This window comes from Amaranthus tricolor, chromosome 8 (assembly GCF_026212465.1).
Source record: "Amaranthus tricolor cultivar Red isolate AtriRed21 chromosome 8, ASM2621246v1, whole genome shotgun sequence".
NCBI classification, from domain to species: Eukaryota; Viridiplantae; Streptophyta; class Magnoliopsida; order Caryophyllales; family Amaranthaceae; genus Amaranthus; species Amaranthus tricolor.
Genome location: NC_080054.1, coordinates 17,893,757 through 17,965,845, shown reverse-complemented (window position 1 = coordinate 17,965,845; position 72,089 = coordinate 17,893,757). Strand labels below are relative to the sequence as shown.

At 31.6% G+C, this 72,089-nt stretch overlaps 3 protein-coding genes across 6 annotated transcripts; all 3 read right to left on the bottom strand.

Moving 5' to 3' along the window:
* Positions 1-5,739: 5,739 nt before the first annotated feature.
* On the bottom strand, positions 5,740-7,611 carry LOC130820343 (uncharacterized). Of its 2 annotated transcripts, none has more exons than XR_009045161.1 (2): positions 7,479-7,611; positions 5,740-6,282 (listed from the first exon to the last, which is right to left on the bottom strand). XR_009045161.1 is itself a non-coding variant. In XM_057685680.1 (2 exons), exons 1-2 carry the CDS (start codon positions 7,095-7,097, stop codon positions 6,155-6,157), a joined length of 378 nt encoding a protein of 125 aa, XP_057541663.1. In that variant the 5' UTR covers positions 7,098-7,471; the 3' UTR covers positions 5,740-6,154. The 2 variants fall into 2 exon arrangements, 1 of the variants encoding a protein (XP_057541663.1); XM_057685680.1 differs by lacking the exon at positions 7,479-7,611 and adding an exon at positions 6,848-7,471.
* Positions 7,612-25,341: 17,730 nt separating this feature from the next.
* Positions 25,342-29,541, bottom strand: LOC130820341 (uncharacterized). 2 transcript variants are annotated; one of them, XM_057685678.1, is made up of 5 exons: positions 29,178-29,541; positions 28,712-28,762; positions 27,307-27,440; positions 25,898-25,989; positions 25,342-25,799 (listed from the first exon to the last, which is right to left on the bottom strand). In XM_057685678.1, the coding sequence occupies exons 1-5, from the start codon at positions 29,451-29,453 to the stop codon at positions 25,603-25,605; spliced, it is 750 nt and encodes a 249-aa protein (XP_057541661.1). In that variant the 5' UTR covers positions 29,454-29,541; the 3' UTR covers positions 25,342-25,602. The 2 variants fall into 2 exon arrangements, with proteins under 2 accessions (XP_057541661.1, XP_057541662.1); XM_057685679.1 differs by having other exon boundaries at positions 25,342-25,788.
* Positions 29,542-30,856: 1,315 nt separating this feature from the next.
* LOC130820340 (E3 ubiquitin-protein ligase RKP) lies at positions 30,857-56,357 on the bottom strand. 2 transcript variants are annotated; one of them, XM_057685676.1, is made up of 11 exons: positions 56,111-56,357; positions 54,217-55,892; positions 51,728-52,555; positions 50,217-50,377; positions 42,735-42,873; positions 40,459-40,542; positions 36,902-37,183; positions 36,656-36,787; positions 36,220-36,419; positions 32,300-32,504; positions 30,857-31,522 (listed from the first exon to the last, which is right to left on the bottom strand). In XM_057685676.1, exons 2-11 carry the CDS (start codon positions 55,711-55,713, stop codon positions 31,205-31,207), a joined length of 3,846 nt encoding a protein of 1,281 aa, XP_057541659.1. In that variant the 5' UTR covers positions 55,714-55,892; positions 56,111-56,357; the 3' UTR covers positions 30,857-31,204. The 2 variants fall into 2 exon arrangements, with proteins under 2 accessions (XP_057541659.1, XP_057541660.1); XM_057685677.1 differs by having other exon boundaries at positions 54,217-55,835.
* Positions 56,358-72,089: the final 15,732 nt, after the last annotated feature.

Here is a 72,089-nt window from a genome sequence, read left to right as displayed (position 1 = left end):
TGTTGAAGAGGCCCTCGCTTCTTATGTTTGTCAATGGCTTTTTTCTCCACGAGCTTTTATGTCGTCGACTTCATAAGATATCCCTTTAATCTTTTCGGAATAAAAATAACCAATTTTCAAAAATAATTATCATCAATAGTTCTCATCAACCATCAAATTACTAGTAATGAAAATTCATATAATGTAGAAAACTTAGAAAACAAGTTCGAAGTCTACTTGGCTTAAAAGAAACACTATCAAACACACCCCGATTATTATGATCTACATTTTAATCTTTGAAATTCTTAAATTCAAAAACTAATTTTTTATTAATCAATATAAGAAAGTAGACTCCCAATTAGGAGGACGTAACACCAATTGGGTAAATTCAATAAAAGCGCTCTACACGGATATAATAAAACAAGGTCTCTAAATTTGCTACCGTAAATAAGATCTCAGTCAAGTATACTTCGAGGGAAAGCTAGATTCTAACGGGGTTTGTACAATAAATATTCGGCAAGTCTTACTGACTACCACTTATTTCACAATCTAAGCACCCCACATGGACTAAAACGGAACTAAAACGAAAGGTTGATTGGAGTTCCGTCTAATAGAAGCATTTGTTCGTCTATCATAGTATCTTAGTCGACCAAATGATTTCGCTAATTGATATACTCTAGACTTCCCCGGGAAAGCAATATAATTATATTTAGAATAGGACACTGACTTGTCTAAGCCGAGTTCACCCCGTTGAACATTATGTGTAACAGACACAGTGGTTCCAGTATATAACTCACACTAATAATTATGTTTACAATAAATAATGCGAAAGTCTTAAATTTGAAATTGTTGAAATCCATTGAAATTTAAAATCGTTTAAAAATATAAGTTTAGAATATTACAATCAAGAGAATAACACATATTATTTTCTCAAAACCATAATAAAAGCATAAATACACCATGGTCATCAAAGTTTCCAATATGTAAAATAAAACGCGACTAAATCCTTGATAAAGAAAATAAATGTTGCGTCTTGGATTGAAACTTGAAGTTAACCCTTTCTGCAAAATACAGTCATCCATGATACGGATGACATCCGTTTGAATCGGAATCAACGCCTAACGCGAGTACAAACTCCTCAACAATGTAATATTATGACAATTATAATATATTCACAAGATATGCAAAGTACATTTCAAAACTTGATTTAAAGTTCCTGGTTCTCGTTTCTCATTTTTAGTTATGGAATACTTTTAACAATTTTTCACAATCATTACATGAATGTAAATAAATATCTTTGCTACAGTCACCTACACTTGGTAACTATAAGGTTCATCCAATGGAATGGACATACTTAGATTCGAAATTACATTTACACAATATACATAATAATGACTTTCTGATATATGTAAGGTTCTGGTCAGAGGAGGAACATATTCCAAACTCTAATTGTGATGGGAGCCGTCGCTCCACCAATTTTTATGCTCAAGCTTCTACAGGATAGGACTCTCTCTGTCCCCCTGTCTAACCCCGCATTTCTACTTGCCAGGAAACACGGGCGTCGGATTACACGTCGGCCTGTGGTTCGACATTTCCTTACTATTAGAGTCATTCATCCAAGTACACATAAATTCAAAAAAAAAATTCCATGTTATCCACTTCAAATTGCTATAAGTCGACCCTAGTCTAGTCAAACTCCAAGTCAACATCCTCTTAGGGAAAAGTCAACATATTTGTTAATTTAATAATTAGAAAATTATCAATAAATAAAATTTCACAAATTATAACAAGGCTCTAGAGACTATATAAGTTCTCTACAAGAGAAACTATATAAGTTCTCTACAAGACTATACAAACTTGTAAAACTAAAGGAAGATATTTCATAATATTTATTAAGGAATTTCCACTGATTAAACATGTAAATTAATTAAAAATTCATAATAACCAATAAAAATATTCTAAAAATATATTAGAGGTCCAAAAGCTACATGAAGTTAATTTTAGATCATAAAGTTAAAGAAAAACAAGCCTATGAATTCTAACTAAATTGTTTGGCCAATCACTAGTGGAAAAAATCTCATTTGCTGCTTCTCATTTGCTGCGGTTTTTGTTTATTCGCAGCAATAAATCGGAAAAAGGAATTATAAAAAAAAAGAACACTTAATTGCTGCGGTTTTTGATTGTGACCGCAGCAAATAATCATTAAAAATGCTTAATTGCTGCGGTTATGTATAGTGCCCGCAGCAAATAACTTTACAGCAAATAACTACAGCTAAATAACAAATGGAAAGCATCTATTGCTGCGGTTTTCTTCCTTGACCGCAGCAAATATCCCTTGTTTATTTAATTTTTTTTTTTAAAACCCGCCTTTTTATTATAACGTTTCATTCTCTTGTCTTATCTTCATCGAAAACTGCATACACACTGTACCATTGTCTTCTTCAACTTCTTCTTCTTCAAGTTCCATTCCTCTTCAATTTCGCATACACGAAAAACCCACACGGTTCTTCAAGTTCGTAAATTACATTCTTCTTCAACTTCCTTCTTCTTGTTCAAGTAAGTTCTTTAAACCTATTTCAATATAAAAGAATTAGAAAAAAAATAGAAAACATTAATTGCTGCGGTTTTGTGTTTGACTGCAGAAAAAACCCGCATTTAATTGGTCTCCACGTGTCGTGCAAGGTGGTCTGGTCACTAGTTTGATGCTGTCAATTTCGCGTTTTTATTTGTCAATTTCGCGCGTAAAGTAAATCAAACATGGTTTGTTATGCACGAAACTTGGCACACAACACTATTTGGCATATATTATTGTGTTGAAATGGTTAGACTTGATAATAATAGTCATATGCTAGAAATTAGAAGTTAAGTTGCGATTTTATCCGTTTTTAAGCGTTTTTGTCAATTCCGCGCGTAAAGTAGCTCAAACATGGTTTGTTATGCACGAAGCTTGGCACACAACACTATTTGGCATATATTATTGTGTTGAAATGGTTATACTTGATAATAATAGTCATATGCTAGAAATTAGAAGTTAAGTTGCGATTTTATCCGTTTTTAAGCGTTTTTGTCAATTCCGCGCGTAAAGTAGCTCAAACTTTGTTTGTTTTGCACGAAACTTGGCACACAACACTATTTGGTATATATTATTGTGTAGAAGTTGTTAGAATTGAAAATCATAGTCATATTCTAGAATTTATGTGTTAAGTTGCGATTTTATGCGTTTTTAACCGTTTTTGACACTAACTTCTATTTTCTCTTAGTGCTTTCAACAACCTCCTTCTTCCGTTGACTGCGGCTACTACGCGCTGAAGTTTATGGACGATATTATAAATTCCGTGAAGGAATTTGGAGTCGAAAATATAGATGCCGTAAGTATTTGTTACGTTCTTAATTAAATATATTATTGGTAAAATCTAAATGCATGTTTCTATATTAATAGCTTTTATTTTAATATTATAATATAGGTTTTAAACGACATTCCGAGGGAAACACGTGCTTTGAGAAGTGAAGAGATGAATTAAAAGACAAGATTGCCGTGTATCTTGCTAATATTTGTCCTTGATTAATTGTAATTAGTATATATATTGATTATTTTTTATAGTTTATTAATGTATATATATATATATATATATATATATATATATATATATATATATATATATATATATATATATATATATATATATATATATATATATGTACGTACATATTATATTATATATATATACGAGCGAGAGTTTATTATTACAAAGAGATTAATGTTGATTATCTGTGATTATCATTGGATTAATCACTGTTATTACATTGTAATATTATTGCATTATTATAAGGATTAAACGGAAAAAGAAAAAAAAAAAAAAAAAGAGACTTATTGCTGCGGTTCGAGACCTGACCGCAGCAAATAAACCTTCACTTATTGCTGCGGTTTTGCCCCCTGCCCGCAGCAAATAATGCTTCACTTTTTGCTGCGGTTTTTGCCCATAACCGCAGCAAATAACACCACTTATTGTTGCGGTTTTTAACCGCAGCATTTAAATTAGGACATTTGCTGCTATCACTATTGCTGGGGGCCAAAACCGCAGCAAATAATGGCAAAAAAACCGCAGCAAACAAGGTTTTTTCCACTAGTGAATTTACCGATAAACCGACATAAAGTTACTAATGTCCTCAAATGTCCACGAAAAAGTTATCCAAGGGTTCGCATATGATCCTACTGTATATGGGAGTGTCTCATAAAAATTTCAAGTCCAAAATAGTCCATTTAGTATTTATTTCATATTTGATCAATTTTGAATTTACCGTTTTTATTTAAAATGCACAAGGGTCCGTAGATGGTCATATAAAATTATCTAATAATCAAATTTCAAACCTACTTCCCATACAAGAGTCTCATAAAAATTATAGCTTGAAATAACTTCAATTAGTAATTATTTCATATTTTAGCATTCTACGTTTTATCGGTAAGTAGTAAAACACTTAGTAAACATTAATAGAAAAATAACAAAAGTTTATATTATGGTTCAAACTCGTAGGAAACATAATAAGATGATTTTATAAATTGTTTTATCCATTAAGATTATATTTAACCCCCTATTATATATTATAACATATTTTATTACTTAAAACTCCATAAATAACCATTTTAATGAAATAACTTTAAGCAAATGAACCTAAATGATTTTTAAACTTTTATCTACTGTGAAGTTCATATAAAATATATTCCTAAAGTTACTAAGCTCACACAAAACTTATTCACAACAAGAACTTCACAAAAATATCATAAAACACCGTTTTTACGCATTTTTACATAATAGAAATTCATAAAATTTACATGCATGAATATTAAAGTGAAATACACATAATCAAACATATATCTCTCAATAATATCATATAAATGAAAATTTTTCAAATTTATATATTTTTCTTTTGTGACTTTAACTTAATACCGATTTTCAGATAATAATCACAATACTTGAAAATTTATAACATAAACATATAAATAACATTTCTAACATTAATATATATAAAAATATCATAAGTTTTCAATTTAAAACATGCATATACTTAAATCTTATGAGAAACACTTTATTTTTACTTTTAACACAAAAAATATGTTATTCTTACTTTAAGTGAACATGCATATATCATTTCTGGAGGAATATAAGGTCGTGTAAGGTACCTATAGAAAGCTTAGAATGTTAGGAAAAGTTTTCAAGTGGTAGCACTCAATTATATGGGGTATAGCTTAGATAAATTTGGGTATCTTTCAGACCCTGCAAAACTGTCACTGAACCTGACCTTTATACAAATCTACACTCTTGTCTTTAGTTATACCACAAATTACCTCAATCTAATGGTTTGGTATCTTCAATAACATGCATGTGGATGATATGGTAAAGATGACGTCAAAATATACTCATTTATGATTTTAAAATGATTTTAGAAGTCACTTAATAGTTTCAAGCAAAATTCTGAAATCCTTGTTTTTAGGAAATGATATATTTTCTTTAAAACTAATATAAAACCATAACTAAAACTTATTTTTAAATACCAAAAAGACTAAAATATCATTATAAAATTTTTTTTTTAATTATTTCTATTTAGATAAAAAAAATATTTTTTTTAGATTCAAATATAAGTACTTTTATTAAAGAACTTAAAAAAAGCTTTTGTCAATACAGTTTGTGAAGCCATTTGCTAATAATAAACCAAATTAATATATTTATCAAATAAACCAAGTTTAGAAGGAAATTTATGTTATTATAGTAAATCAAATTAACTTTTTTAAAATTAAGTACATTGAAATCTTTATTTTTAATATAATAATAACATTTAACCAAACAAGACTTAGTTTATTCAAACTTAAAAGTTTTATAAATTAAACTGTCATTATGTTTGGCACTTAAGGATAAATAACTAGATAAGTTACTAGCACTAATCCATACTCAAGACTATTTAAGCTAAGATTAAAAGAGGTTTAAAAATAGGACTATTACATATGGCAGCAAAATAGTGTCCTCCAAGGACAAATCAGAATCTCCCATTTTTCATGTTGATTTGGTGTTGCTATTTGTTAAGGCATCCTGCATCCATAAGAGTCTCCATTTTTCTTGTTCTTTGGCTTGTCCAGGCATAGATTATTCCAACTTCAATTCTTCAAAAGCTTATACACGTGTCAAAATAAGGCTACCATGGAGAGAAGTAGAAAGATCGAACGGAAAGAGATGACATTAGTATAGAAGAGAGGATGAGGGTGTGTCTTCATTGTTGTACAGCTTTCTGTTTCAAACCCCAAAACCAAAACTACAAAAAGAACCAAATCCACAAACTCCACACTTAAAAACAGCCCAAAAAACTCCATTAACAAACTCCAACAATCAAAACGAATAACCAAAAAAACATCAACAATCAATTCTCCAAATTCGAGCACCGACAACAAAAAATTGCAAAACGCAATCAAGATTCATGAAAAACAAGGTAGTGCAATGACTACACTTCAACAAAGAGAAATCACTTTAATTTCTCAATCAAATGAGTTATACCCTCAAAACTTGAAAAAAAAAAAAAATCAATCAATAGCAACTATAATTGCTTCTTCAAAAATGTCTGAATCTGTAGCCACACAAATATCAACAAAGTGTGAATTTATAGTCACACAAACATCAACATAGAGTGAATCTGTAGTCACACAAACAATTCATCAAGCATCTTATGTGCATGAATGAAAAATGGATAAAAATCCTAAAAATCAAAATAATTCAATTTGAATTGAAAATTACGGCAATTAGTAGGGAAAACATTCTACGTAATTGCAATAACAAAGAACTAAAAAAGATTCAATCAAACTCATAAGAAATTGAGGTAAAACCTCCAATTCTTGTGAAAAAACTGTGATACCCCAGATTAAGCTTAAAAAAGATTGATAGACTGCACATATCAACAAGGTGCATCTTCTTTTCATGGATCCCATTTGCTAAGAACTTTACAGTTAAGCGTGTTTGGTGGGGAGTAATCTTAGAATGGGTAACCTCCTGAGAAGTTTTTCCGCGCGCACGAGTGAGGTCAAAGCACGCTGAAAAGACTTGTGTTGGTTTATAAGGCCAGTCTACAGTCTCCATGAGTAGTCACCAGTCGTCCGTTGGGCCTAGGTGTTACAGAAACCCTCAAAACAAAAATCATCAATTCACCCTCAAACTACATCAATCAACCACAAAAAAATATTCTACTTTCAAATTGTAAATAAGAGCAAAAACAATCTTGAATGATACCAAAGAATTGAGATGAAAAAATTGAAAAATCTCGTAAAAAATCTCAAATGAAATTCAACAATTTGAGTTGAAATCTATATCAATGAATAGGAAAGATGAAGATTAATGTGTGTTAAAAATATAATCAGATTTGTGAAACAAAAAACAACAAATCAATTTTTTTGTGAAATATGAACAGAGAAAAATAAAATTAAAAATAATTGAGCAGCGTTTAATTGAGAGAATCTCAACCTCACTCTGATACCATGTTAAATTTGGTGTAGAGTATTTGCATGTTCAGCCATGGAAGATGGCTTAAGTAAGAAATTTGATATTGAGCAAGAAGAAGGAAGTAATCTTTATTATCTTATGAAAGTCAAATGAATAGTACTCCCTCCGAACCAATTTAGATATTCCATTTGTTTGGGTACGGTTATTAAAGATGGTGTGAGGTCCATTAAAAAGGGTAAGTAGTAAAGGGTAAGTAGTAAAGGGTAAATAGTAAAGGGTAGTTGGGTAAGTAAGGTATATAAGGGTATATTCGTAATTACTTGTGTGAACTAAGAATATTTAGGTAAAAAAAGATTGACAAAAATAAAAACGGGACAACTAAAAAGACTTTGCCAAATAAGAAAATGGGACAACTAAATTGGTTCGGAGTATAATAGAGTTTTGTTTATATTGAAAAGGACAAGAAAGTAAAAAGAGAAAGAAGAGAATAACAAACACCTATGACGTGTACAATTTATCTAACAAACTTTATTACTAATGAGCAATTTGTTATTATTGCTTAACAACAAGAATTCATCATTACAAATCAAGATTTAAACTGATCTCATTGATTATATTGACAATTTAAAACATTCGTGGTAGCCAACACAATCAGCTGTACCCAATATAAAATAACATTTCCAAATAAGTATTAATTGCACAATATTACTTGGTTGAAAATAACCGAAATTTTTAAAGAGCTCCATTTTCTTTTTTTAAAAGGGAAGACTGTGAAACAATATTTTGTATATCTATTACAAATAAATAATACTTTATCTGGTTATTAAATAGTTGCTACATTTTTATTTTTCACGTTATTCAATGCACAATATTAATCTTTAACATTTTTAATTTCATATAATACAAAATTCTAAAAAGTTAATATTATGAAAATATGCATTAAGATGAATCAAACAAAATTCCATTTGACTATGTTTTATATTGTTCATGGAGAAATATATACCAAATAAGATCAGTTGATAAACAGTAGTTGCTACAATCCAGAGGAAGTAACGACGAAGAGTGGCCTACTTAAAAATAATAAACAAAATTTATTGTTATCATGGTTATCAGAACCTCGATCCTGATATATGATTTTATGTTCCTACAATTCAAAAATAAGCGACCGATCTAGAACCTGGATAAGATCTTAATGTTAGTTCAATCGTGCAATCCCAAAATTTAGGTGGCGGATCATAACACAATTTTACATTTTTACGATCTAACAATATCCGATTCTACAACGGGTGTTTCAATCATAAAATATTTTCATATAATCCAAAATTTTCACTTATGTATAAATATATCATCATCATCATACCCAATATCCCGCTCAAAGGCAAAGTCTAAGTGAGAGAAGGTGACAAACAATCCATACATGTACTCCCTTTAAGAGAGGACTAGAGGAAAGTGGTCTATTTTACCTCCAAAAAATAATATGAAATACCACTATAAAATTCAAGTTTTTCTTGATTAATAGTTTAAAAATAATTATTAAAAGTATTCTTTTTCAAAACGTAATAGATGAAATCAAATATGTTTTGACTTATACTTTAAAACTTAAAAAAGAGCAATTATAATTGCTAATCAGTAATCCGAAGCAAGTTAATGCATATATGTTGGATAACACAATCTTAAGATCCGATTCTACCGATTTCGATCCTACCCCTTTAACGATCATATGTAGAATCCCGATTCTAATTACCTTGATTGTTATAAAATGAATCAATGAGACGTTTGCTTATTGGTATTAAATTGTGGTCATAGAATTAAATAAAATTTTCATTTTCATAAAATTAATCATGTCATTTTCATGATAATTAATGGATCATAGAGACTAGAGCTCTCACCCTCAAAACATGTGTTACTCATCATATATTTCATTGTCATATTTCAATGAAAATAGATTTTGTGATGGGAAAATAATGATTAATAGGAAAATCATAATCACAAACCTTGTTAAGCAATTTTTCTAGTTAAATTAAATCAACATTTTTGTTCCTATTTCCATTTAGGAATACCAATTATCAACTACTAAATGAGCTTTTTTATTCCATTGCACATTTGCATTAATAAGTTAGAAAAACTATTGAGAAAATAAGTATTTAATCCCATTCTTAATAATTAATCAACGTTGATTCCTCTACGTTAAATGAACATCTAAATGTTGAAGTTATTAAATTAAAATTACTATGAAATTGCAATAAAACTACAAGAGAACACAAGTTTCTAAAACGTAGCCATTCATTGTGAAAATTGAAACTGTTACATTTAATAATCAAAGTAATGAAATCTTCATAGGGACATTAAATTTTAGAAAATATTACTAATAATTTAGTTATATTTTAATTTTAAAAAACATAAATTATAAATAATTTTAAAAAATATAATATGCATAATGCACATGGGCGTATCTAGACCCGGGCTAGCATGGGCCATGACTAGGGTCATGAAAAATAAAGTAGTATGTTAAACTAATTTTCAGTGTTCGAACCCAGGCCACGACCTTCTATGACAAAGGCGTCTCCAGCTAATTTTACGCCATGCCAAATCATTTTCTTTGATACTTATTACATTATTTAGTACTTTGCTTAGTTACATGATGATTGATGGGTCATATAATATTAGCTCATATAATAAATTTTTTCTAAATTTACACATGTGTAAATATATATATATATATATATATATATATATATATATATATATATATATATATATATATATATATATATATATATATATATATATATATGACACTTCAAAATAATTTTATAAAATTCTCTTATTATTGTTCCAACAAACAAATATCATATGGCATTCTTATATATGAGGACATAGGAGTATTATTTTCTAGTCTAATGATATATAATGATATGATGTAACTTAAGTTGACATTAGAGGATATATCACGATTTGACAAATGACAATAAATAATTTAACAAGTTTGAAATTGCTTTTATAGTGAAATATTATAATCAGAGCCGAATCTAAAACAAAATCAAATAATGTCAATAATATTTTAAAAATAAGCTTAATAATATACATATACATATACATATACATATATATATATATATATATATATATATATATATATATATATATATATATATATATATATATATAAAAGAAAAAATATCATTATTAATAACAACTACTCACCAACCAAAACGTATTATATTATTGAAATAAAAGTCATAACGTATTATTATTGAAATAAAGTCATACACTGATACAGCATGCATAACAGACAAGTAATTAAAAAATGAACTTGAGAAACGCAAGTAATTAATTAATAAACTAATTATTTGCTTTATTTTCAATAATACTTTGTTGAGATAGCCTGGACTGAATTGGCTTTAGAATAACTTCTATATATAATCAGAGCCTATCGCTAATTTTGTTAAGGGGTACGTAAATAATAATAATAACCCTTAAATTGTAAGACTTAATTACAATTAGTGGAAGAAAGAAAATGAATAATCAAGTTCAAACAAAGAAACTTGACGCCTCTAAAACTTCTAATATCAAGGCTCCCATGCCGATTAGGGCCACAAAGCAGGAACTATTAATTACTACTACTGTAAGTACTTTTTTATATATAATTTATATTTATAAATAAATCTGCAGGTGTTTAATTGATTGATTTTTGTCTTTAATTTGTGGGTTGGTCAAATTTCAAAAAATTTATTTGAAAAATCACTTTTAAACTGTAAGCTAAAGATAGGCTATATTATGGACAATTTTCTGCATTAGCTTTTGGTTTTTTTTTTATCCATTTTTGATTTAGAAACGGCTAATAATCAATAATTAATTTATCGTCGAATACCATCTTGAGGAAGTACTCCAATCCTCTTAGTTTAGCTGAAGAATTATATAAGGGAGATAGAATATATAATTGATTAGGATTAAAGCAATATATAATATTCCTTCCGAACGAATTTAGTTGTCCCATTTCTTTATTTGGCAAAGTCTTTTTAGTTGTCCTATTTCTATTTTTGTCAATCTTTTTTTACCTAAATATTCTTAGTTCACACAAGTAATTACGAATTAAGAATATACCCTTATATACCTTACTTACCCAACTATCCTTTACTACTTACCCTTTACTACTTACCCTTTTTAATGGACACCACACCATCCTTAATAACTATGCCCAAGCAAATGGGACATCTAAATTGATTCGGAGGGAGTAATATATATGATGACATAAAGAAAATGAATGAGTTTTTGGATTGGATAATGAGACAAGAATGAGTTTCTATGTTGCAAAATAAAAAATAAAAAAAAAACCCAAAATGACAAGTGTTTGTGTTTCATAATAAAAGAATAGGGAGGTGTAGTACACTTAGCATAAATGAACATACCATGAGACATAGGGTTTGCGACTCCACCATTATTCTAAAAAAATACTCTAATATTTCTAAACTTTAAAATATCGGAGTTGATTAAATACTAAACTCTTAATTAATTTATTTTATCGTTGCAGGTTGAAGTGTACAGTGAAAGTGCATCAAGGGAATTGAAAGTAACGAAACCAACTAAATCAACCATCAAATCAGGGAGGGCTGGCCAAGTTCACAGCTCCCAAACTTAAAAGTTGATGAACATTAACTTCATGTTCATGTTCGTTGGATTTTGCTTCATTGGTTTTCTATTTTTTAAAATAAAATATATTATATATTACTCTTTTGTCTTAATAAGATTACTATACTACGTATATTAATGTAAGAGCTTTTGAGATCGATCATATAATAATCTCGATAGAACAGAGTAATATATACTTTGTTTTCCTTTTGTAATAAACTAATTATGTATTATAAAACGTGTTCGTATATATGTATATATTCTATGATTTTAAAAAAATTACATTATTCAATGTGATGCTACGTGATGTGCACTAGAAGAAACGTGACCATATGACACATGACAAAAGAAACAATAATAAAACAGTAATCAATAATAAGGTGAGAAAAACATGATGAATCGTCACTATAAAATGTATATCACAAGCTCTGAATGAAAAAATTTCTCATAATGATCAACTTTAAAGACGTGCCCATAGTGTGCCTCTACCTAGAGAACAACACTCCTCTTGCAGCTCATCCAAGGCGCCCAAAGGGAATATACTTTTTCAGCTCCGTTTTTTAATGAAGTTTTTATAAGAATATTTGTGGAAATTAAAAAAAATAGAATCTTATAAAAAGTGAATAAACTATTATTTTATTGAATATATAATAAATTTAATGGTGGAAAAGGGAAGATTATAAATAATATAAAAATATTAAAAAAATATTAGTGGAAAAAAATATAAAGACCACAACTAGTAAAAGAATATTTTTATAATATTAGAGGAAAATATATAGGATCAAAATATTATTAAAATATTAAATGAAAATGAAAAGTATTATTATAGTCTAAAATTTAGGATATAAATAAAAAAATTTGTCGTAGGAAGAACAAATATAACCCCAAAAATAACAAATTGGAAGAAATATTTCATAAGAATCAGTATTCAACAAGTCCAACCAACGTTTGTATTTGTTAGATAGAATTAACTTGGTAAAGAAATCAAAACGATTGTCAGTAATCCCTGTAGTTGGACCTCTCTTAAACAAAAGAAAAGACTAAGATGAGCACAATGCAGGTGCTACATATGTTTGTTAGAAATGCTCAAATCGTTTAATGTAACTAAGTAACTATATAACGAGATGTTAATTTAGTTTACATTGAACAACGTTTATGTTTTATTAGAGACCAATAAATGTCATTGGACTGTTATTTGATAATTGTCCAAGCTTAATGTCACTATCCCTATTGGGTCATGCTGTATAAATGTGTGAGATCATTTTGTTGGTGGACTATACTAGAGGAACTTCATTTGCGGTTCTTGTCTCGTGGTATTTTGCTAGTACATTCACGCTACGAAGGTATAAATTTTTCATCCCAATATTTACTTGTTTCATTTCATATCAATAATCAGATCTTGAAGAGATTTTAATTTCCTATATGTTAAAAGTTAACAGTATTAAAATCCTACTGACAATCTTATGTTTCACTCTCGCATAAAGCATGGTCTCAGAAAATGAATTTATTTTATGATAATCTGTTATATTACCAAAACGAAATTAAGTGATTGACCATTACATATTCTTTCGGTCTTTTAAGAGCTAATGTACATGCATGCTTTATAGAATAAAATTTTTTTATAGCACTTAGGGCCATTGAAAATGTAAATATCAAACATTAATTACATTAACTAATGCATAAATATTTAATATTTTACTTTATTATTATTTTAAATCATATATTAATGCATAAACATTAATTACACCATAAAAAAATGAGTACACACTTTCGGTCTCATCAACTTCAATAATTCAATAATAAACTTTTTGTAGTGTTTAGTAGAGAATTGGAGTAATTGGAGTAAGTATTAATTTTGCCAAATTAAATCATAAATTCAATTCTCACTACCATTCTCTTTTTTTAATCAGTTTTAAATAGAAAAATAAAATTTAAATAAAAACTGAAAAAACTTATATCCTCCGTATTTTTTCTTCTCGTTTACTTTTTGCATAATTTTCAAAGTAAATTTTGAGTCACAATATCGCTTAATACGTATAACAAAAAAAATATAAAAACAACATAATAAAAAAGTATACATCAAAACGAATCTAACGAGATTTTACATGAATATATTTTATCTTCTAAATATATCTCAAGATTATTAATTAAATTTCTCTCTTTTTAAGATTTAATATTTTAAACGGAAAGAATATTAAAAATAGAGGGAGTAATTATGTTGACACTAACCAGGTTGGATGGACATAAAATATTAGATAAATTAGTGGGATTAGATCAAAACAAATCTTTTGTCAAAGATAAGTTGAATGCATATCCAACGACTGAAATCAGGACACCACATTTTCATTAGTGTTGTTAACATCAAAATTTAACTTTAAACGTACATGGCTGCATTGATAAATCCAAAAAAAATAATATAAAATCACAAATCATTGAATGAACAAGGATTTTATTCCCTTGTTACTTTCCAAAAATTTTAAATGATTGACCATAAAAATTTTAAATTAATACAAGAATTTGTAATCACCATAAAACCTTCATTTAGTAATTATAAATTCTTGTGTTAACTAAAATTCATATGGTCAACCAACAATATTGATTAATTTCTAAGACATCATTAAACTCTTGTGCATCATAAATATAGCTATTTATGAAAAAAAAAATATTGTAATTGGGAATAAATTTTATAACTTTCATTATGTACAATACTTACTATTATATCTTTTTGGAAACAAATATAGCTATGAAGCGAGAGATGGAGTTTGAAATTAGGTTTTGGTCTATTGTGATGGAACCTAAAAAATAATTACGAGGTGCAAATGGTTCTTTGAGAAGTACAAACCATCAAAGGAAGGTGGTCTTATCAACAAAGTAAGAACCTTTTATGAGGTTTTCTTTCTAGTGGTGAACTAATTTTCAACTAAAGCCTATTAGCTTTAGCAGCGAAGGACTTGGAATAGCACCAATTGGGAATGCAAATAATTTTTATCCATTAGGAATTGGTGTAAGAAATCTATAGAAAGCAATCAGATGGTTTTGAGATTGTGGGTAAAGAAGATCTTGGAAAAGTATCTTTATGGCTTGAAGCAATCTCTATGACATTGGTATCAAGGTTTGAATCCTTTAGGTGTCATATGATTTGCAGGAAGTTCTTATGGTAGTTATGTCTACATGAAGAGTAATTGTTCTTGATTTATCTCATGTCATATGTGGAGGTAAGGATGGTCACGGGTCCAGGACCCTGCTGGATCCGCCCATTTTTTAAGGGTTTGAGTCTTATTTTTTTATACCCATCGAATCCGGGTTGGATTTGGATCAAGAAAATATTTGACAGGTCGAGGTCCGGGTCTCAAGGTGCAGACTCAAACCTGAACCCAGACCCAACCTCGAGACCCAGATCCTAGACCCGCCCCTCAGATCCGGACTCGGACCTTATACAATTAAATATTTGTTTACTTCTTAGTAATTATTTTGTATTTGAATTTCATGGACTCGAAGAAGTATTTGTAATACGATAATAAGTTGCTTACAAAAATACAAAAAGACTCACAAAAGGTTCAATTTTGACAATCAAAGAGACTTTGTTTAAGACCCAATAAAGACCCATCAAGGACCTAGACCCGTCAGATCCTGAGGGTCTGGGTCTGAAAAATTTTGAACCCTTAAGGTCCGAATCCGAATCTGGATCTATAGAAAATAAAATTAATCCCTCCCTCTCCCAATCCAACACTAGTAAAGTAGTCTAGCATATACTTGGAGTTGTCTAAGGTACAATTTTTTTTAATACGAAAATTAGGGGGTTTTTTTGGGTAATCTTCATTATTTGTTTTAAATGCAGCGCATTACTTGTGGAATCACTACTTATTTAGTTCAATTTAAGCTGATTAAGGTACTGTATTAATTACTTTTTACTTATTTATTCATTTTTTAAATTATGGTTCATTAACTTTAGTTTGTTGTTGTGGATAATATATTGAATTTAATTGGTGATTTTTTTACTTAGTTATTTCATCACAACTTATTTGAATTGATAATAACGTACTTAGTTACTTGTTGATTATATTGATTTAGTTTATGTAAATGTAGGGAGTTAATTATGTATGTTGATTTTGTTTTGTAAATTGATTATATGTAATTAATTGATTTAGTTTAAATAGCTATATAAATGTAGTTAATTAATTATGTATATTCGTGAACGTACTCGGTGATGAAGTTGATTTTGTATGTATTCATGTAGAAATGGCATCATTTCGTGTGACTATTGCATGTTTTTGGAATGGTTCCATTCGTACAAGTGGTAACAAGGTTACGTATGTTGGGGGTAAACGTAAATTGTTTGCATGCAATTCGATCATGGATTTGAATGAGTTTAAGCTTCTTGTACGTTCTAAGATTGGAATTGACACCACACGAAGTACAGTTAATTTAAGTTTTAAATACGACATGAGTGGTCAATTGTTAGCTTTTCCTATTGAGCATGATGATTCTATAGATGTTATCTGGGAGCATTCAAAGGCTACATCTATTCCCTCTTTGGAGTTATACGTAGAAGTGGTACCCCTAGGCAATCAAGTAGTGAATGTTACTTCTAATCCTTCTCCTACGCCTATGCCTATTTTAACTCAAGAAACTCAAAAAATCCCTTTGTTTCGTCCCTATCTTCTACTTCTTCCGAACCCCCTCAAACTCAAGTCCCAAATGATGAGACTGTTAATTTAGGAGAAAGTACTGAGTTGGTACCTTAGGATGATGATAATGAGAGTAATGAGCTTGTTGATGATCCTTTTGAGGATAATGTGGATGTGAATGTGGATGTGGATGAGGATGAGGATGCCCTAGCTAATGACATGACCCTAGGCAACATTCCTACAATCGTTGCTCCTACACCTAGGGATGCAAACGGGGCGGGGCGGGGCGGGTATTGGAATTACCATCCCCATCCCCATCCCCATCCCCATCTGTTAATGCAATCCCCATCCCCATCCCCATCCCCGCGGCGGGTATAATTTTTTTCCCCGTCCCCGCCCCGATGGGTTTGTATCTAAAACCATCCCCGCCCCACTACCCATCTGGGTATTCATCCCCGTGTAATACCCATTTTTCCCGCCCCACCACCTGTTAAATCCCCGCTTAATACCCATCTGTGCCACATATTTATATTCAATCATTTTATAAAACTAATAACATTATTACATAAATATCAATAACTAGTTAAAGTACCAATCGACTCATCATTAACAACTTTGAACTCTTTTAACCATTTTTATGAAGACAAATGCGAGTCCGGACGAATAAGATATTGCATTTACAGAACAGGAAAGAAAACAGAAACTAGCAAAAGACTTAAAAATATTTTGAGGCGGGTAACACCTAAAACCCATCCCCACCCCCATCCCCGCGGTGGGCATGAATTTTATACCCGTACCCGCCCCATGACCCATCAAACCGGGACCCATCCCCTCTCCGATGGGGCGGGTCTCCTATTAGACCGCCCCGCCTGCATCCCTACCTACACCTTATGCCCTATGTCCACCTCTGGATGAATATGTAGAGGACAACTGTTGGAGGACTTGGGTTTGTGATACCACCTACACCGAAGATGGGGAGTTTGAAAAGGGTATGATATTTGATAGTAAGGAAGCTTTGTTGGAAGCTTTGTTGGAAGCTGTTAGAGTCTATCATATTCGTAGGAATGTAGAGTATAGAATAAAGATTTTCAACCAAACTTCTTTATCATGGAAGTGTAAGAGGGAATGTTCTTGAAAACTAAGGGATAGGCTAAATCCTTATTCAACCTCATGGTTAATTTCAAAGTACAATGGATCACATGAGAATTGTGTGTTGGGTAGTGACACTGTGTCAATTAGACATATTCACTTGACATCCTCTGTGATTAACAATGTGAGAATTGTGTTTCCAAAGTCCCTTTGATATTATAGTCCTTACTTTTTTATATTATGTTTTCTTCACGATTAAAGATTTGTTTGTACATAAACAATGAGCTTATATTTTAGGGCTAAATACACCCAAAAAAGGCCCATTAGACTAAACCTAAAGCATTATAAAAATACACCCTCTTGGGGTAAGTAAAAGGATCTCTTTTAATTTGATTTTTGTCTTTCTAGGACAAGTTAGACTCTCTCTCTAAAATACTACTACATCATATAATATTTGGGATATTAACTTAGGCGTTTTAGAGGCACCGCCCCCAAATGCCACTCACAGTGTTTTTGGTGTTATTTTATAGGATTTCCATAATTTTTCGACTAACCATCATTTAACCACCTAAAAATACCATTTTCTTTTAATTGTTTCCTATTAGAACACCATTGATTGCCAACAATTCAAGATTAATTGTTTAGCCTTATATATTCTCTTCAAAGCATACTACTATGCTAATGTAACCACTATAAATCAATCTCTTCCTTTCACTTTCACTTTCCCATTTCCCTTTCATAAAAAATAATGGAAGTTACTAAATGTCACCGCCCTTTTCATTTTATCGCCACCCCCTTTCAAATGAAATTACGAATTTGCCCCTGATTTTTAAAAAATTATAATTTTGCCACTCTCTACATATTTCTTATTTATAATATTAATAATAATAATAATAATATCAATAACAACAATAATAATAATAATTAACTTTTTATATTCTTCAAAAAGAATGTAAATAAAATTAATAATAATAACAGTAATAATAATAATAATAATGATAACAACAATAATAAAATTAAAAATAGTTATTATTATTCAAAAACAAAAAAAAAAACTGAATCGCCCAGAACCGGGCGATTGGACCCCGGTTCAATCGCCAAAAAAGTGGAGATTGAACCGGGGTCCAATCGCCCGGTTCTGGGCAATTCTTTTTTTTTTTTTTGGAAAATTTATATCAATAATAATAATAATAATAATAATAATAATAATAATAATAACAACAACAACAATAATAATATAATAATAATATTAATAAACAACAATAATAATTCATTTATTATTATTATTATTATTATTATTATAAATAAGAAATTTGTAGGGAGTGACAAAATTGTAATTTTTTAAAAATTAGGAGCAAATTCATAATTTTATTTGGTAAAGGATGACGATAAAATGAAAAGAGTGGCGAAATTTAAGGATTGAGAAAATAATTTGGTCATAGATCAAACTTTTTTCTAGTCATACACCCTTACTATAAAAAAAAGAAATTGGTAAAATTTTCGATAGATGATGACTTTTTAGACATTAAAAAATTAGTCACACACTCTCATAATGATTTATATATTGAACAAGGCAGAAAAGTGGGGGCAGCTCCAGCAAACTTGCACACCATAAATAAAGACATGCAAACCCAGCAACAAAGTTCAAATAAATACCACCCATTTATTTTAGAAAATGAAGTTGTACAACTTTCTTCCTCAAACCATGAAACCATTAAAGAAGTTTCTTGACTTTGGTTGTTTTTCATCACCAAATACCATTAATGAATCTGCTCAACCTGACACACATATCAACATCACTGTTAGTATTCCTCTTCTTATTTCTTTACCTTTTTGTATGCATTTTTATTATAAGCAGATCGGTATTACATTATCCGCTGATGTCAACTATTTTAAAATGTTGGATGTTTTGTTTGCTTTTAAGCAAGTTAAAAAAACTAGTTGTTTGTGGAAATATTTGATAAATTTAAATATTAATTGTTATTTGTTTATCAGAGAAGATGTGAGCTAACAAGTCAAAAATCAACCCAAAAAACTAATTGGAGCAATTTTTATTTTGGTTTAAAAGACAGCTTTTCAACTGATTTAAAAGCCATTATATATTTTTTTGACTGTTTGACAAATTAATAAGCCAAAAACCAACCAAAAAGCTATGAATCAAACACTTTTTTGTATTATTAATATGGTTTAATTGATTCAATTGCTTTTTCTCCTACAAATTTAAATATATTAAATATTTATTTGTTTATTTTATGGGTTGATGTTTTACAGAAGAAGGTTCAAGTGAAGGGTAGAGGGGTGACAAAGCCAAAAAAGCCACCAATTAAGACTGGAAGAGATGGGCAAACGCACTAGGGACCTGTTCTATTCGTCTGATCTGATTGGATCTGATCTGAATTTACTAACGTCTGATCCGATCCGATCTGATCTGATCTGATCTGAATCTTTCTGATCTGATTTGATCTGATCTGATTTGGTGTGGTTTCATTGAGTTTGTTATTAATAATAGTAGTTAAGGTATTATTATTATTTTTTTTTTTTTTTTTTATTATTATAATAATAATAATAATAATAATAATAATATAATAATAATAATAATAATAATATAATAATGGTATGATTTGATCTGATCTGGTCTGATCTGAATAGTTCTGGTCTGGTCTGATCTGATCTGATTCCAATAAAAATAAGTAATAAGTCAAAAAATTAAGTTGAAGAGAACACCTTTAGTTAATTGGGTCGGGTTCGGGTTCGGGTCATATATAAACAGGTTAGAAAAATCCCAACTCATTTAGTTAATTGGGTCGAAAATCACAACCTTGACCTGACCTACAACAGATTAGACTAATCTGATTTCGACCCACTTCACCCGTTTATAATTTTTCTTTTTCGTTTTAAGGTTTTTAACATTGCTTAAATCTTATTTTTTAGGCTTTATTTTTAACTTTATGTTTTTTTTTATTTTGTATTTACTATGAAAAATAAGAAAATATTAAAAGAACTAAGTTTAATATTAACACATATAATAAAATGGATTATATAGGTTTTTTTCAGGTTTAAAATTTTGACTTGAACCTAACCCATTTAATAAATAAATCATGTCGGGTCTTAATTGGGTCAAAAGTTTCAACCCAAATCCACTTATTTCGAGTTAGTTTCAGATCGAGTTAGCAGGTCGGGTCAACTTTTGCTATCACTAAAATCCACTCATCACTTCAGTTTATTTCGTTTGATTAGCTTATACTACTATGTTACTATGAATTTGCCTTTTTAATAATTTATTTTTTTATAGAAATTTATTTTGATTAAATAGAGCAAATTCTAATGAACAGGAAAAACGTTGTAATATTGGATTTGTGTTGTTTGCAGTGTAATAGGTAGTTTATAGCATTACTGTACATTTGGTTTATTTTATTTGTGTAAAGTGTGTTAATTATGCAAGTAATAAATGTAATCTCTTGTTAAATAATGGAATTATACATATAGTTTTCAATAAATAAATAAAATAAAAAAAAAAAAAAAAAACCACTCAGAATTTTGTTTGTGAAAATGTCATCTAGTTTCTATTTTCTTATTACTACTAATATTCTTAAACTTATTAGAGCGTTAATTTAACAAATTCGTATTTCATCTAATCATAATTCATATAATAAAAAAGTCGTAAGAAAAATAATTAAAAGGCATAGATTTGTCATATTCTACCAGTATAAATATTATATCCTACAATATACAAAGAGTTGAAATGGGTGTTATTAAATTTCGTCACCCCTTTTCATTTTATTGTCACCCCAAATTAATAATAATAATAATAATAATAATAATATTTTAAAAAATACATTAAATATAATAATTTAACAAAAATAATATAAATGAAATTAATAATAATTTTTTAAAAAACGAAAAAAAATTACCCAATTGCAGGAAAATCGCGGCTGGATCGCGGTTCAGTCGCACGTTTTGTGCGACTGAATCGCGGACCAGCCGCGATTTTCCTGCGATTGGATATTTTTTTTTGCTTTTTAAAAATTATTATTAATTTCATTTATATTATTATTGTTATTATTATTATTATTATTGTTATTGTTATTGTTGTTATTGTTGTTGTTGCTGCTGTTGTTGTTGTTGTTGTTATTATTATTATTATTATTATTATTATTATTATTATTATTATTATGTTATTATAATAATTAGTTTTGAATTTAAATAATTTATTTAAATGTTTAATTATTTTTTAATATAATAGTAATATATTAATTTAAATTTAGTTGTTAATTAATTTTTAATTTTTTATTAATAATTTAAACAAAAAAAATAATAATAACAATCACAATAAAAAATAAACCCAGTCGCAGGAAAAACTGCGAGCCAACCGCAATTCAGTCGCAGAAAAAACCGAGGTTGGACTGCGGTTCAGTCTTGTGCGACTGAACCGCGGTCTAGCCGTGATTTTTTCTGCGACTGAACCGCGGTTGGCTTACGGTTTTTCCTGCGACTGGGTTTTTTTTTTTTTTTTTTTAATTATTATTAATTTTATTTATATTATTATTGTTATTATTATTATTATTATTGTTGTTGTTGTTATTATTGTTGTTGTTGTTGTTGTTGTTGTTGTTATTATTATTATTATTATTATTATTATTATTATTAAATTTTTAATTTTTTTAATTATTATATTTAATTTATTTTTTTAAATATTATTATTATTATTATTATTATTATTATTATTATTATTATTATAAATAAGATATTTTAAGGGGGTTAGCAGAGTTGTAATTTTTTAAAGTTCAGGGACAAATTTTTAATTTCATTTGGAAGGGGGGTGGCGATAAAATAAAAAGGGTGGCAATGTTTAAGGATTAGGAGTTGAAACTGTTAAATGTCAATCTCTGATGTTTACAAATGAACAAAAATTCATTGGACAAAAAAATGATTACATGGCACAGGATCATGCACACCTGTCATATTCTGCCTATATTAAAAAAAATATATTAATTAATTTTTAATTATTAGTAATCATGCTTAAAATGATAAATGAATAAATTGAAATATTTAGCAACAATAATTAAAGAAATTAACATATTGGATTTTTTGACTTAATCATTTCGATTAAGATTGGAAAATTAGATTCAAAGATTATGTATGCAATCAATCTAATATAGAAATGGAGATTACTAGCATTAATAATTTGATACAGGCGTGTTTGGTAGATGGCTTTTGTCTTAGCTTTTTAGTTAGCTTTTAGCTTTTGGCGTGTTAGTTGTTCAAACAGTTAAAAAAAAAGTGTTAGGTAAATGGCTTTTAAAACAGCTGAAAAGCTAGCTTTTAAGCCAAAATGAAAAAGTTGCTCCAACTAGCTTTTTTTGCCTAGTTGGCCCATTTTTTCTCTAATAAACAGCCAACAGCTAATACTCAAAATTTACCAAATATTTCAACAAACAACTGGCTTTTTTAGCTAGTTTAAAAGCCAACAAAAATAACCAATATTTCCAACTGGTCAAACAAGCCAACTAAAAAAACTAACAACCACCTGCCAATTGTCAAACACCCCTATAATCATTTACATAGGTACTTAAATGATTAAACATATGTACATGATAATTAGTTAATGACGAATAGTTTGAAATTGATGCATACTGATATTATTATATTGAAATTTTGATTAAGAAAATAAAATAAAATCTGTGACTGATATGTAACATATTTAAAAAACTAGAGCGTTAGTAAAATAACATATTGCATTTATTTTATATGTAATTTAACTTTAAAATGATAATTTTTTATATCAAGAATTAATACTCTAATGGAAAATATACTAATTTGGTTTCTGTATGATAAAATTAATGAGAAAGAAAGAAGCTTATATGTCTTTGAAAATATCAATAAAGCAAATCATAATCTTACTATTTTTATAACACAATTAGGCAACTACAATATATAAACTAGAGATTTACTCATTTACCATTAAATTTTTTTTTTCTTTGATCAAACCAAGACATTCTTGTATTACACAATTACTAAAATAAAAACTAGTAATAATTAATAACAAAAAAATTTCGTTTGTGCATTAATTAGACATATAAGATAATATTATTAAAAGTTTTTAATATAAGCATTCAGTGAGAAAGGATATTAACATGGATATTGCTAAATATCAACAACCTTTTCATCGTCACCCCTATATTAATGAAATGACGAAAATGCCCCTAGACTTAAAATAACAATAATAATAATAATAATATTTATAATAATAATAATAATAAAAACAATATTCAAAATAATAATAATAATAATAATAATAATAATAATAATAATAAATTATTATTATTATTATTATTATTATTATTATAAAAATAATAATAATGATAATAAAAATAAAAAAATATTTTTAAAAAAAAAAAATTAAAAAAAAAATAATAATAATAATAATAATATAACAATAAGAATAATAATAATAATAAAAATAATATTTAAAAAAATTAAAAAAAAAATTTAAGGGGCGAGTCGCGGGTTTTGTGCGACTAACCCCTTTAAATTTTTTTTTATTTTTTAAATATATATTATTATTATTATTATTATTGTTATACTATTATTATTATTATTATTATTATTATTATTATTATTATTGTTATACTATTATTATTATTATTATTATTATTATTATTATTATTATTATAGATCAGAGGCAATATCGTCAATTCATTAAAATAGGGGTGTCGATAAAATGAAAAGGATGGCAATGTTTAAGGATTGTGTATTAATATTGCTAAATTGCCTAAGTTATACTACAACCTATTCATAAATAATTATGGAGTAATTTTTATTTTTAGCATCATTTAGCATATGATACTTCACATTAAATGTTAATGTCTATGATTTTCAACTTTCCAATTAAAATTTTATAAATTAATAGACAAATATATTAGTGCATTACATGGACATATATTATTTTATCCAACAATAGCTACTATATTCCAACATTTGAAGATCTCCTATGTTCAACTAGGAATAGGAATAGATATGAATCGAGTCTGAATCAGGTTCAATTGGACCCAGACCTAAACCTATTAACTCTTGGTGGATAGATACTTGAATTTAAACCCGCCGAAATGATCTTAATGGGGTCTTGATTTAATTATTCATACTTAAATTCTTTTTACATATAACACAAATTTTTATGAGAAACGTTCTCTTTGAGAGACCATCTCTGATTAGGTGAACCCATAAAGAAAACTATAGTAAGAGTAAGTATAAAGTTTTAATGAATTGGGCCTGAAATACATAGTAAATCTCAACTAATATAATAACGTGAAACTAAAAATGATGCCATAAAATTAAAAACGAGTCACAAAACAGTCAGGTTTGGGTTTCAATTGAGTTTCACCCAATTTTTCTCGCTATTTTCGAATCGGAACATTTCAAGTTACCGGTCAAAATTTTCAAATTATGATCCACTAGTTTCCACTCGGATATCAGGTAATTACAGGTCGAATAAAATTTTAACATGTCTATGTTGAACATTTACCATGCAACTCTAACAGTGAGAAATCTAACCATTATTCTATCATTACTCTCAAACATTCGACAAATTGATACATGGTTCGGCAAACAGCGCTCTTAACCCACGTCTAATTACAGTCTACTTGTTGAGAGTGTACAGGGATCACAGCAATTCCATAATATAGATCCAATCCAACACATGAATCTTAATGTTAATCATGATGCCACAAGGTCGACATCGGTGAAATCAAATATTCGTATGTACAGAAGTGGCAATAAAATTAGTGATTTTACCTTCAAAATTATTTGTTCAAGGACCTACGTCTAGACCTACTCGAGAAGAAACTCGCTAGAGTCCTTGAAAATCCGGTAAGAGCAAAAATCGCTTGCAATACAGTACGGCCTTTTACAATGCCCTCTCGTACGCCTCTTACACTTCTGGCTACTGCAGGCTCAAGCGTTGTGGTTGTCATAGGTCTGGCTATTTCCTGCATTGGTGCTATTGAAGTGAAATGAAATAAAAATTCCAAGTTCAACATGATTAGAAAGGAATAAACTCAAGTTTATCATGAATTTCTGTAACTAAAAAAAGCTAACCTGTTGATGTCATGTTTGCAAAATTACGCAATTTTTCTTCTGCTGTATGTACGACACGAGTAGACCTCTTAACACCTTGTGTTATCTCCTGGCTGGAATACAATGCATCAGCATTTAAACACGTGCTATAAGAAGAAAAAGAAAATCACAAAATAGAACATAATATCAAGATGAAGCCAAGTTTATTAGGCCACCATTAGCATGTTCTTTGTTCTCCCTTGGTCAATGCTTGTAGGTATAACTAATAACAACTGAAGATACAATTATCTTAACACATCCCCTTGATGAATGGATTCCTCAAATGAAATCCGATAAAAAATAGCTAAGACGCCCCCCCTAACTGTGCTCAGAAGGTGCAACAGTATATTTAGAATAGACTATGTAGATTCAGAATGTAATTGCTAGTTCGCTTGACAATGTCAAGCAGGGTTGGGAAATCCATCCAATACAATAGAGGGCCACAAAACTTTACTTCAAACAAATAAGATATGAAGAGGCTATTGGCAAGCATCATCATGAATATAATACACTGCAATCAAGAATATCTTCATGGATATTTGTATTAACGAGTTAGGGTGGCTCATGAGCTACTAGAACTCAAATCAGTTGGTCAGAATTTTGAGTGGGATCAGCTCGAGCTAGTAGCTACGGCTTGGCTCAAATTTTTAATGAGCATAGCTTCAACTTGAAAGCTCGTGAATAGGGTTGACAATAATTATTATTAATAATTATTATTATATTTTACATTAAATTATAATATTTTATTACTATAATGCTATAGTTTTTCTTATTAGAGATTTGTTGCTTAAAACTCTCACAATATAGTAAAACTTTTCATTTAGTTTTTTTACAAGAGTTAATCACAAAATAAAGTAACAATATGAGATCAAACTCGAGCTCAACTCAAGTCTTGAGTTGGATACAATCAAGCTTCCCGAGCTCGTCAAACTTCAAGCTCAATCCGAATCAAGCTTGCTGGTTTTCGAATCGATCCAAGCCTGAATAGATTTCCTATTTCGGCTTGCTTCTAGTGATGGGCTAGAAACTTAGGCTCACTAGTCAATACTAATGAGGGTCTCAAGTTCTGTGCTTACTTTGTTTGAACAACAATGGTGAAGAGTAAGCGAAGGGAAGGGAAGCGAAGAAAAGACAAGGAAAAGAGGGAGAGGTGGGTTTGTAGTATCCTTCTCTCTCCAGAGTCATCCAACTTAGGACTTCAAAGGGATTTGGTTTGTTAAAAGGGAAATGACGGCAGATCCTTCCAATCTCTTTTCATCCTATTCCATTAAACTACATACAAAGAAGCGAAAAAGAATATCCCTCCCTCCCTCTCTCCCTCCCTCCCCCCTCTCTCTCTCTCCAAATTCTCAAACAAAAACAATGTACGAAAGCGTAAATAAATATAATACCCCAAATCACTTAGCTCCATAGTTAAGTCACTGATTTCCATTCCAGACAAGCGAACTGCTGCCATGGTATCAGGGAGTTCTTCTCTTGTGACATCCAATAACTTCTCCAGTGACTCGGCTGCTCTCCTAAAAGCCTTTAACATGACAAAGCAATACCAAACATTCAGAAAAACATGTGAAAACAAGAAATTTATACCAGTTTACACAGCCAAACAGAGCCTAGAAGCATCTATGGATGGAAGAAAAATACTAATTTTACTAATATTTCTCATTTAAATTATTGTCTCACTCCATTCTGAAGATAAGAAACTAAAACACGACCTATAATCCACCCGTCCAATTTAGACGAATTATACTCTAAATTCTCAACATGCTCAAAGTAACGAACTCCTTATCACTCCATTCTGAAGATAACAAACTAAAACACGACCTATAATCCACCTGTCCAATTTCGCAGAGTTTTACTCCTCTAAATTCTCTACATGCTCAAAGCAACAAACTCCTTATCAAAAAATGTCCAGAAGGCAGATACAGTTATAAGGAGCTTAATTTCAAAGCATGAATAGAGGAAAGTTTCACTTGCATCCTAAAAAAATTTTTTCCTGCATTTCAAGGCCAAGTAAAAGACTATTAATGTAATAGCAGAATGACTTTCTGACATATGGAGCATTTAGTTGAGAGTAGGAGAGTGGAATCATATTATTCTCCTAGATCTTGACCTGTTCATTCAAGAGGACTTCCTTCTACACCAAATCAAGAGTACAGACACTGGATACATCACCCTTCATCCCCCACCCCCAACCCCTCTTCCTTCCCTTAAAATTCTATGTTCTGTCCAAGAAAATGTTCAAGACCTTGCCTTGAAAATTTTTTCATCCAAACACCACACGATGTAAAGAAAGCTTCATAAGCCAAAAATTTCACACCTCATGCTCCCCAACCCTTCACAATACAACTTACCCTGTGAATTGCATCATCACAACTGTTATCCACAACAAAAAATCCGTGTTAGGCCTAAGTTGGGACTAGACATGTATCCAGTTGTCCGTCCCGGCTTTGTATGAAGTGTCAAGTATCTTTAAAATCTTTTGGATCAAGGCTTTGGTATTATGGTTGTATCAAGTATCTTTAGGGGTGTCCAAATCTACAAATACTATGTAAGGTGAATGAAGAGTATGCGCAACTTTGTGACGAAATGAAATTATTCAGATTAATGATCTTCTCCTCGTTCTAAAACTTAGTTTTATCAATATATAATCCTTCATAACTAATGAGATCAATAGCCACAAAAGATATTCAACTCAAAATTGACACGTTTCTCAGTCGCATCAGTCTATTCCAAATAAATATCAAATTGAAGAACATGAATTCAATTAAACAACTATGATGATTAGAGTATACAAACCAAAAGTGCTGGAATTGCTGAGATAAATAGCCAAGTCGCAGAACATGCAACCTACAAACAAAAACCATTTCCCTAACCAAATTAGTATTTCAATAACAAAAAAATACAAAAAAACAAAAATCAAAATTTGAAGATGATATGTACTTCCTCCGATTGGAATTACTTGCTAGACTCCTTCTTTTCACGCAATCTAATACAGTATTTTGACTATTAACATTTTAAACTGCAAATAATTAATAATTATAACATACTTCATATGTTGAAAAAATCAAGTAAGATTCACTTAGATTATGTTTTTTATACATAGAAAATAAAAGGTAAAAAAATATTATCGATGAATAGTGGCAACTAATTCCAAGCACAGATAGTACAACAAAATCGGAATCTCAAATTGAATTGAACTCAAAATTTTCAAGCAATTCAAGAAAATGCAAATCAACAGTAATAATTCCAAAAATATGATTACCGCACAAGCGAGAATGTTCAAGACCGTAATGTGACGTTGAGAGAGATTCAACTGAGGGGGAGGGAGGGAAGGAGATCCAATGAAGGAGGAAATTTCGGAAGAAACCGAAGGTTCAGCAGAAGACACATTTCTCGAAGATTGATGAGAACGTACGTTGAATCGGCGAGGTGGAAAACGGAGAATAACCGGCGACGAGTTTAGGGTTCCGTCGGCCTTGATGAAATTGGAATGGCTAATTGTAGGAATTGGTGTCTGCAATTTTACAGCAGAAAACATGGTTCTGTTTTCAAGCCCCCACTGTAAAATGTACTACTAAACCTGGGTTGCATTAACATTTCACACCATTTATCAATGGTTCTAGTTGTATATTTTTTTTTTGAATATTTGAATGTATCAGTTAATTGAGATTTGTTTTATTTTTTATTTTATTGATATTATTTTTTTATAATTTTTAATTATATCAGTATTACAAAAGATATTATGAATTGAATTAAGATATTGAATCTTGTCTCAGTTAGAATAGCTGTTATTTTCTTTGGTATGTCTTGGACTTGATTTTCACCAAATTCTCAACTCTCTCGACCTACCATATAATTAAAAATAAGAATTGAATTAATACATAGATAAGCTTATAAAGAAATGGGGAATGAAATAAATTGGTAGGAGTATTTCTTATAGTTATATATACTCTGTAATTACTATGCATTTATAATAAGAGTCACTACTTTTATTAATCAATATTATTTTCGGTTTTTGAATTTATTGTTAGATGTGCTTAATATGAGTTGGAAACTTTTAATATTTTTTCATCACATAAAATTGAGGAAAAAAATAACTATTATGTAATATAAAATTTAAAGAATTTAATAAGCTGTTGTGAAATATAAATTACATTGATCAACACATGATTTAATGGTTATTCTAAAGTTAATATAACTTAGTATAATATGTTAAGATCTACAATAGTATATAGTCAATTAGTCATTATATATTCTAATTGTTTATAGTTAATAGACCAAATGACACTACTTGAATAAGATTTTTAAAAAGTATAGAAAATGATGGGAGGACGAGACGAAAAGGAAGAGAAGGAATTATTGGTGCATTTTCCTTTTTAATCTTTTCAATGTTGAAAAGACTCGAATCTCTTCTTTTTATTTTTCTTTTTTTCCTTTCTATTCATTTTCCTTCTATCCAAATAGAGTGTTATAAACTTCAAAGTAAAATTCTCCTTTTAAGCAATTGTTTTCCCTTGCTTTCCCTTTCAAGCCTCTGTGCATCAGTTCTAGAGTCAATCTATGAATAAATGGTCGTAGATTTGAACCCAGTCACAGATTCGAACCTTGGAAGTCGTCTATTGCAGAAAATTCATCATCATCATCTAACCCAATTAATCCTGCTCATAGAAAAAATTATAAACAGGATTTGAGTAGAGAAGGACAGCGACAACTTATACCCATGATCCAGAAAAGTAAAGGTAAATTTTTTCTACAATTACACCTATAATTGAAACTTTTTGAACCTTCATACACCAAGCTCTCTTTCTACTACTCAAAACTCATGATCCTTAAACTTGTCAATAATTTAGCAAATACTTCTATGTCACCTGTTTTATACTCTTCAATTCCCATTTCATCTAAAACAAAGAACAATGATAATTAAAACAATAGCAACCATAATGGGTAGAGAGAACATTGTTACTATTTATGTTCTTGGTTATTTTTTTATTTACATAATAATGTATTAATGTCCTTGATACTAAAGGGACTACAAAAATTTTCCATATCCATGGTTTAGCTCCCAGCTCTTATCCCTACATGCATATTTACATTCTAGTTATCGTAATTGAACTTTCTATACTTAACACCCCAAACACCCAATCCCGAGCCTCCTTCTAGAACAATAATATGTTTCTTCCATGATTGCACGCGCAAAAATAGCTGCAAATCACTGTGGTTACCTTCGTTGCAACAATGAAGCAGGCACAAGGTTGAGATCTTCTGAGCAAAAAATTTACTAGCTGAGATTTATAATTTGAAGTTTATGACTGTTTTTGTTTCATCCTTAATGACTTCAACAACAGTCGCATTACAAAAGAAGCATCTTTGGCAGTTCAAGAGGTGTCGGGTAATGCACCCGTAACATGATTGATGTAAACAAGGAACAAACCGAGCATCAGCTACACAGGTATAGCAAATACAGCATAAACTGTCATCGCATTCTGATTCTTGCAAGAATGTGGATGTCTCTGAATCTTGGGACGCCATCCTACTGATGAGAAGGGTTAGGAAATCCTCAAGTTGCCTCAGTTTAGCAAAGTGAACTTTCCCTTTGGAAAAACCAGCCTGCCAAATAAAAGGAAAATAATGTGAAATGGCAGCACTAAAGATCAGATTACAAGATCTTTGCAACAAAATTTCTTGTATACATAAAAATTAGCAACTAAGAAATATAAATGACATTACGATTCATGAGGCAACCTCAAAATATTTGAGGCCTGATAAGAAAAACTAAAGAAAAACCTACGGTGCGTTTGGTTATCGGTACTAAATGGTGGGAATGGTAATGGAAAATTAGTATAATTTTGGTAGAAATATCTATTGATAAGTTTAATAGTCATGCTAATTCTCCTTCAACAATCTCATTTTCTTCATAAAATTCATTTCAATGCATTACTATTTGAACATGTGGTATAAGATGGTAATGGAAAATTATAAACAAAAAAACTTTTTAATGATTTAACTTCCATTACATGGGAATGACATGACACATTATGAAAAATTACACTAATGTAACAATTATGGCTATTGATTCTTTGTCAACACTAATTAAAGATTCTGACAAACATATAGCATTCCATAGGTCATAGCGATGCTGTCTACCTAGCAACTGCACCTGGTAGAAGCTCTTCAAAAGAAGGTATTGTTTCTTAGTCTTAAAGGTTATTAGACTTGGCACAATTTATATCTACAGAGATAGCATTAACAAGTGATAAGAGTAGCAAGTAGCAAAACATTTGAATCATTCGGGAAGAAAAAAAGGGTTGCCACAAGAAAGCTGTTGGAGTGAACATAGCAGCCTCACGTATCTAAACTAGATAGAGGTGAAAGACAAGAACTAACCCAGTTGAACTCTAACATATATTGGAGACCAAAAACAACAGTTTCGGGGCAATCCATCTTGGCAAAAACTTCGATTAAATCATTCTGCTCGCTTGATTCAAATTCGGTACTTGCTTCCACCAAATTCACTATGATGCCAACAAGAGGAGCCAATATCATGCCTCTATTTATTTTCTCTGGAGACTGACCATGCCTTTTCACTGACCTGATGAGCATAAACAAAGATACCTCAAATAAGTAGTTGACATTCATAGACCTTAAAGATGCAAGACACAAGACTAGTTTAGAGTAACAAAAAGATCAAACTTCCTTAAAGCTCAGATTGATCACTAATCACTGATCACAGTAGGAGCAATTCATATAAAATTAAAATTAAATTACAAATCTAAAGTCTCAGCCCAAGAATTGACCTCAGTAATATGAGTATAAACGCTCCTGTACAAAGATTAAATCCAACCAAATAGAACAAAACCCACCCTCAAGCTCAGTCTTAATGCACATCAACAATACAACAATGCTATCAAAACCCACAAAATGGAGTCAACTACATAACCAAATAAACAAATTTAGAAAGGGAAATTTGATTTTAAAGGTACGAACTTTGAATCTACCGCTTTTAAGGTTTTAACTTTGATTTATCTTATAAAAATTCCTGCATTAAACTGGATTTAATTTTAAAGATTTTTTGACTTGGTCAACAGGTCATCTTCGACCTTTTTGATTTTTTTTTAAAAATTTACATTGATTTTATAATTAAAATATCACTTAAAAAAATAACTTGGTTCTTTCTTCCACTTTCTTCCGTTTTGATCCTCCATTAAAATGGTTAGTGAACTCCAAATCTTTTCCTTTCACCTTTTCTCTCTCCATAAAAAATGAGAATTTGCACAATAAAATTCCATTAAAACGATAAATTTATAAGACGGTCAATTGTTTTCCTTTCACTTTCTTTCTTGGTTGATACATAATCACAAAAATTATAACAAATAATTATAATAATGGTGAAAAAAAGAAAATTGAGATGGATTTTTTAAATCAACAGATATTATTAAACTGGTAAAACAAATAATCACGAAAATTAAAGCAAATGATTGATAAATTACAAAATTGAAATGGATTTTTTAAATCAACAAGAAAAGAAAACCCAAAAAATTGAGATGGATTTGTGACTACATTTTTGGAGATTTCTAAAGGATTGAAATCAAAAACTCAAAACTCAGTGCATTATTTCAATCTATATTGTACAGATTTAAAGACTTATAATTTAATTAAATACACAAATGGTTAAGAAATGGTGAACAGGAAGAAAGTGAAGATGAAAGAGATGAAAGATTAAAATGGTGAAGAGGCCATGGTTGAGGGGAAGAAATCAAATGAAGAAACGAAAGAGAGGAAAAAGATTAAAATGGTGAAGTGACCATGTTTGAAGGGAAGAAATCAGATGAAGAAATGAGAAAGATAAAGATGTAACGGGTAATTACAGGTTACTAAATCTAGAACATCTTTAAAAATTAATCTAGTTAAAAGTTGAAACACTTAAAAGATAAATCAAAGTTAGAACCTTTAAAAGCGGAAGAAATAAAGTTTGTACCTTTAGAGTTAAATTTTCCATTCAGAAATCATTTCCCATGCATTGACCTTAACCTATCCAGGAATTAATTCCCACCAAGTAAAAAAAGGAAAAATAATATCTCTCTCAAGGTCGGTGTTAAAACAACAATGTCAAATCTTCAATCCCAACTATATGCGATTGCTACATAAACCAAAAGTCCAAACCCAATTAGCATGGAAAAACATTGTTAACAAAGATGTACTATATTCGGCCTTATGGCCCCTACCTAATACTAATCTGCAACAAAAACAATTCCAATGATCATCTATATATATTATCTTCTTGCATTCATTCCTATCATTGTCATATGCACATGTAGATCCCAATTCTTCATGTTATTCTTCAGTCCTATTATTTAATTCATCTTTGACCTTCATCTTCTTTTGACGAACTCCTCAAAGTCCAAAACATCCACTTTTCTAACCGGTGCACTTTTCGGTCTTATTTTGCACATGACTAAGCCAAATTTTGTCTTCAATATCAAAATCTCCAAGATGCTTTCTTAAGTCTTCATATCAAATTATATCCTTTAAGGCTTATCCACTCAGCCATCGTGATATATGCATTTCAGATGAACAATGACCTCTTTAAAAACCCAAAAACCTTATCCATATAGAGAAAGGTTCAAAATGTTCCCTTATTTGTTCAAAATGTAGATGGCTATCCCTCAACACATTCATTTCCATGAATATCTAAAGCGGGGAAACTTACTAATTAAAGAAAATAATATAAAACGCCCCTACTTAACAATGAGATCCCTAGCAACATGCAAACACTGCCCACCACATTAGACCTTAAGGTGGCAATAGAAACCAATGAACCAAATCTCAAATAAAAACAACTGCCTGCAGATGCTCTCAAACGATCACAAGACATGAGGTAAACCCAATAACTACCACTAAGACTTAAGCAGTGATGCACATAGATTTTTCTTTTCATTTAGTCTCATTTCAAACCAACAATACTTTGAGAGTTTATTTTGTATCACATACAGGTGTTGGATACTTTCGTTTCAACTAGGACACAGACAGGAGAAGGTAAAATGGAAAAAGAAAAAAAAAAGAAAAAAAAGGGGTGTGGGGGGGGGGGGGAGCATTAGGTATATAAATCCAATGAGTAAAACTGAAATTTGAATAAATAATTGCTATGCGAAATGATTATCTTTTACAAACCCAAAAGTCCTCCATAAGTGAGCAAATGTAACCATTTATCATTAATTAGGATTAGCATTAAAGCTCACTACATCTAGAGGCTCCCAAACACCACTTAATTAAGTAGTTTTAGATGATAGTAATTGTTGTTGCCTATGGGACTAGGAAGTATTATAGAAGTAAACATAAAGTAAAATATGTTAAAATCAAGTGAAAATACATTCACAAGTTTTTAATAAATCATTAACCCATTGAGCTCAATTGAAGAATGTTTGGTTCCATATTTGACAAAGGGAAGATACTTTTCCATCATCACAAAGCAAATTACCTCATAGTCCACTATATATCCGCCAGTAAAATACCAACTAAGGAATCATATTAATAGACAAGGGAAACTATGCATACAAAGTAAAGCAAGTGAACTTATGATCAAGCACACAATCACAATCACAAAGATAAGCAACAACATATAACCATGAACCAGTAATTGAAACTCACATTCTCACCTCTGAAACAAAGTGATTGCCTTGGGCATTGCCATAGAGAAACAACCTAATAACAAAGGCTTTATTTTATGCGGACAAAAAAACTAAAACTAGACAACTACTCCCTCTGTCCTGAATAATTTGCATCAAAGAGATAGGATTGTTTTTTAAGAAAAAGGTGGATAATGGTGATAAATGAAGAGAGAGAATGAATTGTGCGAATGAAATTGAAAGAGAGTTAAAATGTATGGATGAGATTAAAAGAAAGGGGTGGACAATAGTCCAAAAATAGAAATGATGCAAACTAAGTGGGACGGACCAAAATGGAAAATACTGCAAATTAAATGGGACGGAGGGAGTATTTCCACAAGTGCAGAAGAAAAATCAGCACAAAAGCAGATATCTGTTCATCCAAAATTTTGGCAATAAAACATTTGCTTTAGTGCAATCTCAATTCCAGCTAAAAGCAACCAATTCAAATTTGGTATATCAAAAAAAACAAGAATAAAGCAGGAAATCACTATTATCAAAGTTAAAACACACTATCAAAAGTGACGAGACAGATTATAAGCTAATGCATCTAATGACGTCCAAGTTCCAACATATTAGAATATTCTATCATTTATGACAGGGAATTCGAACGCATGTGAACATAAGATTTCATATGCTTACCAATCAAAGAACTCAGAATCAGTTGCTACAGTCATCTGGTTTAGCGTGAAAATGACCAACTCAGTCAACCTTTTCAAATGCATATCAATCCCTAAAAGAAATGCTTGAGGAATTTCAAGCGTGACAAACTCCAAAATACGAGCAAGATTGCAAGACAAATCAAATATTACACTGCATTTCCGCTGCTGGAACTCCAAAATCTACAAAAATCATGTATAAACATCAAGATTAAGTTCAACATTAAATTTCATCAAGATATGGTACACAACGAAAACACTAGAGAAGTTTCTTTTCACGTTAACAGCTTGCAATTGTTAATAATGCTAGCACCACATGACCTATTGAACTTAAACTGCCATCGATACTAACAAGTAAATATTAATAAGTTGGGGCCTAAACCAAGTACATTGGCAGTCATGAGGCAATTGAGGCTTACATGATTCTTTTCTAGCATTTCCCGAATATTAACTGAGAATTCAGTCATTGTCCAACTCAAGGTATTGAATAAGCGATTCAGAAAAGCAGAGAATAGTTCTTCATCTTCAGCGCACACATCACGCAACAAGCTCTTCATAAGAATAACATGCATCCATAAAGACATGGGTTATTTAATAGGCTATCTAAAATAAAGAGGTCTCCGGATGCAGAGTAACAAAAATCTGGACAAGCTATATATTCTTACCTGGAAAACAACTGAAGAAGTTGATGTCTCGCCATGCTTTGAAGAACCAAAACCAGAACCCTTGCACAATCTCAAAAGAATGTTAGTCACTGGGATCCAGGATCTGTTATCAAACGCAGATAACAAGGCTTTTGGTAATCTTTGGGTGGCAGCAAGATTGGTTTCAAAAGAAATCAAATATTCCTTGTACTGTACCAATGCTGATATAGATTGAAGAAGCAGATCCTTTATATCTGCACTCGATATCCTGGGATCATTGAAGTGTGTAACAACAAAGGTGACCTGATGAAAATCCAATTACATACTTCAAACACATGATACAATTATCATTAGGTCCAAAAGCATATGCTTAGGTGAGCAGCTATAAACATTAAGGAACAAACTTGACGAGGGAAAATCCAACATTTGGATAACACTCTACTCTCTAGTCTCTACTCTCTACTTTTGGTACCTTCAATACACTTGGTATAGAGTCATGGATAGATATACAAAGGAAACATGCAACAAGTGCAATAAGATAAATGGCCCTACAGTGGCATATGGTTTCAAATATCAATCTGACTATCAACTAACTCTTCCCGGAGTCTAAGTTTATCTAAAGATAAAATTATCTAACATATATCTTGTAAGTGAACTTTCATTTTCAAAATAAGTTAAACAAAACTCTCACAAGAACCTACAGCTTCAAGACCAATGTTACCCAAAACGAAATTCTATCCGATACGAGAACCGGAAACGAAAACAAGAAACATTAATTTAGAGTTTCCAAAACGTTAGGAAACGTAGATTCAATTGTAGTTTATATTATATTTTGCTACACCTTAAAATAAAAGAATATATAGAGTAAGAAAAGAAAATGACTAAAAAGAAATGATACATACGAAAAAAATTAAAGAATAAAAAAAAAAATGCTTTGCTCGTAGAAATGAAAATGGGCTATAAAATTATTTTGGTCTAATTGAAGTAGTACTGATAAAAGATATACTTCATCAGCAAAGAAATATTAAAAATTGAAAAGGCCAATTGTGGTAAAACCTAGTATCAAACGGAAAAGAAGGCGGCAACCCTAGAAAAATCAGATGAAAGAGAAAAGAAGAGAAAAAAAAGAGAAATGGAGCAACCCTGGAAAAATCAAAAGGAAGAGAAAGAAGAGTGGAAAAAAAAAGAAAAAGAAAAGGAGGCAGACAAGTAAGCTTTCTTCTCCATTTTTCTTAATTTTTTGACTTTCTCTCTTCAAGCTCTTCACTTATGTTCTCTTTTCCCTTCTCTTTCTGTTTGGATTTCAGAGCTTGAGAAAGCCCCGACCATAGCGAACCGGATCGTTGCCACCGGCAATCTGAGTCGCGATCCAGTACGGTTCTGGTACGAACGATATGGGATGAAGTCCGAGGCTACACTTCGTTTCACGCTTCTAAGTTCGGGACTGCCAACAGCGAAATCACACAGCACCATAGTCCAGGGATAACCATCTCAAGCTGTAAAGTCTAACTAATAACACCACATCAATTAATCAGCTCTCTTCAACCTAAAATTAAAAGAAACATACTAAAACTTAATCATATTCCTTACCTGAAAGAGCTTATTGTACAACTATAGCAATTAACATGTCCCCTTATTTCTTTTCTTTGCTTAATTCTTTAGAATCTTTCAGACTACACTTCCACTGCCATCCCTAATTATTCAACCATCCATCTAAATAAAGTATAGAACATTCACCCAAGAACCAATCATGTTCAGCCAAAAGGAATATTCAGCACCTGGTATATCATACATTTTCTGCCACCTCTTCATCACTGCTGAAACATCTCTATAGCCTATAGTTTCAATCTGCTATGCAAACACGAGGACACTATGGTACCAAATCCAGTAAGCTAACAACAAACTGTTGAAAGCTCTAATACATATATTAACCAAAAAACATGTAATGACACTATGATACACAAGAACCAAAAAAAAAAAATTCTTTAAAAAAAAAAAAAAAAAAAAAAAGACAGAAAATATGGGGATAGAGCAAGAGAAAACTGAAGAGTTAAACAGTGTAGGGACAAGCCTAGAGAGAAAAATTGGACAAGAAACAAATATTCACACTGTACTTCAGCTTAAGATCAACCTTATCAATACTTACATTCAAAAATCAGAGTAGCCTGACACAAAAGAATAGAGGATCACAAAAAACTTTCCAATTTAGTCCAAAGAAAAACATCAGTCGTTGGAGAAAAGTGGCATGACAAAAGCCTCGGCCAATAAGAGCCCAAATAACTTATGACAATGCACCCTCAGCAAACAGCCTTGAAAGCGAAAACTAGAAAAGTTTCAAAATGATAGTGTAAAAATTAAAAAGGTAAATGATAGAAAGTGAAAGGAAAAAAATTAAGCATGAAAAGGAAAAAATAGTAGAGGGGTAGAAGAGGACAGCGATAATTTATAAAATTTTAGTAGATGGAAATTGTAACGTAAGAAATATGACATCACAAATGGCACACCTTAGTAGATGAAAATGAAAACTATGGGAACATCAATATTTGAAACGTTTCCCACATTTTTGACCAATAGCCATGTAGATTAAAATAATATTACATGCCACGGATTATTGTTAATGAAAACTCGTCGCATGACAAAGGTTTTAGAAGATTTTTATAATTTGACAACTAAAGGGACGAATAAGTAAAAAGGCTTGATGCATGACGTCACAACTGTTCGGATTATTGGGGACTTTTGTTCACCAAGTAGTCAAAACAATGGTTAAGGAAATTAATCATGCATGTTAGTATTAAGCTAGAAGCGGACAAAGTACCACATTGTGATTGGTTGTTTGGGTATCATGTAAGTACATTAGTACATTGTACTAATGGTAGTGGATACATGGATGAATGAAAACTTGGTGAGAAAGGTGTGTGTTTGGTGTGCATACCATTCAGAAGTGAGAGAAGAGTGCTATAAGTATTAATAATGTTGGGGACCAAGGGACAAGTGCCAAGCAAGGAACAAAGCCAGATCAAGCAGCCTGCAGGCCGTTCAACCGCGCTAGCCCGAGCAGGGTCGAGCGAGGTTACTGTCCCCCATTTCGTGATCTGCTGGCTGCCTTCTGTTTGTATTCAGTTGTTGCCCCATTTTCCCACTATGCTCCACTATAAATACCTTAGTCCTAAGTCCCTAATACTAACACCAAAGTCTCATTTGTATAGAGCTTTATCTCTTGCTTTGTTTCTCCCTAATTAGCTCCTCTCTTCCTCGCATTAAACCTCCATTGTAATACCTCTCAAGTTTTGTATTCTCCTTTAAACACATTAATATTAATCCTAGGCTAGATGGTGGATGTAACCCATTGATTGGTGAGCCACCTTAAATCTTTGTCTTGATTATTTCTTTATCATTGCTATTCATTACACTAACTTGCATTATTTGGTTCCTACACTAAGACACATCATAAAATCTCATCTAAACTTCATTTTGTGATCCTTGAGGTATACACCTCTCCTTTAAATAACATTTAGTACTTCCTGAGCTAAAATTTAAGCTAAAATACACACAAAAAAAAAATGAAAAGTGAAACGTACAAATGAACTCAGTCCTTGCTTGATTAAAATAGCAGAAGGGGCAAATGGCGGGTCACATTTTCGTAACACATGGAAGCAATCAACCTGCAAAAAAGGCAACAAAATAGCCATAAATATTTCAAAATTTTAAAAATAGCCAGACTAAGTTAACTATGAAGAAAAGACCAACTTTACAACCCCCTTCAATCTCATATTTTTTGCAAGCTCTGAAATTAGTGAATCACAATTCAGAAAGCTGGACACCACAACTTCTACTGGAGGATGGACTGAGCATTACAACCGAAATTTAATAGCTAACATCCTAATAAAAACTTACATGTAAGTAATAATAATGTGAGAACCAATGCAAATAAAAATGGAACACGAAGATAGCTTTGACTAAATTGAAGGGAATCGATCATCAAAAATAAACTACAGGAAGTGGCCATCAAAAAATACACTACAAGACATAGGAAGAGGCCAAAGAAATCAATCCCACTTGATCCACACCGCATCAATGCTTAGCCACACTGATATTATTAGCCAATATGAGTACTCTAATCACTTCGATTAGATTCTCTGCTGAAAGATGACTTAAAACTGCAATTTCCGTTTGTCGTGCAGGTTCTTGACCATTGAACATATCTCTTCATTCCCTTTTACAAGAGTTTTCAATTTCACGTCCTAAAGTAACTATGAAATAATTTTCCTATGGAACAAAGCTATGAATCTAAGAGGATAGGTCCTGTAGTAGAAGAATCAAAATGGAGTACACACTAACAATGTTGACAATGAGTCCAACAAAGTGCAAGAAGGCAGAAGCACAAGAGCATAGTAAAAAGAAACCTACAATGTCCCACAAAAACACCGACAAAACCCAATTTTTAAATCTCCAGTATTTCCTTCCAACCATAAGATAAGATGGACATAATTTCAGATAACTTTCTTTCCTACACAAGTTTAAAACTAAAGCAAGAAAAAATCACTACACCCTCAAAAACTCAAAAGACCTACAAGGTAAGTTTGGATCAGTTTTAGACAAGTGAAAAAACCAATAATGTCAAAGCCATGCATTTGATTTTCTATCATCTCACTAGACATATAGGAGAACTATTGGGTTAAGTTCTTTGGTAGAAAATATTTAATACTCTTGAGAGTAGCATACATAAGATTATCGTCGATCATGAGGTGAACATGGTGCATTGGAACAAATACGACAATGGTAGACTGGTATTTTTTTTATCAAAATTGGTACAACTTCGCACCTTGAGACAACAATGCCAAAGCTTTCATCCCTACAATATAAGTTGGAACTAATCATTGAGAGAAATATTCAAACTCTTAAAATGCTTGATCTGATAGTATAGGAATACGAAAAGCATAGTAAAGATTTTTGTTTAAGAAAGTAGGGAAAAACAAACCATTGAGAAAGGATTCTAAGTTTGACATTGTTTGAGGATATAAGTCAGAAAGATTAAATTATGCTTTCAAGTTTCTAGTTCAACAAAATTAAAATTGTTTATCGTTGTCTTCCCGTGTAACTAATGAAATAGTAGACTAGCTATTTAGAGAAAGAATCAGTAGAATAATTAGTGATACCACAATCGGCCATAATCAAAGAGGACAAAAAGTGCATTATGTACACACAATTTCTTTTTAAGAGCAAGATGACGCATCCTTGGCATAAAAATGAAGGTTTTATAGAGAGCACAGTCTTTATAACTACATACGGATAATGTCTGTCCCTGAGATCAGATAACACAAGACATTGAGCACCAGAGTCCACAATAAGATAAGAAGGGCCTGTGGACTATCTTCTCTTAACCATTAAATCATGCTTCTCTAGTTTACCTTCAAATATATAGTATGTGTGACCTCAATGTAACTTCCCGTTATTCCCTTCCTTTTCATTAGAACAAACCTTTAAAATAGATCAATGATTCCACATTTCTTAATTGATTACCACTAACTTTTTGAACATCTGAATAAATTTGACAATGAAAAACAATTAAATGGTGCCAAAATTCAATTCCTACATCATGTGAGTAACAAGGGATTACTTTTAATGCTTTTAAAAATTTTGAACTTTCTAGAAATTTTGTATTGATGAAAATATTTTATCCATAAGCCAGCTTACATGATCTTCAATGAATGCCCCATCATCATATCATTGGCAATATTAGACAATCTTAATTAGTAGCAAAAAAAATACCAGTTATAAGCAAGCTACAACTCTTTGAGTCACAAAAATTGGCTACTTAATAAAAATGCAGAAGATAAGTGTAGGGGTTACTTACCAGAGCTTCCATATAGAATTCAGGAAGAAGACTGAACAAAATATCATCTTTGCTTATCACCAGAAGCAATTGCACAATCCACATGCAAGCAGCATACATTCCTCTTTGTTTCCATTGAGACAATAGAGAGATGCGATACCTGTCAGGCATAGGACTCTGTTTTGAGGAAAAAATCCAACTTAACTTGAAAAAAAAAACCAAAAATGGTATATCTCCCAACTAAGGGAACCTAAACATATGCGCTGATTAGCTAAGACCAATTACATACACCAAAAACATAATCAATTCATTTATTACAAGGCCAATGCAACAGCCTCTCACCATAGCCATGTCAAAGAGGTCACCGATAATGATCATAATGACTTGGGATATGCGTAAGGCCAACAGACCCTATAGCACATCATTAATGAACACGGAAAATCTGAAAAAATAACATGACTAGCAAACCAATTCTCATGTTTTGACCAAGCAAATACAAGTAAAGGACTTCAAAGTGCCAAAGGTGAAAAGGTCACATTGTGCATTTTTTATTGAAGTTTTTCATATGCAGCCAACCTCGTGTATCATGAACAAACAAGGTAGGATGGCTGAACAATGAAAACCAGATTCGATATTACAAAGTGAAACTCCAGATGATTCAAAGTGTCAAACACATCAAGGAGGAAATCTAACCAGTAATCAATTTAAAAAGGACCACATTAATGGGTTTCACAACAGAGATAAATAAAAGGAATAGGATGAGGAGTGACCAAAATAGACTAGTCAACTCAGATGCAATAAAATGGCATGGTTATCTAGCTTTTGTAAGTGGCATCTAAATTAAGAGTCCTGCTCTTGAAACTTATGAACTTCTACTAGTTCCTAATTTTCTATATTGCACCCACTACTATAATAACTATCACTAAGGAAAGAAAATTAGAACTACCAAGAGTTAAAACGGAAGTACAAAACCTTTAGAGGAGTTTGAGAACAATTAAAGATGCATTGAACCAAGAAAAATGGAGAAAGAAGCAAAAGAGCTTAAGTTTGGGCATTTCGCCAAGGCAAGAAGAGCCCAATCGAGCATGAGCCAAGCACAAGCCCATCTCCCTTTTGTTTGGTGCATGCAATTTGGTCTTTGCTCTTTTAGGTGTAGCATCTCCTCATCAACTACTTATACCTTTTTGGTATTCCTAGTATTTTAGGACTACTTATCCCAAGAAGTTTTCTTACATGCATTAGCCTCTAATTTCTTGTCAGGGGCGGTTCTGGGCACCACCTAAGGACCCCGGAAATAAAGGTCCACAAGTATTAAATGGTATCATCGTCATTAATATCAGAAAAAATAAAATTAGAGCAGTTGGTAGAAGTTTTACTCGGCCAAACTTGTAGAGTTGGGTTCAAATCACCATATCTACATTTTTGGAAAATAATTAAAGGGTGCCCAAAATTAGCCTTTAACTATGCATGTCTTTAATTGGAAAATTCATTTCCACAAAACACGCCTCAAGCCTACCCATAACCCAGTTGCCCTCTTTCTTCTCATTTCCTACGTTTCCTCCTCCAACCTTTCCTCTTCTCCATGACTCCATTTATTCATTCAATCATCTCCTCCCAAATCCTTCTTATCAAGTCTCGCCATCAAATTGGAGAAAACCACACCAGATCTTCATCTTCATTTCAACTCCAGGTATTTTAATTTTCTCATATAGTTCTTTATTTTTGTTGATTATTAGATTTAATTTTCCGAAAAATGTGTTATTTTGAAATATTCTTTAACTTATGTGAATTTTTTTATTATATTTGAGTTATGTGCTTATCTTGATAACTTTTTATCTTTAAAAAGCTTGGAAAAAATCCCTGAAGTTGGCATTTGGACAGTTTGACATAAATTTCAAATTCAATTCACCATCTTCCTTTGTTCACTGTAAGCTTTTCGAAATTCAAAATTTGGTGCTATTCTTTATCTCTTTATTTTTAGTTGTGCTAAATGGTCTTGCTCTAATGGCAATTGAAATTGCTATGTTGGTCACTCAAAAAAAAAAAAAGAAAGTGCTATGTTGGAGGAAGTTGATGTCAAATGTGTTGTAGATGATTTTGCTTCAAGACATGTGAAAAGAGCAACATTTTTTAAGGTATTTGTTGTAAACTTTTTATATTTGAAGTAATTTTATAATGTAATTTAACTATACATTTTGGCATGCGTTAGATTTTTGAAGTGGAAGAAATTTTATCATTTAATAATTATTGTAAATAATTTGTAAACACTAGGGTTATTAGTCGACCCCAATCTTTTGGGATTAAGGCTCTAGTATTGTTGTGTTGTTGTGAACAATTATTGAAGGGCCCATTTTAAAAGACAACACATAAATAAATAATGCTTCTATCATCTTTGCTCTGCCTCTAGTGTTGGTTTCCCATATGTAGGCTAATGTGTGAGAAGCTTCCATCATCTCTTACACAACATATTTTTCTGATTCTGTAGTTGGAGAAACACTAGAAAGAAGTGGATTAGAGTATTTTGAAAGTCTTCAAGTTCATAGTAATAATTCAAGCAATAATTCTAGTGTTTAAAATTTATATTGTAAACTTCGGGTTGAAGATCAAGAACCTAAAGCAAGTTAAAGAAGGGTTTATTGAAGTCCATGTTCATGTAAATACTTCATTTTTTTCTTAAAACATCAATCTTACTTTTCTATAAGTTGAAGTATTTCTTACTTCGTTACTTCATTATCATCCTGTAAATGTTATTTATTTCTTAATTGCTTAATTAGTGATCTTAATCTTGACTAATTAATTTTACTCCTTGTTTAATTAATCCTATTTTTGTTTAATTGGCTTGGTTTATCATACTTAAATGCAATGTGTTTGTTTTCATGTTCTCTTACATTATAAGTGAGTGGTTCTATCCTAGAAATAGGAGCTTATTAACTCATTGTCTTTGGAAAGTGATTACAGTTAATTGAGCATGAGTTGATGTAATATTGGTCCACGAGAAACTTTAATAAACTCTTGGCTAGTTTTAAGAAGGGTGGCTAGGAGACGGTGCTATGTCATCTATATAGAAGTGTCTAATACCACTTCAGCTTTACCCATGGTTGATTCCTTGAGATTATTTATGATTAAATTTAGCAGTAAAAATCTATGCTAATGAACAAGTAGCCTAGAAGCCAAAGTTCATTAATTCCTCTCTATTCACCCGAGATAGTTATGTTGAAAAATAATGGTTACTCACTTACTCCAAATGTCATGTCATTCATCTAAAGTAACCATGGCTAGATTGTAATAGCATGGATGACCATGGTATCGTCAAAGGCTCGTCAAAGGCCAGAAGCCTTAGACCTTCTACCTTTACCATAGACTAAGTGATACCCAAACCTAGAAGTAGATGCATCTTCCTTACATGTTAATAAGTTAATACAAAGTGCTAGTTGTCTTTCCATAGATAATCTTCCAAGAGTTCAATCGTTGTGTTCCAACAAACCCAAAATCTATTGGTAAAAATCTTTTGATTACTAGGACTAGGATAGTGCAACATTGTGACACACACTTTCCACTAATATTTGTTATTGGATGGTATGTGTTGGTGTGTTATACTTGCAACAATGTAATTTGATGGTCTTTAAAGTATAGCCACACTTAACATTATATATTTATATATATATATATATATATATATATATATATATAGGAAGAAGTTCCAGTGAAAACCATTCTTATATAAGAACCATGAGAACCAATCTGCCTAACAAAAAAGTGTTACTTTTTTACTAAAAAGGTGTTACTTTTAGACAAAAAAGTGTTACTTTTTTATGAAAAAGAAAAAAGATACTTTTAGGCAAATAAGTGTTACTTTAAGAAAAAAATTCTGAAAAAACGGTGTTACTTTTCGAAAAAAAACGTGTTACTTTGTATTTATATTTTTTTTTGAAAGTAACATTTTGTTGCTAAAAAGTACCAAACTTTTGTAAAAACAAAAGTAATATTTTTTTGGGCAAAAGTAACACATTTTCTGTGAAAATCTAACACATTTTTATCGGAGATGTTGGTTCTCACGGTTCTCATATAAGCTTGGTTCTCATATAAGTTATAGTGAGAAACCAAGCTTATATGAGAACCGTGAGAACCAAGCTACATGATAAAAAAATGTTACTTTTTTACAGAAAATGTTACTTTAAGGCAAAAAAATGTTTTTTTAAAAAACAAAAAGTTACTTTTTAGCAAAAAAGTGTTACTATCAGAAAAATTTTCAAAAATAAAATAATATAAAGTAACACGTTTTTTACGAAAGTTAACATTTTTTTATGTAAAAAGTAACACCTTTTTGTGAGTTTTGTTCAGAATTTTTTTGAAAGCAACACTTTTTTGTCGAAAAGTATCATCTTATTTTAACAAAAAAATAACACTTTTTTGCATAAAAGTAACACATTGTAATAGAAAAGTAATACTTTTTTGTCAGATAGATTGGTTCTCACGGTTCTTATATAAGGTTGGTTCTCACTAGGATTTCTTCATATATATACATATATATATATATAGGAAGAAGTTCCTGTGAGAACATCCTTATATGAGAACCGTGAGACCCAATCTGCCTTACAAAAAAAATGTTACTTTTTACTCAAAAAGTGTTACTTTTAGACAAAAAGGTGTTATTATTTTTTATGATACTATTAGGCAAAAAAGTGTTACTTTAAGAAAAAAATTCTAAAAAAACTCATAAAAAGGTGTTATTTTTTACATAAAAAGGTGTTACTTTTCGGAAAAAAACGTGTTACTTTGTAATATGTTTATTTTTTTGAAAATTTTTTTTTTTTTCTAAAAGTAAAACTTTTTTTCTTAAAAAGTACCAGCTTTTTTTAAACAAAAGTAACATTTTTTTGTCCAAAAGTAACACATTTTTTGTAAAACAGTAACTCATTTTTATGAAACAAATTGGTTCTCATGGTTCTCATATAAGTTTGGTTTTCACTGGAACTTGACCCTATATATATATATATATATATATATATATATATATATATATATATATATATATATATATATATATATTGAAAATATACATTTTTTCATGAAAGTATCAACTTTTTTTAAAAAAAAAAAGTAACCCTTTTTTGTCCAAAAGTAACACCTTTTTAATTAAAACGTAACACTTTTTTTACGAAGATTGGTTCTCACGGTTCTTATATAAACTTGGTTCTTAATGGAGCTTGACCTATATATATTGAGTCAAATTCCAGTGAAAACCAAGCTTATATGAGAACCGTGAAAACCAATCTCTCCGATAAAAATGTTACTTTTTCAGGAAAAGATGATTCTTTTGGACAAAAAAATGTTACTTTTGTTTTAAAAAAAATTTGATACTTTTTAGTAAAAAATTACTTTCAGAAAAAAATATAAATACAAAGTAACACGTTTTTTTCGAAAAGTAAGACCTTTTTATGTAAAAAGGAACACCTTTTTGTGAGTTTTTTTCAGAACTCTTTTCTTAAAGTAACACTCAGTTGCCTAAAAGTGTCATTTTTTTTTTCACAAAAAGTAACACTTTTTTTGCCCAAAAGTAACACCTTTTTAGTAAAAAAAAGTAACACTTTTTTGTCAAGCAGATTGGTTCTCACAGTTCTCATATAAGAATCGTACAGTTCTCATATAAGGATGGTTCTTACTTGAACTTCTTCATATATATATATATACATAGGATCAAGTTTCAGTGAGAACCAAGCTTATATGAGAACCGTGAGAACCAATCTGCCTGATAAAAATGTGGTACACTTATACAGAAAATGTATTACTTTTGTACAAAAAAATGTTACTTTTGGTTTAAAAAATAGCTGTTACTTTTTACCAAAAAAGAGCTACTTTCAGAAAAAAAAATATATATATTTTCCAAAAAAATAAATATCATACAAAGTAACATGTTTTTTCAAAAAAGTAACACCTTTTTACGCAAAAAGGAACATCTTTTTGTGAGTTTTTTTTTCAGAATTTTTTTCTTAAAGTAACACTTTTTTGCCTAAAAGTATCTTTTTTAAAAATTAAAAAAAAAAAAAGCAACACTTTTTGCCTAATAATAGTAACACTTTTTAGTAAAAATGTAACACCTTTTTGTCAAGCAGATTGTTCTCATATAAAGATGATTCTCACTAGAAGTTTTTCATACATATATATATATATATATATATATATATATATTAGATTTTTTTTCTTAAAATAACACTTTTTTGCCTAAAAGTATCATTTTTTAAAAAAAAAAAACAACACTTTTTGTCTAATAATAGTAACACTTTTTTAGTAAAAAAGTAACACCTTTTTGTCAAGCAGATTTGTTCTCAAATTAGGATGGTTCTCACTAGAAGTTCTTCATACATACACACACACATACATATATATATAACAGAATTTTTTCTTAAAATAACACTTTTTTGCCTAAAAGTATCATTTTTTAAAAAAAAAAAAACAACACTTTTTTCCTAATAATAGTAACACTTTTTTAGTAAAAAAGTAATACCTTTTTGTCAACCAGATTTGTTCTCATATAAGGATGGTTCTCACTGGAAGTTCTTTATATATATATATATATATATATATATATATATATATATATATATATATATATATATATATATATATATATATATATATATATATATATATATTTTATATATATATATATATATATATCGTATAAAAGTTTGAATATGTAGCTTTTTACTCTATATTACACTTTGTCTATTTTGGTGAAATGATTAGTGCACACAAGGTAAGAAGATGGAAAAGACTAAGATCCCCCACTTCCAAATTTAACCCCAATCAACACTCCTCGCCACCCACCCCCATTTTCCAACCATATAAACCCCCTCCCCAATATTTACATGTCCCTTCCCCCCATGCGGATTTCACGCCAAAAGCTGAAATCTATCCCCAAAACACTCAAAACTAATCCGATTGTGAAAATCACCCCCATATCCAAAAAAATTGAACCCACCCAAACCAGCCCACAAAATTGTCCCAAAGACCAAAGCTCGCAAACTTTGCTTTCCCTTAAACCCAATATCTATGAAGGTGGTCTACAACCCTATCGGTAGAGCATATGTACATCTCAACTACGCGCTATGGCTTTCTCAGCTTGGTGTTGTGTTATGGTTGTAGCGACCCAAGGGGCTTGAAACATACAAAATAGGTGACTAGAGAGCAGGGGAACGATGGAGAAAAGAGAGAAAAGGGTATAAATTAGTGGTGGGGATGGAGGAGGACAGAAACAAGGAGGCGGGGGAGACTAACGTGGGACTGGGAAAGGGGTACTCATGGGAGGACAAATAAAGTTCACAGTTTGATGGAAATTGATAAAAGAAGAAACTGGTGCACTTGTTTGAGAATTTTCAAAAAACAATTATGGTTGCACTTAAAAATGAGAAGGAAGCATACATTTAGGTCATATCAAATGCAAAATAGGAAGTTAAAAACAAGGACAAAGCAACAACAGAAGTAACATCATGTATATCTTACCATGTAGAGTGTCTAACACAGTCAATAACTTCTTCTCTATAGATGTTTCGTGCCTCTTTTAGTCGCTTTTGCTGCTCAATGCACGGTCGTTCTTTTATCTGCCTATCTGTTTCTTCCAAAAGAGAGATTGATTGGGACTGATGTGACATGTAGTAGGATGCCTAAACAAATTTTGTGAACAATTAGCTGACATTCCAATTATGAAGTAACAAAACACTAATGCAAGAATAAGCCACAAGTTCTAATAACTAAAAGTTCCTAAACACAGAGAGCACATGCTACACTAAAAGAGGAATTCAACCAGGGAAGATAATAGTATGTACAAAATCAAATAACAAAACAATCACCAGCATAACAAGCGCTCAAGACAGTAAAAGATCCACAAGCCAACAGATATATAGCTCATTCTTCCAAAAGCAGTCTTACATACATAGTGCAAAAATAATGTCACGACATATTGTATTGGTCAAGTGCCCAAGTCCTAGAAATTTTAAATCTATCATACCGCTGATGAGCATCGGAAAGATGTAAAAAAAACCCATCTCATGTTTTTGGCCAATAATAGGCGGCACGACAACCACATAACCCTCGTTACCACTTTAATGTCACCGTTGTTGAAATCACAACCCAAACCCTATGTTTGCACTAGATAAAGATACGCGCGTACATGCTCAAAGCATAACAGCGTAACCAGGTATGTTTTATCAATGGTCCATAATTTCCGTAAATTTGTACTTCACATTTGCAGTTTATTATCAATAAAAACCCCTCTTATTTTGCATCCAAAAAACATACGAAAGTTTCTTATTCACCATTATAGTTTCTTACACCAGATATGTTACTTAAATTCACCTGGAAAGGCTCGTTTTAAGAGGTTAAGATCATATAGAAGTGCTTCTGAACTGCCAGGGATTTATAAAATCATGACTAGCAGTAGAACCCCAGCCATTAAGAATAGAAGAACTTTTGAATTATCAAAAAAAAATTGATGGCCAAGGGAACTAGAGCGCAGAAGAAAAATGTTGACAATCTAGCATGCATATTTTTACCTGTATAAACATATTAATTTATCCAGAAATGATCTAAATACTAACCCTTCCTAAGCATATAAGTTTCAGGAATCTCACAATTCCACATCTTGGCAGCTCTGCACCAGAGTGTGACATAACTTTTAAATGTAAGCACACTTAACAACATGAGTGAGGGACTAATAAACACGCAAGGCTGGAATTCATGAATTCAAACTTTAGAAAGGGATGAAACTTGCACTGGCTTCATCACCAGATTAAGAAGCTACTCAAAGAATAAAAAAGATAGGCATCAAGCCTTTTTCAAAAGCAATCAGAACTTAAAATTTTATCCCCACACTTCAGCCTGTTTTTCACTCGAATTTGATTTTATATCCACGCCCAGCCCCAATAAACCTATTGCATATAAGGGCCCTAAAGCTTGTCATGTTTTGAAACAAAGGAAACAATCGATTTCCCACAAAATAAACCTACTCAACTCACCTGCCTAAAATTTGGAGCAACCCCTATGTGATACAATAAAAGCAAAAAATCAAGAAGCTCCTCTTCTCTCAATGTTGCTGAAGAAATGTTACTCTCGTCAGGTACTATTCTTGAATGCTGCACTGGTCGGTACCCAAACTGAGAGTGAGGATGCTCACTTGAGCTAGGTTTGTCTACAATTTCCTCATTCAAACTTCCAGTACTGCATTCGGCAGCAACATGAGCAGATCGCTCAGGAATGGAAGAGCTATGGCCTAGAGAACCCTTGGCTCTAAATCTCACAGGATCACGGTAGCTTCTTGTGAAATCAAAGTCATAGCTGTAACAACAACATGGTTTTTGCCTAGTAAAATGTGTGACTCTAGTGTCTTCATCATCCATGCAGCCTTCTTCCCAAGATATAACTTCTGACTCCCTGTCAGACAAAGGATGCAAATCTAATAGATTGCTAAATGATCCTCCAATTCTAGAAATGTCTATCCTTAGAGGATCATTCTTCACAAGCAACTCAATGGGGAAACTGAGTTGACCACCCCTATGTAAAAAACCAATATCCTCTTTAGGATTAACCCTGTGACTCTTAGACCACCCACAAATATCTGCCATGGGAAAATCTTCAGAGAGAAAATGAAGGATAACCGAATACAAGGAAACCAAAACTGTGTTTCCCAGAACCCCTGGTGATGTCATGTTACGGTCGGCTCCTCTATTTTTAATCAACACATTCTGCAAAAACTTTCTAAAAATTGAACCAGGAAACTGAGGAGGTGACACAGGAGGAATGAATTGGATAACCAGGCAACACAGATCCCGGTGCTTCTCTTCGATCTGCAATCCATATAACATAAAGTTTTAGTCTCAAAGACTACAATTGCTCAGCCTATTATCAGAAATACAACAAAACTTAGGCTCATATTGAAGGTCCAAAATAATTAAACAGACAGGGGCTAGGTAAAAATACATAAAGTTTAGGACCTTTTCATTTTATATTTTTCAAAATTTTGGGATTCAAAAGTAAGTAATTAAATTAAAGTCAATTTTACAAACACTGATATAAACTAATATTTAAGGCCCCTCATTTCAAGGGGGCCTTGTGTAGTTGTGCGGTTGTACACCTTGCACATATCTCGAACTACCTTTAGAACAAATTAAAGGAATATACAAACAATCATAACAGTTGAATTTGGTTCAATTAACAATTTGCAACTTTGCATGAAATCCACAATGAACGCAACAAATGAGAGTGGAAAATTATTGGCTTAGTTAATCTCAAATCCAAGTAATCTTCCTAATGAGCTTAAGCACTGACCAAAACATTCAGCATGTTCAACTGAACAAGCAAAACGGAAACATTCCATCAGTACTCAAAACTTATTCACCGATTCATCACCACATACAGTATCAACAACAATGTCGAAGCCAATTAAACCAAATGCTTAATCCCAATAATATGGAGTCAGCTATTTGAACCAAAACACATCAATGTAAGAGATCATTGCTAAAAAGGAGAATACTTTCTTCGTCTCTAACTTTAAACTAGTCTACAGCTAACATCAATTCCAATGATCACTCCCATATATTCTCCTTCGATATTTATTCTATTTTATTGTCATGTATTCTTGCAAATCACAATTCTTCATGTCACTCTTACCTCCTGCCAAACCATCTTTAGCCTACCTCTCTATCTTCAAAACTCTCCAAAGTTCCAACCTTCAACTTTCAAATTGTTGCATTTGTTGATGCATATTTTGATCTTATTCGCAAATAACCAAACTAACTTAGATTATATTTCTTAATATTTCTAAAATTTCTGCAACTCCAAGACCCTTTCTTATGTTTTCGCCTATAGTTCAATTCTTTGACATATGTTTGAATAAATATCTTTGTTCTTAATCATGAAGCTAAATTCAAAAGCAAAAAAGATATTTAGATAAATCCAAAATCAAACCTTCATGTCTCATCAAGGAGGTTTCGCCATTCATGAAGCAGGTAAAGGCAAAAAGATAGGACATAAGAGGAAAACAATTGTTTACAAGCATAAGAATCACTAATGGTCTTATACTTTTACCTACAAAGCCAAAGAGTTGGAAGCAACCACTGAAAATAAATTACATTGGAATTCAGAACTGACAAGTAACTGCATTTGTATTTGAACATTTAGGCGATACCATATTTGAATTACATATAAATTGGAATAAGGAAGATGAGCATGCAATTCAAAATGGAGGGAGAAAAAAGGACTTGTATCCAAATAGATCAACTAAAGAAAAAGCCTCTAATGTGAATCATCTTCTCTCTAGAGCATATTTTTAATGTTATATAATAGACTTCAAACATAAATTGAGTATGAAGCATGTATAACCATCATTAAAAGCTAATTTTTAAGCCATTAAAATGTTGCATTATCACTGGACAGTTCAACATAGTGTGATAATTAGAGACACAGAGAAGTATGGAGGGGCATCCAATATCCAACAGTATTGCAATACCTTGCTAATTACATCTGACAGAGCTGTGGTCGTCAGTGCCATACTGCTTTCATGAGCAACATCCTCACAAGAATTAGGCCACCAAACCGAAGGCATCAGTAGCTGAAGATCATGCTTGTTAGGGCTTTTCCATGACAGAAAGCCTTCAAATAAGAACTCGAACACAGATGATTTCCACCAAAGCACCATCAACTCTTCTCTTCTCAACAGATGGCAAGCCAATGCAAGATATGAGTAAGATCCAGAATACGGGCAATCTGTTAGAACTAATGAAGCTGTTTTGCAACCATAAGAAAGGGCATGGATTAAATGCGTAAATAGTAAGCTGGAGCTTCTAAATAACAGAACAATGTCAAGAACTTTGTCCAAGCTAGAATGATCATGTGGTAAATGCAGGCCATATAATTCCATGAGAAATGATAAAAATGGACCCCATGCTATATATTCCATGCCCCTCTCATCTTCATTAAGGACAGAGATGAACTCATCACATATAGCATCAGCAGCAGGGTGAAAAATATCCTCCAGAGGAACAAATCTCTGCAACCTTCTCAATTTATCAACAGAAGTGAAATCAGACCTTTCCATGCGTTTTATTTCCAACAATCTTGATAAGCAGTGCAAAAGCTGTGACGCATGTGAAGTTGCAGGTGGAGGACTTTGGATAGGAAGGAAGCCTTCAATTGGATATTTGAATGGTCGAGCACCAAAATTCAAGTCACACCTTTCACCCTGAGAAAGAGATACGGCAGGAAAATAACCTATTCCAGGACTCATCTTCCTAATGCCTGCAAAGGCAACTCCAAGTGAAATACCATTCCTGTAAAACAAAATCCTGTCCTCGTCTAAGTTTATACAGCATCCAATAACATCACCAACAACCCAGGGCTGACCATATGCCTCATCCTCCTCATTCCATTTCTTAACTCTCTTTCCATCAAAGGCATAAGAATCCTCAGCATCACCAACCCCCATACGGTCGGTGAAGGGACAAGATACAGTAGCCCAACCAAGTTGTTGAATCCCTGCGGTTTCCAGCATCACTTCGTACATCCATTTACCTTGCCAAACACAAGCATTTGCTCTGGCACTGCTGAAAATAGCCAGACTTTCCAGCAACAAAGGAGGGTTAGTAATTCGCAAATCTCCACACATACTAGATTGATCAATCGAAACAACATTTCCATGCCCACGGTCAAAGATACATATGCCATCCTTATTGAGGGGTTGAGAACCAAGATGCTCCGGAAACTTCAAAATAATGCGCTTAACTAAAGAACGGACTAAAGTGACATCAAGTGAGCCGTTCAATGGTTCTATTGATCGGTAAGGAAGATCGAATATATATTCAAGTGTCCGCTCTAATGATTGGTGTCCAAACTCATCATGATAGGAAACAAGACGATTCTTTTGCGAATTCACTTTCTTATCTTCACCATTTAGTATTAACGCTAACCCTGAAGATAATCCACTAGCCCATAAACCATCTTCTGCCATTTAAGAGGAGGGCTTTTCCACCTCCCCAGATTATCCTACATATGTCAACAACCTTGAATTCTCTAGAACCAACTCATATTAGCCTCCACTATACAAAAGCAAGCGACAATCTCCTCCAAAACCTAAAAAGTATAAATAATCCTTATACAAGAGTACAAAACAGCAGTTCCCCCTACAAACTAAAAAATATCATCATAAATCATAGGTAATCATCCAGAATTAGCTAAGTAACACTAGAAACACAAATTTTCAATAATTAACAAAAAAAATTATTACTTTCATCAATTCAAGTTTCTCAGAGCTCCATTTCACTAACATATTATCAAAGTAATGAAATTCAAAACAAATTCTTTTTAGGATAAACGAATTAAAAAGAGAAAAAAATATATAAACTTACAAGCACTGGGATCACGAATCTTCTACAATAAGTCGCGTGAAAGCAGAAAAAAAAAAAACAAAAAAAAAAAGCCTTCAACAACGATCAAATTCCACAATCACTCTTGTCTTCTACAATAACAATAAAATAGACTGATTTGAGAAACTAGTGTCTACCAGACTCCATGAACGAAAGTAGGAAAGAGAAACAAAGGAAAACAGAGAAACGAAATTACCAATTGAACGCCAAAAAATTGGGGGAAAATTGAAAAGTAGCTGACTCAGAAGAACCCTAGAATAAGAGGAACTGTTAACCGACACGTGTCCGTAGTAAGGTAGTCAGTGACGTGGATTAAGAAATGGTTTACTTTCGGGTTAAGCTGCCGGTGACTTTGGAAAGGGTCCACGGTTTCAGCCGGTTATCCGGTAACACTAATACCGTGATACGAAGTTAAATTGAATTTTAATTTAATGGGAATAAATTTAGGGAGTGTTTGTTTTGGAAAATTTAAGACTAGAAAACAGTAATAAATAATCATTTTCGTTACTTGATGTTTGATTTGCATTATCAATAACCATTACCGTTACCAAGAGGTAACCAATTCCCTTAGGTAGCGTTTGGAAACACGAATTTCATTTGAATTTTTATAATTCAATTCAAGAAATTGAAATTATGGATTTAAATTTCAATTCCAATTTCTCAATCTCGTTTGGAAATCAAAGAATTGAATTCCTATATTTTAAATCCACATAGTTGTTTGGAAAATATTGGAATTGAATTCCCAAATTTAAATTCTATAGCATTGTTTGGATAACCTTGTAATTACATTCAACCAAAAATATTAAATTTAAATTTTTAATGATTAAACGTTCATTATCATGGGAATGACATGATACATATCATGAAAATTTACACTACAAAATTATTTCCATTGCCACTAATTATTCAGTTAGTCTTTTGAGAGACCGTCTCTTTGAGAGACATATTTTAAGCCCAGTCCATTAAAAATTAATGTCTAGTTACATTATTCTTAATGCTTACTTACTATATCCTTAATGCCTACTTTTAATATCTTAAATATTTACTTACATTATTCTTAATGCATATTTACAATATTTTAAAAAATATATAATGGGTTGGCTCAATTAGAGATGGTCTCTCAAAGAGACCGCCTCTCACAAGAATTTGTGCTAATTATTACCGTTGATCAAACGGGCCCATTGCTACCTGTTAAGCATAAGTAGTTGGTTTACCACAGTAAACAACTACTCTTATAAGAGACCGTTTTTCAAAGAAGCGACCTCAAAATAAGAAGTTCACATTTTTATTTTCACTTTAATTTGTATTAGTTGGGTTATTTAGCCCATATATTTAATGCATCTATCAGAGAGACCGTCTATTACAAAAATTTGTGGAGTAAATGGTAACTGGCTATTACTCCTCTAAAACCTTATTACTCCCAGAAAATTTCAAAAAAAAATAAGATTATTTAACAACTTTATTCCAAAAACAAGCTTCGTGGAAACTTTATTTTCAAAATAAGTGTCCGTATATCCAAACTTAGACTTGGTATAATGTCACTGTACTAACAGCGAATTAAAAAAAAATAATAATAAAAATTTAAAAAAAAATTAAAAAAAATTAGTAAAGCCTCAAGTCGTTGTTACTAACAGCGACTTAATGCGTTTTAAGTTTCTTCTTCGTCATTTCAGTTACTTCCTCATTCCAATCTACGAGATTAAGGAATTGACCAGTCAACCTTAAAATCACTGTTACTAACAACGACTTGAGACTTTACTAATTTTTTTTTTATTTCACTGTTAGTAACAGTGACATTACACCAAGCCTAGGTTTGGATGTACGGACGTTTTTTTTGGAATAAAGTTTTCATAGAGCTTATTTTTGAAATAAAGTTGTTAAATAATCTTTTTTTTCAAATTTTCTTACTCCCAAGGGATTTATGGCTGATTCTTGTTGGTGATCATGAAGTCCAATTCACTATCCCATTCATTGGAAATTTGTAGTTTTTTAGACTGGTTGACCCAAATGCTTAAATGGACCCATTTTGAACCTTTTTTTAAAAAAAACTTGAAATAAAAAGCAAAAAAAAATATGAAAAATTTACATAATAGCCAAAGTGTCAAAATATTTCCCAAGATAAGCAATTTTAATATATATTTAATATAAAAAAATAAAAAATATTTGGGCTGAATAGGAATTGAAATTAGGGAAGGTATGGGTTGGAAATGAAGATAATTGGGTTGGAATTGTATTGGAATTGGACCAATTTCAATTTTTCAGCTTAGCCAAACAATGAAATTGGGCCAATTCCATCAATTCAAATGAAATGACCCAATCCAAACATACCCTTAATTTATTTCCACTCATGATACACCGGTAACAAAATTCATCAATACCTTGAATCAAAAATAAAAAACAGATTTCTTTTCCGCAATCATCATCTCAACTTTTCTGTGTATAAAGCTTTACTTTTATATCAGTTTGGCCTGCCCATCTTCAACAATCAACACCCCTATTTTCACTTTCTCTCTCCTCTTATATAGAAGAATACTTTGCTCAAGCTTTGATTTCATTGTATGGTAAGTTTTGGTTTTTCAATTACATCTCATCTCATAATATTAAAAAAAAAAAAAAAGAGAATCTAATCAAATTTTTTAATAAAAGTCCTTCAATCGATCCACTTAACTGTATATTTTTTCCAGCAATTGAAATAGAAAAAAAAAATTTGAGGCAACTATTTATAATATTAGAGAAATAATGAGGGTGTATGTTAGATAAAAGTGGGAACAATGTTGTTGCTAATGAGAGAGTGGGTAAAAGAAGCATTTCTACTATGTACTCGATTTGTAATTGATTCCATTACCTATCTAAACCAAACAGGTTTTCAAGCTAACGATTGTTGTTTCCCTTACCTTATCTTTTCATATTCCATTCCCTTTCTATTCTATTCTTTGTACCAAACATCCCCTTAGAATATACGTCTTTATTACAAGGATTTAAATTGGAGAAAAGGAAAAAAATATAATAAATTGATGAAATAAAAAAGAAATATGCATATATGATTAAAGAAATATAAATTTGTGAACTAGATAAAAAGAGAATATAATTTTATAACTTAACATATGAATGGCGTAAAATATTATCAGTTAGTCTTTACTCAAAAAAAAATTATCAGTTAGTTCACTTAGTCTCTTGAAAGACCAACTCTATGAGAGACGGTCCTCAAGTACAATTCATTCCAACATCTTTCATTAATTTAAATACTTTAAAAAAGAAAAATGAAGCACTCAAAGGTAGTTGTGCATGTTTCAAAAAAAAAAACCATTTCATATTACAATGCACAACAGTTTATTCTTTTTGGAAAAATGCGTGGCAATTAATGCCTACTTTGAGTCATCTTCCCTTCTCAATAAAAAAACAGATTCCAATATGCTTTCATCTTAATTCACAATCATCGTCCGTACTGAAACACAATGGATGCTTTCATGCAAGAATTTGAGCAATTTGTAACAAATCAGCAAGACAATCAACATATAAAGGATGATATAGGTATATTGATATTTTTTTTCGAATCAGACAATTGATATAGGCATGTTGATATTTTTTCGAATCATACAATATTTGTATACTATTTTACATCGTGTTGAAAATATGATTGAATTTGATGCAGTTTTAACAATTGATGAACACAATGACGTTGAACATAATGATGGGAATACAGTACGTAAATGTAAAGGTTAGTAAATACACGTTTATTAAGGTTAGTAAATGTAAGTTGACATTAAGGTTCATATAAATAGGAATTGAGGTTATTGGAAATATGCAACAAGTATAATCTAAGTAGGCATTTAGTCAGTATTAACTATAATTAAGTAGGCATTAAGTGTGCTGTAGCCTGTAAGTTGGCATTAAGTGTGTTGTAAGCAGGCATTAAGTAGTTCTATAAGCTGGCATTAAGTCTGATGCATTAAGATGATATAAGTAGGCATTAAGTGTGTTGTAAGTTAACATTTAAGTAAGTATTAAATATGATGTAAGTATGCATTAAATATGTTGTAAGTAGGTAAATTTAATGTAAGTAGATATTAAGGATACTATAATCAACCATTAAGCATATTGTAAGTAGGCATTAAGTATACTATAAGTAAGCATTAAGGATGATGTGAGTAGGCATTAAGGATATAATAAATAGGCATTATATTTTAAGTTGGCATTAAGCATATTGTAAGTAAGTATTAAGGATGATGTAAATAGGCATTAAGGATACTAGAAGTAAGCATTAAGGATATTATGAGTATGCATTAAGTATGTTGTAAGTAGGCATTTAAGGATGATGTAAGTAGGAATTAAGGATGATAAAAGTAAACATTAAATATGATGTGAGTAGATATTAAGAATAACTGAAGTAGACATTAAGGGTAACTGAAGTATGCCTTAAGTTTTTTGTATGTTTACTGTTTAATATTATTAATTGTTATTTGCTATGTTCACAGGAATTGGTGATGATAATAAACTACAAATTATCCAGCACATTGTTGAGGTGTTGTATATAAAGACATATGAATATGCCAAAGATATTACAGTGCAAAAATATTCAATTCAAGAATATCAATTACAACTACATGCACCATATATTGTGCTTAATCCTGAAAAGTCTGTAACAAATGGGATAAAAAAAAGAATTAAAGGGAACTTTGAGAAGAGAAGACAAACAACAACAAAAAATAAGGAGTTTGGTTCAAAAACACAAAACAAACACATTATATGATGTACATTACTTATCAAATATGGTGCCTGTTTAAAGGCTTCTTAATTTATATTTGAGGAATGCATAATGGATGTTTCATGCTAGCGCTCTTGATCTCTTCTATATCAGCATTTTGCTTTCTTATTTGACATATACAGTCTGACTTTCCAAATAAAATGTTTAATGTCTACTTATATTATCTTTAATGTCTACTTAAAGTATCGTTAATGCATATTTATTGTATCCTTAATTTCATCCTTAGTGTCAGTATCCTTAATGCATACTTATTGAATTCTTAATGTCTACTTACATCATCCTTAATGCATACTTATAGTGTCCTTAATGCCTACTTACAGTATGCTTAATACCTACTTACATCATCTATAATGCCTACTTACAAAATTCTTAATGCCTACTTACAAAATTTTTAATGCCTACTTACAACATCCTTAAACCTACTTATAGTATGCTTAATGTCAACTTGATTAATGTAACACCCCTGAATTTCCGACCCTATATACAGAACCAAAACCGCAGGGGAACGGAGGAAATTCGGGTGTTACATTAAAAATAAAATATAAAATAAATATTGAAAGAAGAAAAAAGGAAAGTTAAGTTGGATGATTTAGTTAAAGGAATTAGAAAACTCCCATATAAGATTGTGCGTAAATTTCGACAACATCTGCCCTAAAGTTGGATGCATTTAACAAACAACGATCAGGAAAACAGAGTTTGAAGAAAGAAAGTGAATGATAAACTATTTAAATCATACAACCGACAAAAACAATGCAGCGGAATTAACTTATACAAAGGAGGGCATGCACCTCAAACTTAGAACATAGGCAACTTAATTAAAAAGAAACTACATGTAAACAACAAGATTATTGTATACTTTAAGATTCTCACCCATTTCCCCCCATATGCAATGTAAAGAAACTCCATCACCTGCTATGTCTATCTATGTAACCCTGTTGCTCAACTTAGGATTATAGACCAACGTGTCATAGTAGGGCCATCAAAGATAGGCCATTAACATTGAAAACAAACAATGCACGTCAGTAATCGACGAACTTATAACAGTTAGAACCACAGAACAAGTGAATAGAACAATAACAATGCACGACAATTAGGGTTTTATTCATGTACCTAACACTTTCGATTAACTCCACGATTTGCTTCCAGAACTTTTAATCCCTCAAAGAATATTCAAGAGTAGTGGATATTTTCTCTACTTTATGGCATAATGACAAGGCCAAGGGCCTTATCGGCCATCAGGCGCCCATGGCAAAGTATGAGTTCATACACCCTTCAACTGATCCTCTCGGATCCTACCTTCGGGAAAAAGACACACTGGAGCGCCAATCTAGTGAAGAGGCCACCGTATTGGGGTTTGCAAAGCCCGTATGGTAACACCTCGGTCAAGGGGCAGTATCGGCCACCCGATGTCCAATGACAAAAGTAAGCTCATAACCCCCAATACGGTGATCCCGTCGAATCTCACCTAGGGGACTACTGAATCAATCGGATATAATCCAGTTGAGTCACGCCAACTAATTGTAATCTAATGTTTAATCAAATGGGAATAACTCCCGCTTTCTACTATTAATAAGTGCCCTGGGATAGCAGATTGCCAAAATCCACTGAACAACTCAAACGAAATATGAAATCCACCTATAAAGAAGTCATTCTAACTTTTAGACATAATCTAATTCTTAAATAAATAAGGGGACGATCTCCGCCTTCTACTAACACTCTTATTCTCTAAACTATTCTAATGTCAAGAATTTCATAATCGATAGCTCTTCGTATAAAGTTTACTCACTGGTACCTCATAGTTTCGATACGATGCATATTATCACAATAAATAATAATGTCTTAAAAGAAATTGCATATAAAGGTTAGTTACTGCGTGTACGTACCTGTAAGCGTCACTGCACGACAAAAATCACAATAATCACCCAACTAGAGTTCTACCTTCCTCTTATGAATTGGGAACCAATACAAGGTTGAAGTAGAACTAATAAGCCTATTTGTCTCCACTTAAGAGCATCTAACGTCTAGAACAAGCTATCATTCAACCATTTAAAGTAACTTCAATTTATTCTAATGCATACTAAACCAATTCGCATTACTCAATCTATATTTGTTCATAAGTTATAATATTAACTCAACAATCAAATAAGCTTTTACATCCACTAAACCAATGGGACTTGAGTAATAAAACAATATCACCATGTCATGTCATCAACTAATAACACTTGTAGAACAACACTAATACTAATAACTTAAAATAATGTTGATGTTGGTGATAACCTCAAGTTGTCGTATTACTCACTAAAACATACAAAATTACTCACAATGGCAAAGGACATGAAAAGAAACACTTCCTCTAATAATTAGCAACAATAATAACAATAGTTTCTTTCGATTCCACAACGATAAAATTCAACTCCAATAGCTACGATCGTAACACAATTAACCAACAATAATACTCAATAATATAAACAATAACCACCATCATTTTTTATAATAATAAAAGTGACAATTAACACCCACTTTTGGGACTAATAGATTAGAGGAAGGTGAGATGGCTTACAAGGATGGAACACGAAGAGGGTGAAGAAATAAGTGGAATTTGTGGTGGTGGTGTGCTTGTAATGGTGGGGGCTGCACAGAACTGGCTGTCACAGCCGTGTGCACTGGCGGTTGTGGGGAGGAGCAAGCAACAGCCGACAGCTAGGGGCTGCAGGCGCGTCCAGCACCTGTGGCGGTGGCACAGCAGCCAGCAGGGGTGGCACAACTAAGAATAAGGGAAAGGGAGAGAAGGAGGGAATGAGGGAGAGAAATTGTATGTCAAATTATAATCTCACTTAAAATAAAACCCTACCCCATCTTTTTCTAGGCTAAAATATTTTAGCAAGGCCCAATCAAGGCTAATATATATATATATATATATATATATATATATATATATATATATATATATATATATATATATATAATTTTGATTCAAGCCTTTTTTATTTTAGAAATTGTAACTCTATTTTTAACATAAATATACGTTAACATTTTAATTCGTATATGAAAGTAATCTATTAAACCTAACTCGAATTAATTTCATAGAATTATAAAGTTCCAAAAGTTATTATAATAATAAATAATGACGTCATAAAATAACGGAGTGTTACGGTCAACATTCAAACACTTAAAATGTAAAAGGATTCAAAAATACACAAAATTCTTATTAAAACACGTACAAATAATAATAATAATAATAATAATAATAATAATAATAATAATAAACGATTTCACAGGTTATACAACACAAATTTTTTTAATGTACACAATTAAATTGTAACATTTGAGAATTTTAAATAAAGATTAAGAATGAAAATTATTTTGAATTGAGTGAATAAATTAATTTGGGCCAAATTTAAATAAAATTGTGAATAGATGATTGGATTTTGGAACAATTAGGAATCCTTCCATGAGTCATGGAAGAATAAAAATTAAAAAAAAAATAGTAATTGGTAATCAAAAAATCTAGAAAAACAGTGTTGTGCCTCCATTCATCATCTTGTTCTTCTTCCTCTAATTTTTCGCTAGAACACATAGTCCTGACCTCCTTCTTTGCCTTTGATTTTCGAAGGAACAAGGCAAGCTTCAATAGAATTCAAATGTGACAAGCCAAGCCAAGCCAACAACGGGCTTGTTCAGTAGCCTTCACCGACACCTAAATTCTTTTAGGAAGGCAACCGAATTCTTTTGATTAATTCTGAATTTTCATATATACATTATATATTATGTCATTATAAATTCTAATTGTTTCCTTTTCATGAAAGAACCCTTCTCATGATTAACCGATTTCAAGATTTATAATAAAGAAATTAATTTGAATAAGAACTAGAGAATCTCATGTTGATTGATGTAAATTAGATGGATCTTGTTGATTGATTTTATATTAATTGATGTTGAGATCAAGGATTTGTTACGAAAAGTTTATTATTGATAAAGTACGGGTTAATTTGATGTTCTTGAAAGTTTTATAAGGTTCTTTGGAAGATTATTGATTTTGAATTTGAATGTCTATTTTTGTGTTTGATGAAACTTATATAGAGAAATAAGAGATGTTGGATTGAGTTTGGTGGATCTTGATGATTAGTATCAAATGTATAAACATGGAAATTAAGAAAATTGGTCAAAAATATTTATTATTCGTAGGGTTATTGATGATTTAAAGGTCTTGTATGAATTAGGAGATACTTTGGAAAACCATTGATTTTGTGATACTCCAGATTTAGCTTGAAAAGGATTGATAAACTACTCATATCACAAGGTGCATCTTTTTTTCATAGTCCATCTGCTAAGTCTTATTTTGTTAAATGTCATTATTATATTTAAAGTAAATGTTTCAATGCACTTAATTTTATCAAAGTTGATTTGATTTACTATAATGACATAAATTTCCTTCTAGAATTGATTGATTAGATAAATATATTAATTTGATTTATTATTATAAAACTTTATATTATTTGCAAATGTCTTCACAAACTATCTTAACAAAAGCTTATTTTAAATTCCTTAATAAAAGTACTTATATTTGAATCTAAAGAAAATATATTCATCTAAATAGAAAAGATTATAAAAAAGCTTTTATAATGATATTATAGTCTTTTTGGGTATATTAAAATAAGTTTTGATTATGGTTTTATATTAGTTTCAAAGAAAATATATCATTTCCTAAAAACAAAGATTTCAGAGTTTTCTTGAAACTATTAGGTGACTTCTAAAATTATTTTTAAAATAGTAAATGAGTATATTTTGACCTCATCTTTTACCATATCATCCACATGTATGTTATCCAAGATACCAAACCATTAGATTGATGTAGCTTGTGGTATAATTAAAGAAAAGAGTGTAGATTTGTACAAAGGTCAGGTTCAATGACAATTTTGTAGGGTCCGAAAGATACCCTATATTACCTAAGCTATACCCTATAAAATTGAGTGCTACCACTTGGAAACATTTTCTAACACTCTAAGATTTCTATAGGTACCTTACACGACCTTATATCCCTCTAGAAATGAGAGATTTAACCCCATCTTTCTACCCTTTCATCTCAAATGTTTCTGACTGCTTATATACCTTCAACAAATCATCTTTATATTCTCTTAATAAGTGCCTCATATTTTTATACTATAATATTGTAGACATCCTAAGATTTCCATTGATACCTTACACCCACATATACAAGCTCTATAAGTCCCTCATCCTCAAGCAAACATTCATAATTTGTTATTCTTTTTTTTGTCAGCTGTATACATGAACACAATTTGAAGTGTTTAACCATATTTCTCTTCATACATGTATAAATAAACCTTATAGTGATCTTATACACAAAATTCCTCACAATTTAGACCCAAAAATTACATCAATTGGAGCATAAAAGGTTATGTTTTTCCCTTAAACATTTTGGACAACTAAGAGTAGGCCAATTTCAAACACCTTCTGTTTTATGGATTTTCAACCATCTTCTACTCAATTTAACACTATAGTTTGTCTTAATAAATATGGCTCTTAGAGTTGTGAGCAATTAGACACTTGAATCATTGGATTTGGAGTTCGGAGCTAGAGTGTAACACCCCGATATTTTTCCGATATATTGAATGATTTGCTAGTAATATTATTATTTTTATTATTATTATTCTTTTTAGAAAAATATATTTCTTTTTATTATTTATTTTGTTAGTAGGTTAAATCATGAGACTTCAACTTTTAAGGCAATTAAAACCATTTTAAGTCCAAACCTTTTCCCTAATCTATCTTTAATTCAAAAAAAAATAATAATAAAAAAAAGGGATGTGAAGAGTTGGCCGGCCATATGGGGTAAGTTGAGGGATTTGTAACCTCTTGAAGAATATTGAAAGATTAAGAATTATTGCCTTGCATAATTGTTTCCTTAATTTCCTTAATTTCTTTATTTCCTTAATCTCTTAATTCCTTACATCTTTTCATTCCAAACCATTTGCAAGTAAGAAAAACACTCCCAAAACCCTCAAATTCCCACGCCTAATCACCCTTTGGTTCATCAATTTTTGGTGTTTCCTTGTGCAATTGTGAGTAATTCTCAACCTAGTTTTATTTTTAAGTTTTAATTTAAATTTCTATGATTTTTATGTGTGTTATTTTATAGTTTATGATTTGTTCATGATTTAAAATTCATGTGTGGAAGTATGATGTTTTTCTATCTAAATTAATGTATGGTTTTTAGGGTTTTGGATATGTTTACATGTGTGTGAAGAATTGTTTGATGAATGATTGAAAATATATATATATATATATATATATATATATATATATATATATATATATATATATATATATATATATATATATATATATATATATATATATATATATATATATATACATAAAAAAAAAATGGTTGCTCATATAAAAAAAATGTGTATGTGGTGATGGAAATTTATTTTTTTTTTTGATTAATAAAAGAAATTTATAATGTTGGTAGAGAAATATACATGTATATATGTGATGTGTTTGTGTGTGTACATTTGTGTAAAAAGAATTATTTTTTGAGAAAAAAAATATATAATTAATTAAAATTTATTTTGTATGTGATCATGAAAATTATGTAAATTTTATTGTTTAGATTTAATAGGAAATAAAGCATTGAAATTTATATTTTTGTGATAAAAAAATGAAATCCCGTAGGTTTTGAAAATGGTGAAAAAAATGTGTTTTTGGAACATTTTTGGCTTTGAAATTAAGTTAAAAATACTTATACTATGTTATAAATTATGAAAATTGGTACCCGGGGGTTTTGACGCCTTCCGGACGCAACGGTGAAGTCGGATTTTTAATTTGACAGTTTTAAGTTGAGTTTCTGGACAGATTGTATAGGCTGTCCTGTTTTGTGTATTTACCATGTTATAGTATTTGATGGATGTTCATGTTGTGTGTAGTATTCTAGGTATGGATGTGATTGTATATGTGTGTTATAGATGATTTGAGGAAAATGTGTATGTGTGCTTATTTCCCGAATACGATTGAACCTTGTAGAAAGTCGATTCGTGACCGGGAATTGATTAAGACGCTTGTGAGTTGGTTATCTTGCTTAAGGTATGTACACGCAGCGTGGTTCGCACTAGTCCGATGTATCATATAATAATGATATACAAAAGTAAAGCAGAGATATATAGTACGAATAATGTTATCTTTCAAATCAGTAATTTTTATACATTGTTTTGATAAGCAGAGGTAGTATGACCTCACTAACTTTAAAGTGGACGTAGTATGACGTCAATTGGTGGAAAAGAATTACTCGCGGTTTATGAGGGCATTATGAGCCACCGCGGGGGTATGCATACTTAACCATAGACACCGAAGTAAGGCGAGTGTCTATGGTAGAGACTTGCCTAGGGGTTAGCTCCCCCTAATGTATTGTCTCACTTATGGAGTTTGGAGTGTACCGGCAGTATGGCTGGATAGTACAGCAGTATGGCTGACTAACCTTTACATGAAAATAATTATTCTTAATAAGCATGATCGAAGAAGGTTCTGTAAATTGTCAGCTAATAAATTAAAACTTTCTCTTGTGTTATTATTTATTTGGTATGCAACGTTTGCTGACGTGTACTTTTGGTCTTAACGACCCTGCGATGATGTTGTTTCCTATCTGGGCAATGACTAGCAGTAAGTTAAGTTGCAGGTCTGGGGAGTGAGGATTGACCCTCGAAGAAATAAATCTTTAGAATATAGAAGTTTTATAAGAAATAAATCATTAGAATTTCTAGTTAAGTTAGAAGAACATTTGGTTTTTATGAGGCGATTTTCGTTCTCAAGTTGTAATAAGTAGATTTAACTTTTCGTTATTATCCGCTGCTAAGAATTTCTTATTATTTAGTAGTTCTTAATAACGCTAATAGAACTCGATCCGCACGTTTTCCTTAACTTCAAAACTGTTTTATACTGTTTCTAACATCCCGGTTTGACTCAGATTATAGTTGCCTCGTTTTAAAAGGTCATCTTCTCTTTTCGTACGACCCGAGTTACTCCGAGATGTTACAACTGGTATCAGAGCGGAAGTTTTATTTAGTGTTATTTATCTGTACTGATAGACTAACGTAGAAAAAAAAAATTGACGAGAGTAAAAGGGGTAGACATTAAGGGGATATGATGTGTTGTGCTTGGTGTCTTTAAGCATGATGTCATGGATAACTTTGATGTGTGCATGATCGGATTTATGTGTTTATATCTCTGATGCTTTGAATTATCTATCTTTGTCTTATCTCAGAAATTAATTGTCTTGTTTTCTTTCTTTGTGAGTCAGGAAGTTCGATTATTACTTTCTTTCATGGATAAAGGAAAAAGACCGGCCAAAGAGGGAATTAATACCCGAGAGGAACCCTGGAGAGCTTTAGTTAATGCCCCAGCCTGGGCAGAAATAGAGGCTCTGGGAATTTGGGATAGAAAAGAGGGGGAAAGTGATTTGGATTACACCCGACGAATGGAAATGATCTACAAAAAGTCCAAACTAGTGTATGAAAGAATAATGGAGGAGGAGATGATTGCACTGAAAGAGAGGAGTGACCAGTTTCACCTAGAGATTGACAGAAGGGTAAGAGCAGTGCAAACTGAGGGTCGGGACGGAGTTGACGTTCCAGATCCTAGTGGGGCAAGGAGAGATAGTAATGAGGAGGATGTTCCTGTAGTAAACCCAAACTCAGAGCCATTTATAATCTTCGATGAGTTGGATTTCGAGAGGGATCCCGAGGAGGATCCAGAAGAGGACCCGGAGGAGGACCCCGATGAGGACCCAGAAGAGGAATTTGAGGAGGATTTCGAAGAAAATTCTGATGAGGAGCAGGGAGAATTTATGGAGGAGGATTCTTTAGGAGTGGTAGAAGAGCCTGATGAGGATAACTTAGGGGATGGATATAATGCTGATGAGGAGGGGGAACTAGCTGATAGAGAGGGAATGTTGAGTGATAATGATAGCGGGGTAATTATTCTAGGAGGTTGGTCGGTGAGGCGAGAGGATCTCATGAGTGAGGAAGAAAGTGAGATCATGATGTGGGAGGAGGAACCACCTGAGCCAATAATTTTAGAGCTTTCTGATTCCGTAGCGCGACTTACTATGAGTGATTCCTTATCTGTAGGAACTCCTTCTGATTCCGATAGCGCGTCTAGCGATGACTCTAGTGATGCTGATTTTGACCCTGATCAATACATGGAGGATCAGGACCGTCTGGATGCGTCGCCTTTATTTGCCTGATTGTTTTTATTTTATTTGATTATGCATGTGTACGAGTTCGTATGTCTAGTCCCTTAGTAGAATAATTGTGAACAATTTTGTTGGTTAAATGATTTGGTTGTTTATCTCGGACTTTTGTAGTATTTGAACAATGATTATGTGGGAATCTAGACCCAATTATTTCTTTTAGATTGGAATTATATGGTATTATTGTTTTGAATTTGAATTTTGTTTTTAAAAGTTTAAACATTAGTAAGTAGAATCGATTCAGTATTGTATTTATGGAAAAATGAATAGATTTGATTATAGACTCATTGTTCAACCCTTTTTCCTTTAAGGCTACTACCTTGTTTATTTTAGAACAATAACAGAATGAGTTTTTCCTTAAACCTCAAACGCTATAGAAATGTATTTACATACCTTGTTTAACCTAATGCAGTATACCTGCCATCATGCCACCCTTTTTGAAAGGTCCGTGCCAAGAGGAAACTCTGATCGCGTGCTTCGAAACCTAGTTAAGGCCCTAGCTGGTGCAAGGAATCCGAGACCGAAATCCTTGGAGGAAAAGGCTTCGTCAATTAGTAAGAGAATAGCGCAGAGTAAACCCTCGACTTATAGTGGAAAAGGTGAACCTTCTATGTTGGAAAACTGGCTGAGAGAATTTGACAAGCTTTTTAGCGTGGTGAGATGTCCTGCTAAGCTCATGGTTGACCAAGCCGCGTTTTTCCTAGTGGAAGACGCTGACTATTGGTGGACACATAGTAAGATGAGGTTGATATCCGAAAACGACAGTGACTTAAGCTGGGAAGGATTTAAGGGGGCGTTAAGGGACCAATTTTATCCGCCTCATGTTAGGAAGGACAAATCAAATGAGTTTGCTAGGTTCGAAATGGGAAACCTAACGGTAGATGAATATTATCAGAAATTTATGGAATACTTGAAGTTTTGCCCTGACGATGTCCCAACTGAGGGAAAGAAAATACAGCGTTTTGAGTTAGGTCTATCGTATGAGATCCAAAAACACATTGAGACTGATAGATATGATACGTTAGACCAGCTATATAAGAGAGCTGCGCAGATTGGGAATGTTATCAGGAAGGAAAAAGAGAAGTTGGGCCATAGCGGAGAAAAGAGAAAAGAACCCGTGTTTCAGAATGATACGAATGCGAGTAATCAAGTCCAAAATCAATTTAAGAAGCACAAACCGTTTGGAGGCTTTTAGGAGAAAGGTTTCCATTCTGGTCAAAACAGCAAGAATGGGGGAAATTCGAGACTAGAGGCTAGAATGCAGAAGCCTTTGTATGATCGCAATGGGAAGGAAAAAATCTTCAACTGTAGGAGATGCCAAAAGAATCACCCAAGAAGGGACTGCCGGGGGGCGTTAGTGGACTGTTCTTACTGTGGTAAGCCGGGCTATAGAATGTACGAGTGTTATACTCGCATAGGACAACAAGAGTTGCAAGGGGGAAATCATAGAGGTTTCCAACAACAAAGACTCAATAACGTACGAAGTAGTAATGAAGCTGGAAGGGGGAATCACAATGGTGGAAGTTTTGGCCGAAACTTGGGAGGTGTCTCAAATCCTAGGTTTCTGGGAAATAACTCCGGTGTTCAGCAACGACCGGGAAATGCTAGAAACGAGAATTTCTTTTCAAGCCAATGTGGTAATCAAGGAGGTGTTACTACTTCGACCCAGAACGACGGCAGGCTTTCGGCAGTTAACTCGAGGGAGGCAGCGCAGGCGTCGGATGTGGTCATAGGTACGTTCTGTATTAATACAAAATCCGTTAAAGTACTTTTTGATTCTGGTGCATCGTGCTCGTTTGTTTCAAAGTCTAGAGTTAAGGATTTAGAATTGGAGAACCCCGAGGAAACATCTTTTTCAGTCTCTACTCCTTCTGGGGAGACTTTTCATTGTGATACATTGTTCCGTGAAGTGCCAGTTAAGATAGGGAAAG

Coding starts and splice junctions, on each gene's coding strand:
- LOC130820343 (XM_057685680.1), bottom strand. CDS start 7,097: ATGGAGACTGTAGACTGGCCTTATAAACCAACACAAGTCTTTTCAGCG. Junction 6,283..6,847: donor TTTTTTCACAAGAATTGGAG/GTTTTACCTCAA, acceptor TTCTTTTTGTAG/TTTTGGTTTTGGGGTTTGAA.
- LOC130820341 (XM_057685678.1), bottom strand. CDS start 29,453: ATGTTTTCTGCTGTAAAATTGCAGACACCAATTCCTACAATTAGCCAT. Junction 25,990..27,306: donor ATGGAGCTAAGTGATTTGGG/GTATTATATTTA, acceptor ATTGTATTCCAG/CCAGGAGATAACACAAGGTG. Junction 25,800..25,897: donor TGCAAACATGACATCAACAG/GTTAGCTTTTTT, acceptor TCACTTCAATAG/CACCAATGCAGGAAATAGCC.
- LOC130820340 (XM_057685676.1), bottom strand. CDS start 55,713: ATGGCAGAAGATGGTTTATGGGCTAGTGGATTATCTTCAGGGTTAGCG. Junction 42,874..50,216: donor TGTGTTAGACACTCTACATG/GTAAGATATACA, acceptor TATGCCTGACAG/GTATCGCATCTCTCTATTGT. Junction 36,788..36,901: donor CTTCTTCAGTTGTTTTCCAG/GTAAGAATATAT, acceptor ATTCTTATGAAG/AGCTTGTTGCGTGATGTGTG.